We start from the raw sequence: 72,089 nt of genomic DNA, 5'->3' as shown, positions 1-72,089 counted from the left end.
AGAAACAAGCCTTGTTTGAAAACCTAAAGTTTTCCTTAAAAACATCACCCTTGAAAACTCGAAGTCTTTTCATGCAAATTTAAACCAATAATGTCTATTAGGACGTGAATGTTCTACTCCTATGTGAATGGATTCATTTTTCCTCCATTATAATAACCACATCATGTCAAATTTAAACAAACTCGACTTTACCACTTTGGAGGTCTCCGGAAGAAACTACCTTAAGTGGGTCCAAGATGTGAAGCTCCACCTCACTGCAAAGAATTTGTGTCTCGCCATTGAGATGAAACGGACAACCCGGTTGGTGAAGCTGAGAAAGCCATTGCCATGATCTTTATCTGAAGCTATATTCATGACACTCTGCAAACCGAGAACCTTGCTGAGGAGGATCCATGAGCACTCTGGGTCTCTTTGCCTAATCGCTTTGATCACCAAAATGACATCATCTTGCTTGAAGCAAGGCATGACTGGCAGCATTTGCGCTTCTAAGACTTTAAGTCTGTGAATGAATATAATTATGAAGTTTGTCGAATCCAATCACTTCTCAAGTCATGTAACGAGACCTTGACCGAAGAGGATCTCTTGGAGAAGACCTATTCGACATTCTCTGCTACTAATATTGTATTGCGGCAGCAATATAGGGCTTAGAAGTTCACTAAGTTTTGGTATTTGATCTCTGTTCTACTTTTCGCTGAAAAGCAAAATCAGTTGTTGATGAAAAATCATCAAGCTCGATGTATTGGGGTGACCGTTGTGCTTGAAGCACATTATAGCACAAAGAACGCCAAAATAGGCATGGTAGAGGTGACCAGAAGCCACCCCGTCAAGGTTAACAGAGCCAAGGCCCATCTAAGGGAGGAAGCTGAGCCCATAAGCGCCTTAACCTCACTACTAAGGGCCCAAACGTCAAGAATAAGGGCAAAGCACTTGAAACCATGGATGCGGACATGTGCTATTGTTGTGGTTCAAAGGACCATTGGTCCCGTGTTTGCCGAGCTCCCTAGAAGGTTGTAGCTGAATATCATTCTTGTCGTAAGAAGTTTGAATCAAACTTTGTACGAATGGATAAACCAGAAAGTACCAAGATGGAGGTTTCTGACTTTCAGAAGAATACCACCCCTATGGAAGGTTAGAGTCTTAGACATAAACTATTTTCTAGTTGAAATTTAGACAATGGGGCCAAATTCCACCTAGTGGCCGAACCCCCCCTCTTTTGTTCTTTGGTTTAATTTTGAACAATTTTCCTTTATGTTTGGATTGTTTGTTGGTGATTTGTCTTTGGATATTAAGTTTTTAATTAATTACTATCCTTGAATACTTAAATTATTTTGAATGGATATTTGTTTTTAGAACTTTTATGCATGTGACCGATTCAAATTAATTTTTATTTCTATGTATGACTAGTTGGAAAGTTAGTTGTCTGGCAGATAGTGCAAACACGCACACCGTTTTACGTGAATGCATTTATTTCACCAACTTCATATCTTGGAAGAACGTTGTTGAGTTTCAAGGACATTAAATATAATAATTACCTCGCTGAAACCTATGTTGAAAACATAATTGAATTTCTGTGCATAACTTCCTACAAATATGGCCAAAAACGTATTCTAAAGAATAAGGAGCATATCCCAAGTGGTCTGTATACTATGACCATACGCCCTATAGAAAGCCACTATGTGGCCGGTCTTACCTCTGGGATTGTGCACGAAATTACACTTTGGCATGATCGTTTAGGGCACCCTGGACGAATAACGATGCACCGTATCCTTAAATCTTCACAGTGCATCCACTAACCCGAAGTTTAGGTTCGATTCAAGGAATCGCATATCAAACCTACTCCATGGGAAAGTTTATTATTAAGCCTTCTTATGACAAGATTCGTTCGAATCCTTATATTTTTCTACAAAGGATTCAGGAGGACATTTATGGACCGATTCACCCACCCTACGAACCATTTAGATATTTTATGGTTTTGGTTGACATTTTCACACGTTGGTCAGACATGTGTTTGTTGTCCACAAGGAACACTGCATTCTCTAAACTATTGGCTTAGGTTATTAAGCTCAGGGCTCACCACCCTGATTATTCGATTAAATCTATTCGATTGGATAATGCTGAAGTATTCATATCTAAAACTTTTGATGACTATTGCATGTCAGTTGGGGTTGATGTTGAACATCCAGTATCCCATGTTCACACCCAGAACGGCCTGGCAAAGGCATTCATTAAACATTTACAAATGATTGTTTGATCGTTGGACATACGTACCAAGCTCCCGATCGCTGCTTGGGGCCATGCATATTGCATGCAACCATGTTGGTCAGCTTGAGGCCTATTGCGACCCAACCATATATTGCAATTCAGTTGGTTACCAAATACAAACCCGACATATCGCATCTACGAGCTTTTGGTTGTGCGATCTATGTGCCGATTTCACCGCCCTTACGTACAAAAATAGGGCCTCAACGAAGGATGGGATCTATGTCAGATATGATTCTTCTTCGATTATTACTTATAACCTTTGACAGATGATTTATTTACTGCTCGTTTCGTGAATTGTCACTTTTATGAGACAATTTTCCCGCCATTAGGGGGAGATAAGAACGTCAACGTTCCTAAAGAACGACGCAAATTATCGTGAACGACTCCGACTTTGTCTCATTTAGATCCCTACACCGCTCAATCTAAAACTGAAGTACAACGCATATTAGATCTTCAGAGCATAACTCAGAACATGCCAGATGCTTTCACCGATTTAGCGCGAGTAAGAAGATCACATATTCCAGCTGCGAATGTGCCTGCAATGATGGATGTATCAAATGTACGATAGATTTCCCTCCTGGAGGCCCGGGACGCCACTTTGGCCAATCCATATACATTAACGGCTAGCCAATCATCTGTCCCTACACAAAAGCATGGCAGACAACTTGGTTTAAATGATTCACACCCCTAGAAAAGGAAACCCATGACACAAGCACCTGAAGAGCCTACCATGAATTCGACTGTCGCTTACTCATTCTATCCAACTCATGAGGAAATTCTAGATTACGGAAGCATGCTTGAGGAGACGAATCCACCTCTCGAGAATCATGAGATTTCGGTCCATTATGCTAGCTTGGATGATGTTTGATGTAGAAATGAGATAATCATCGACGATGCATTAGCATATGCAGTAGTTACTGAGATCATGTTAAGCGATGACATTGAACCCCATTTCGTTGATGAATGTCGACGTAGAATTGATTGGTCAAACTAGAAACAAGCAATCCAAGTTGAACTCGATTCGTTTGTGAAACGTAAGGTGTTTGGACCTATAGCTCCTACTCTTCCACATGTGAAGCCCGTTGGCTACAAGTGGGTTTTCGTTTGAAAGCATAATGAGAAGATTGACATTGTGTGCTACAAAGCTCGTCTTGTTGTGCAAGGATTCTCACAACGCCTCGAGATTGACTATGACGAAACTTACGTTATGGATGTAATTACTTTTTGCTACCTTATCAGTTTGGTAGTTTCCAAAAAACTGAGTATGCAGCTGATGAATGCGTATCTCTATGAGGATCTTGATACGAAAATTTATATGAAAATTCCCGAAAGACTTACATTAAATGGATCAAATATTTCCAAATCTCGAAGCACATTTTCAATTTAGCTGAGGTGTTCACTTTACGATTTGAAGCAATCTGGAAGAATGTGGTATAACTGTTTGAGTGAGTATTTGACTAGTCAAGGATTTGTGAACAACGAACTATGCCCTTGTGTGTTCATTAAGAAGTCATATTCTGGTTTTGCGATTGTTGTAGTATATGTCGATGATATGAATCGCATCGGAACTCTTCAAGTGCTCACGAGAACTACCGCACACCTGAAGTCGGAATTTGAGATGAAAAATCTAGGAAAGACTCTATACTGTCCTGGTCTTGAACTACACCCATAAGGTGTTGCACTGCTTTAACGAGGATAAAGTGAAGCCTTCGAGTACTCATATGGTTGTTCGATCGCTAGATGCAAAACGAGATCCATTCCGTTTGAAGGAGGATGATGAAGAGATATTAGAGCCTGAAGTTCCTTATATAAGTTCGATATATGCTTTATTGTACTTAGCTCAATGCACTAGACTTGACATCTCTTTCGCTGTTAATCTTTTGGCAAGATACATTAATACACCAACACGCAGACACTGGATTGGTGTTAAAAAAATCTTTCGTTACCTTAAGGGTACTACTGATCTGGGCTTGTTCTATCACTATGGATCCTCGAGTGATGCCGCACCTCCTTATCTCAAGTAGATTCTCGCTTTATTGGTTATGCCAGCGCATAATACGTATTTGATCTGCACAAGGCCTATTCTCAAACAGGTTATGTCTTTATCGTAGGAGGCACCGCAATCTCTTAAAGGCCAACTAAACAAACCTTGGTTGCCACTTCGTCTAACCATGCTGAAATTCTCGCCTTACACGAAGCAACTCGAGAATGTTTTTGGTTGAGAGCAGTTATGGGCCATATTCGAAGCTCTTGCGATTTTTATCCCATCATTGATGTCCCAACAATGATCTATGAAGACAACGCAGCATGCACCGAACAACTCAAGAAGGGTTACATCAAATCAGACAACACCAAGCACATTACGCCGAAGTTCTTCTTCTCACATCAACCACAAGAGCATCAGAAGATTGAAGTCACGCAAATTCATTCAGAGGACAACCTGGCTGACCTATTTTATTTTTGCATTTTATCATTATTTTATTATCCATAAAAGTATAGTTTTTAGGTGTAAATAGACACTTATTTACAAGATATATAATAAATTTACATAAATCTGCCTAGGCCGCCTAGGCCTTTGTCAGCCGCCTGACTAGCGCCTAACGTTTTATAGAACCCTGAGTCAAATATGGCTGGATCTGGAGGAGGAGAACTCAGAGCGCCAATATTTAATGACGAGAATTTTGATTGATGGAAAATCAAAATGAAGACTATTTTCCGTTCACACGAACTGTGGAATCTGGTTGAAAAGGGTTACGATACTTCGATGAAGAAGGAGGAGGAGCTCACAGAGGCGGAGAAAAAGCTAAGGCGAGAAAATGTAGTCAATGATGCTAGAGCACTTGTAATCATTCAAAGCGTTGTTTTAGATCAAATTTTCCCGAGGATCATAACTTAGGGAAGTGTAAAGGCTGCGTAGGACATTCTGAAACAAGAATTTGTTGGCATAAGTAAGATCTATGAAACTTCAAGGACTTAGGCAAGATTTTGGGTATACTTGCGTGAATGAAGATGAATCACTCTCTGTGTTCATTGCTAAATTGTTTGACTTGATTAACCAAATGAGAAGCTATGGTGAAGATCTAAGTAATCAAAGAATAGTGCAGAAAATTGTTAATTAGTTTGCCTAAATTTTATGATAGTATTGCATCATTGATAAAAAATACTAATGATCTGGAGACCATAGATGCTTAGGATGTGGTTGCTATTCTAAAAGGTTATGAACAAAGGCTTGATAGGCATGGTAAGAATAGCACAGAGAAGGCATTTGCTAGCTTGAACATTCATCTAAACCAAACAGGTTTAATGGTCAATCTAACAATGGCAAATATCAAAGGAATTTTAAGTCAAAAGGAAAATAGTGGAGAGTAATAAGGCTGTTGTTCCTATGAAAAATGATGCAAACAACACTGGGGATAAGTGTAAATTCTATGATAAACTTCAATATGGGGAATGCTAGGTTAAGAACAAAGTCAAGTGTCACAAGTGCAGCAAAATTGGTCAAATTGCAAGGTACTTCAATACGAACAAGGCTATACAACAAGTAAATTTTGCTTATCAGGTAGAAGAAACTGGTAATCTGTTTTATGCTAGTCACTCTAGTGAGGTGAAGAAAGTAAACGATGTGTGGTACACAGACAGTGTATGCAGTAATCATATAACATCTAGCAAAGATTTACTTGTTGATATTGATAGAAATGTGAAAGCCAAAGTGCGAGTAGGCACTAGAGTTTTGGTTGATGTTGCAGGAAAATGGAACATTGGTTATTGAGACAATGAAGGGTATGTGATATATAAAGGAAATGATGCTTGTACCTGATCTTGCATAGAACTTGCTTAGTGTAGGTCAGATGACTGAGCATGGTTTTTCTTATGTTTAGAGACTATTGAGTAAATGTGTTTGATGATAGGCCTCTAAATAATATGGTGGTTAGTGTGAAACAGAAAGGAAATATATGCTTTCCTTTGATTTTCAGTACAACCAAGGAGCTTGCATTGACTACAAGTGTGCAAGAATGTGCAAAGATGTGGCATAAGGATTTGGTCACATAAATTTCAGGAGTTTCAACGTATTGCAGAATCAAGGAATGGTGTTAGGGCTGCCTGAAATCCAAGATAGTGATGATGTGTGCCAAGGTGTGTACTTGAGAAGCATCACAAGGAGTCATGTCCTTAGAAGATTACTTGGAGAGCATAAGAACCACTAGATTTAGTGCATTCTGATATTTGTGGACCTATACAAGTTCCAACTATGAGTGGAAACATGTATTTCCTCACATTCATTGATGATTACTCAAGAATGTGTTGGATCTACTTTAAAAGAAATAAATAAGAAGTGTGTGATATTCAAGAAGTTTAGAGCTATGGTTAAACTGCAATATGGTTGCTTACTGAAAAAATTGAGAACTGATAGAGGTGGAGAATTTACTTCCACTGAGTTTAATGCATTTTATGAATCAATTGGCATGGAAAGGCAGCTCATTGTGTCCAATACTCCACATCAAAATGGAGTGGTAGAAAGGAAGAATATGATAATAGTGGAAATGTCTAAGAGTATGTTGCATGAGAAAGAGCTACCTTACAAGCTATGGGAGAGGCAGTTAACATTGCAGTTTATCTATTGAACATATGTCCTACAAGTGAATTAGACAATGTTACACCATTTGAAGCTTATAATGGAAGAAAACCTGGGATTAAACATCTCAAGGTATTTGGAGTGCTCAGAGTTCAAGTGTGCAAATACATTCTGTTGATAAACAAGCTTTTTATTCAACTCTTTTGAGATGGAGAAATTTGAGTGAAATGTATGAGCATTGCAATCTATGCATTGTTGAACCTGAGTGTTTTAATGATGTTGCACAAGATGATGCTTAGAAAGCTGCAATGTAGGAGAAGATCAACATGGTTGAAAAGAACACGACCTGGAAATTGGTAAATAGACCATTTAACAAGCTAGTAATTGGGGTGAAGTGGGTATACAAGACTAAGTTGAACTTAGATGGATCCATGTAGAAAAGCAAAGCAAGGTTGGTGGCAAAAGGTTATGTACAGAAGCCTAGGGTGGATTACAATGAGACATTTGCACCTATAGCAAGGCTAGATACTATAAGAACATTGATTGCTCTTGCTGCAACGAACAATTATCAGCTATTTCAATTAGATGTTAAATCTGCATTCTTGAATATATTACTTCAAGAAGAAGTGTATGTGGATTAGCCATAAGGTTTTATTGCCAAAGGAAAAGAAGACAAGGTGTACAGGTTACACAAAGCACTTTATAAGCTGAAACAAGCACCAAGGGCTTGGTATGGGGAAATTGATTCATATTTTGATGAATGTAGGTTTAAGAAAAGTAGCAGTGAAGCAACCTTGTATACAAAAGGGAAAGAAGGTGCATGAATGCTCATTGTGTGAATTTATATGGATGATATCATTTATACTGAAAGTAGTGTTGAATTGATGGAGGAATTCAAAGCTAATATGATGAATAAGTATGAGATGACAGATTTGGGCTTGCTGCATCACTTTCTAGGAATGAGAGTTATGCAAACTAAATCTAGCATCTTTATTCACCAGAAAAAGTATGCCACTTCTCTTCTCAAGAAGTTTGGGCTGCAGGATTGTAAACATGTTAGCATTCCACTCATTCCAAGTGACAAGATGAGAAAAAATGATGATAATGAAGCTGCAGATGAAGTTCAGTTCAGGAAAATAGTTGGCAGCCTGTTGTATCTCATTGTAACCAGGCCAGATATTATGTATGCTTCTTGTTTACTAGCAAAAATTGTGCACTGTCCAACTAATAAGCACTATAGGACTGCTAAGAGGGTACTAAGATACATACAAGGCATCTTGGATTATGGTTTAGAGTACAAGAAAGGTTAAGGAGCAATGCTGTTTGGATTTTATGACAATGATTAGAGTGGATCTAAAGATGATATGAGAAGTGCATCAGGGTATACCTTCATTTTTGGAAATGAAGTATTCTCTTGGCCCTCAGTCAAACAACACTGTGTTGCATTATCCACAGCTAAGGCAGAGTACATTAGTGCAGCAGAAGCCACTGTACAAGCAACCTGGTTAAGATTTATGTTGGAGGATTTTGGTGAAACACAAACTGTTGCAATACCACTAAACTGTGATAGCACTTCTACTATTGCAATCACTAAGAACCCTATCTTTCACCAAAAGACTAAACATATCAACATAAGATATCATTTTATCAAGGAAGCTTTACAGAATAAGATCATTGATTTAGTGTGTTGTCCAACCAAAGAACAGGTAGTAGAAATATTCACAAAGGCTCTTGCTAAAGATTAATTCTGTCATCTCGGAGAACTATTGGGAGTCAAATCAGTTCACAATTTAGGGGGAGTGTTGATGTGTAAATTGGTGAACTGATGTGAAAAAGATTACAAGTTTTAAATAGTGTAATGCTTCAGCTTATAGGTTGAGCTTATGTGATTAAAATGTAATTTGTTAGTTAAGTCTCATAGGACTTGATATGTGATAAGTGTTCTAATCTCAGTGTAGTATAGAATGGATGGCTGAGATTGAAACTTGAGTAGTAGCTCTCTCTCTCTCCCCCTCCCAGCAATTATATTTCTATTTTGTATGAGCTCATATGCTCAGTATGCCGAGTTTTAAGGAAGATACTACAGAGTCACATTCTCTATGATTTTTTATCTGAATTCATCTCCTTCTTTCTTCAAGCTTTCTGAGTATTCCTTCATAATTATCATCATCATTCTTGTTTGAATCTAATTCACTAATAGCTCAGCTAACCCCCCTAAACTTAGAAATTCTCCATGGAAGAACTGGGAGTTGCCTTTTCAAAATCTGAGATGCCCTTGAAAGTTGCCCTACAACTAGTAGACGAATTATTGCCTCTATAGGCACTGAGTTGGGTAGTTGCTAGCCTCATGCCTTTGTATGCTTTGCTATTGGCATCTTTCGATAAACTCACTTGGCATATGTCAGCATCTATCGGCATGCTCACTCAAAAGCTACTTACATCAGTCGACATGCTTGTTCGGAAGCTATTGGCAGCTATCTATAGGTGTGCAATACAACTTGCCAAATGACTTCAGGCCTACCAAAGCTTGATGAAATACCAATTTTCATGCTATACAGTCCAAAAAATTGTGTGATGCTCGCATTATTCCTATTGATTACCTACTAATATTTCTTGAATTCGCCACTGCATTTGAATTCTGCTCACAACCCTGTTAGTGTTGTTGTTTTTTTTTTTTTTTTAATTTTTTTATTTATTTCTTATATAGGTAGTTCCGTGTTCTTGTTCCAAGTTCAAGGCTTGGTGCCCATTTGACTACTTGATAGATCCCTCCGTTTTGAATTTGGTATCATAGCCTTGGTTTAGTTTTATGATAATATAATTATGATCATAGTAAAATATCTTAAGGATGAAAGTCATCTGCACAACTAATATTACACACATTTGTTTAAATGAATTCCTTGTAGCACTGCACTTGTATACCATTTGTTAGAGAAGGAGTCTTGTCAAAGTCAACTGTATCTCGTAAGAATTAGGAATTAATATTGTAAAATGATTATGATTGTATTTTGTATAGGATGAGATATTCTTACTTGTACACTAAGCATAGACATTGTATAAATGTAGGCCTTTGTGCTATGAATATATTCATTCAAATTACAGTATTAATTCCTAATCCTTAAGAGATACAGTTGACTTTGACAAGACTCCTTCTCTAACACCAACAAGTTTGATAAAAAGAACCAGAAAAATCTTCTGATCTAGAAGCACTCGAAGGATCTATGAAAAAAAACCACGCTTCTAATTTCGTTGGTTGAAAGTAAAGAAGAAAGAATAGAATTTTCTACCTCGCTAACCATAGGAGAATGACCACTACAAAACATCATTAATACCAGATAGAATGAAAGAAAATCATGCAAAGGCGGATAAAATTTCACCACATTATCAGCAATACAATTAACATGTGTACAATGAATATTCGTTAATCACATATAAGGGAAGAATGAGCTGCGAGAGGATGCAAGTATTGTAAAAGAAAAAAAAAAAGCAATGCATCTTTTGCTGGAAAATGGAGTAACCGGCAGCGTTGGAGGATTCTTTAGAGGTGGCTAAAAAGATGATGGTTACATCCAACCTTCCTCTTAATATTGTAAGAGAAACGGTTGGAACATGAAAATTGGGAACCAAAACTAATTGCGTTAGGTGTGTGAAATAGTTGCATTAATTAATAAAATGTGTGGTATGGACAAAAGAAAACGTATGGACAAAAAAATTATGTAACAAACTTTATATTAAAAAAATAACAACAATACATGAGAAGTAATCATTATGGTACGTCTGACTAATCATTATGGAGACATTATCAATTATCTACATATCATCTGCATTATTTATCATCTACACAATATTGGTTATGGCTTACCAAAACAAAACCCTAAAACTTAATGTACGCACTAAATATAGCTCTTGCATTTTTTTAATTTGTTTCGTTATTGGTTAGTGTTGCATCTGTATATTGTATATTTTGTTTGATATATTTTATTAGGTATTTCATACAAACTATTCATTACATTTACAGCTTTATTTTGTATCTTCAATCTGAATATGATTGTTGTGGGTTTTTTTCCTCCACTCAGTATCACTTAAATATACGAAGACAAAGCTTCTTTGATGTCGGTTCGCGGATTAAAACATTGGGAATGAGTATGAAAATTTTCACTCCCAAAAAACTTAATTTGCGAACCACACCTGTCCATTAGGGTTAAAATTCTGAGAGTGGGGAGTTGAGATATCTTGACTTTTCTCAACCGGCCACTTGAATTGCTTTCAATGGCAAAACTGCCACTTTAATTGTTCTCTCACCGATTTATCGGAAATCTGGCTTGTCACAGACTCGTGATAACTGATTAGATTTTCCTGCCAATTCTTATATTATTTAATTAAAGCTTAAAATAGTCTCTGAAATTTGCATCACTCCTCACTTTGGTTCCTGATATTTGAAATCAATAGAAGTAGTCATGAGATTATCCATCATCAATCATTCTGGTCATTCCATGAAAAATCTCCATAAAATAAGAATAAAATGACCAAAATACTCTCAATTTTTTGTCAAATCATTTTAGCCTATTATTTTAAATTGAGGGTATTTTTATCATTTTGATTTTTATTTAACATAATTTTTCACGAAATAACCAAAATGATTGATGGTGGACAATCTCAACTACCATTTCTATTGATTTCAAATATCCAGAATCAAAGTAAAGAGTTATGCAACTCTCAATGATCATTTTGGCTAAAAAGTCTTTAATTAAAATTACCGTTGCAAAGGATCAATGTGCTTACAGAAAAAAAAATCATTGATGATTTAGCTCAATTTTTTGTGGAGAAGCGATACTATTATCTAATCTAACCTACATAAAGTAATACGGATTTGGGTGCAGAGTGGGGGCTCAATGCACTAGTTAACTTGGTTACGTTCAGATATGCAAGTCCGTTTTGTTTATGATTAACCATATAAACACATGTATTGTTTATATCATTGAATCTTATTCCAGCAACTTAATTATACATGATTTTTTATTTATCAAATTAAAGAGAGATACTGGGAATTATAGAAGCACAAATTTCCCAGAAACTAAGAGTTTGAAGACCACTAAACTTCCTTCTCAAAAGGAATTGTGACAATCACTACTTTCACTTCATTGAGAGCGCCCTTTTCATCAGGCGATGGCATTGCCATGACAAGTCCACCAGAAACGAATCCAACCCAATATGAAACGTATTCCGGCTTATTTCCTTCGCGAAATTCGATCTCATTTGCTCCAAAATCATCCCACACTGCTCTAGAAATCTGACTCCGACTACCTAGCCGTTGCAGCTTAATAAGTCCATCTTTTGGAAACTTCTCTACCTTGATTGCATTGCGGTAGTTGGTCTTCAAAAACATGGGAAAGTTGGGAGCCATATTGTTACCATACTTGTTCTCTGCTTCTTCAACACAAAGCTGCAATGCATCATCCTTCAATGGATTTACAGTCTCCGCAGAGATAGTGAAAATAATAGTTTGGCCACATTTTTTGCTAGGATTAGAGCTAAATATGCTGGTGGGGGAGCAACCAGTGGATTTCATAATATCAGGGATATAATACATTGGTGCAGCAGGTAGATCATCTTTTGAAAGCAGATTGTTGTGAATTTTAGCCCATTTCTTTAAGAAGTTTTCCTTCAACAAAATATCTGCCAGAAGAATGCTGCAACTAATTCCAACCGAGCATCCTCCACATTGGAATTTGGTCACCTAAGAGAAAAAACAATGAAAAATATATAATAAAAACCAAGCAATAATCATCCATGTTTCAAATTTGAAAATACCTTACACACCAAAACACTAGAACAAAAATTGTCCTAGGCAACAGGGGATATCCCTTGTCTAATCATTTTTTATCTAGTGAAAGCTCGCTTAAATTCTTTTGGGGATTTGGTTTTATGTCCCCAATTTAAGCGCTATTTTTTTCCTCCTCCTATTTCCTTCTATTAATTAAGGGATGTGATATCCACACACCTCATTTTACTTCTCACACACCCTCTTAATTTTCGACCGTCAGATCGGATGAATTGAAGAAAATCAACGGACAGAAATTATCAAAGGTGTGTGAGAAGTAAAATAAGGTGTGTGGATAACACATTCCTTAATTAACTTCACCAGTACCGTCGAGGTTAACTTCAAAATAATAATAATAATAAAAACACAAAGCTCTTTACATAAAATATGCATGTAGTTGATTACCTGAACATAAACAAGTGGAGAGTACTCAGGATTTTGTTCATCAATATCTTTCCAAAACACAAGCTTAGCTTCCGCATCCTCTCCATCTCTGCTGCCCTTCAAATCAAGAAACTCAGACAATGTTATCGGGATGCTTGTCTGAAAAAGTCTAACGCCACTATCATTTGACACAATCTCCAGTTGATTTCCTTCCTCATTCTGACGATCAAAAGCTGGTCGAAATCGCCCTGCTATTAACGGTTGCTCCAGCAAGGCCCTTGCTAGAGACTCCCTAAACCATCCAACGTGAAACCAACGAGCACCGTCCTCGGTTGCCTTTGCGTGGTAAAGAAGGATGTGAAGACACTTCCGGAATATTCCAAAACCTACAGGGTCTACCGCTGACACTTGGCGTACTTGCCGTGGATCGGTTACCTTCGTTGGTGACACGGTCTGCACAGATTGAATGTGAATTTCTGGGAGGAGATTAATGGCGCCTTTAGACATTTCCATCTTTTAATGCTTTGAACTATAGCGAAGGGGACATGGATTCACTCTTCTATATATGCCCAAGGAGCTGCTGCATTGAAATTACAATATGGCCCGCACTTTATATTTCACGCAAATCTTCTTTTTGCTGAGAGATCTCTCAATGTCCGAAACATAAGTGGTATACTATGTGTTACTATACAAATGGTAAGATAGTTGTGATAAAAAATTAACTTAACAAATAAAACTACCCTTCACTCATATAATGACACATAGTTACCATCTGTACTCCGTGCACAATAAAAAATTGAGAAAATTAGAATTAGATGCTTTATTTTAGACTTTTGTAGATTAAACATGTTTTTTTAATTAAATTTTTGAAACATTTGATTAAGATCCTCAGACTTGAACTACTTCAAATTAATTGAAATTAATTTACATTTAAATATCTGCTATATATTTTAAATAATTACAACTATATTTATGTCTAAAAATTTAAACTTTTCAAATCTAAATGTACACCCACACCAAATGGAAATGTACCAACGTCAAACGAAAACGTACCACCCGAATAAAAACATACCCAATTATAAACTATATTAAAATGAATATTCATCTTTTTGGAATGTTTAAAAATATGTTTGATTCATACACAATGCTCTAGATAGTCTTGTTTTTCGGTAGATAAGTCTCTGGAACAACTTTTAGTTGATCAGAGATAAATCCTTATTATTGTAGATAATGCTAAATAATAGCGATAAATCATATAATTTTGAATTAACAAAAATGTTATTATCCATTGATTAATGACTCTTTCTAGAAGAAAAAATAATTAATTAAAGTAATTTAAACCTTTACATTGTTATTTCTATATAAAAAAAAATAATAAAGTAATTCCTCATTATTAAAACAAAAAGTAATAAAACTTATCTTTTGAAAACAAACGTAAAAAAAATTCAAATGTACCAAAAATTCAAATGTACCAAGAAGCCAAATGGACCAAAAATTCAAATTCAAATTTATCAAGTAACTAAATGTACCATTATAATCAAACGTACCTAACAACAAGTTTTGTTAATTGTTACATTCTATTTAATTTACTAAAATAAATATTTTAATAAAAAATAAAAAAAATCTTAAATCATCATAATAAGAAATGCATAAAAATAGGAGGAAAAAAGGGAATGATTACGTGAATAGACTTCTAATGAAATAAAATTAAAGTACCAAAATTGTAGAGAAAATGTTTAATCAAATTTGTAAAAGGAATAAATGTTTAGACAATAATATTTAAAAATGAGGCATCTAATTCAAAACGTCCCAACTTTGGTTTTTATGAATCGGCAAGTCATGCATTCACAATACATTTTTGTTTTACAAATAGTAGAATAATTACACTGAATTCATCTAACTACGAGAAAGAAATTCAAACCTGAGGATAAAGAATAGAAAACACTGCTCAAGCCAACTTCCCTAAACCGAATTTGCACATTCACAATACATTCAATTGTGAATGACTCTTTTGAGTAGGTGGGTTAAGCGCACAGATGGTGGACATAAATACATAATTAGTTGATACGTCGCCAATTAAATGGACCGTTCAGGTATAAATCAAATCAATTAAACAGAGTATTGGTGGAGTTTGGACTTTGGGTCGGCATTACATCCTTATAGACCCTCACCAAGTTGGTAAGTATTTATATTTTAGCTTCTCTTATCAAACGTCTCAATCTTTATCCCATTTAGGGCAAAAAGGCGTATGGTAGGAAGGTCCCTACGTTGTAATGACGAACAAATTGATGTGGGGCTGCGATGACTCCACCCACATTATAACACTTTTTTTTTTTTTTTTGAACAAACGATATTATTTACACTAAAAGAGATGAATGATCTTAGTTTCACAATGAGCTAGTAATAATGTGGTTCAAATTTTCTTTTGACGAAAATCAAACCTAAAATCTCTCACTTGCAAGCGAATAAGAATACCACTAAAGTGTAATATTAAATGGCACATTATAACTCGTTTTATGAGTAGGGTTTATATTTTTAGTAAAATATCAACGATTGTACCCTTTAATTTTTGTATAATACTAGCGTTCCCCCGTGAGGGAGTGAACATTCTCTCTCTCTTTTTTTTTTTCCTCAAATAACGTATTTTTATTGTATAAACTTTATAATTAGAACCGTTTATATTCTTAACCTTCATTTGAAGATTATCTATACAGATAAATTATTTGAGTCAGAGATGGTTCAGTGATCAAAATGTATAGAACAAATCAATGGTGTAAGTACCAAATAATATTTATGATGAACCGTTAATTTATTTGATGACCGAGTGATTTAGATTCAAATATTGTTTTTGTATAAATCTTTCGAACCAAGCTATTAGAAATCTTTTGAAAGAGGAACACTAGACTTGCACCTATTTTAGTTTAATAAAACGACATACAAGCCAAACACTTGCACACCAAAACCCCCCCAAAATAGTACTAGAATTTTGCAATGTGCAAGGAATATATCAAACAAAACTTAAACCATAGTCAAGCCCCATATATGTAAAACAAAATAAGAGCCCAAACCACAACCAAAATCTCTAAAATCGATATACCCAACCCCAAAATCTAACAATTTCAGATACTATAGCATCAATTGAGAGAGGAATTGAGAGAATACTCAGAGATTACAGAGAGGGAGAAAAGGAAGAGCATTTCCCTTGCTGGGGTTCCCCTGAAAGCATCTATTGACCAGAAAATAAAAAAAGAAGAAATAAACTCCAAATTACAGATTAAGCGAATAGATGGATCGAACCTTGAAAGTTGAAATTTCAAACAAGAGAAAGGTTATAGACTTACAACGATCTGGATGTCGGTAACTGGGTTTGGATCTAGGTTTCTGATAGGAGAGAGAATCGTATAAATAACTGATAGCGAAACTACACTAGCAACGGAGAGTAGCTGACATGGTGGTAGACGAGAATCGCTGCTAGGATGGTCAATCCAAGAAGAGCAACTGATAAGGGAGATAGCAATGGGATCCAAATCTAGGGTGCGGCAACATTTTTATTTTTCCTTGCTTAGGTTATTATTATTTTTTTTTTTTTTCATTAGGGTGCGATAGTTGATAAGCTCTAAAAACCAATAGTTTTATATTTTTTCGTTTTCCCGGTAGAAAAAAAAAAAGCTTTTAAGAGAGGGAAGCATCCTGCCTTTTTTAATAAAATGTACCGACGATATTCTCGACTACTAGATGTTTCTTCAGGTAAACCTACTTTTTATGACAAATTATTTGTCGGCTCAAATCTATTAGTTTCTAGCCCATAATTTGAATATTTTGTCAGGACAGGACTCTTGTGCTGACAAATTTTTGTTTTGTTGGCTTAAAATTTGTCGGTAAAATGATATTTTATAGTAGTAAGAGCTGCCGGTGATGTATGGGGAGATGGATGATGATTTTGTTGTGCTAAGAATAGCACCAAAACCAATTGAAAACCAACTCAAACACAGCCACAGGAAATATACCAAATGAAATGCAAAACAAATTAAAAAAGATACCACAATTTGAACAAGGTTCCTCTATAGTCAATATAACTCAAAGCTAGTACAATAACTACAACTTTAATGGAGTGATAGCTAACAGATGGAGTAGCAACTCCTTCTTGTTGTTTGGGGCTTTGAGCAGCTCTCTCTGCTTCTCTTAACAACAAAAGGCCACACCTTTTTCACACCAAAGGATGGTGCTATCACCGAAGCTCACCCTTATGCTCTCTGCCTTTGAAAATACCAAGAAAGGCTCCTAGCCTTTCAATTTTTCTTCGCCTTTTACTGTTGGTCGAAAATAGCCTACAATTTGGCCACAAAATTATTGGGATTAAGGACTCGCATTGCACCCACCTTGGCTCTGCTAGTGTTGACACCTCATTGCAAAGGATTTCAGCGTGCACACATATATTCCACGTGTATTGACTTTGGTAAACGCGAGAAAGAAATACATTTTGTTTTTATTTTTAATTTTTATAGTGTGAGAAATGTAGAAGGTGTACAAAATGAAAGCTATTTAAAACCTAAAAAATATTTCAAGTGAACTTTATTTCTTTTCTCCCTTCCTTGTATCTTCGGAAACTCAAAGTTTAGAAACGAGATAAATATCAATGTACTGAGTTTTGATATATTGCCCTTTGTTTTCCATTTTTTCTCATTGATTCTCACACTACTACAAAAGAGCCTTATAGTGTTAGTGGGTGATGTCGATTTAATATAATATAGTGGCGAATAAGATATTTGCGACACTTACTGAACATGACGTCGGATTTACTGTCGCTTGTAAGCGTCATAAACTGTTTATGTCACTTTTAATTGACGTAAACATTTAATGTTGTTTATAACCGACATAAATTTTAATAATTTTTAAATATTGGTGTCGCTCTAAATAAAACAATGTTGCTTTTAAGCGACATAAAATATGAGTGTCGCTTCTAGCCGACACTAATTATTGTTTTTAAATATTTTAAAGCCTACGTCGATTCTAAGCGACAGATTGATGATCTTTATATACTCTCCCCCGTGTATTCTTCTTCCTCTCTTGCATCTTTCTTATTTGTTCTTCCAACTTCATTTGTTCCTTCTTCACGATAGTAAGTTTTTCTTGCTTCTAATATTTTTATTTTCTCCTCTTATGTTTATTTTTTATTTGCAATTTATTTTTGAAGGGAATTTATTTGAGCTGGTTGAGTACATAAACAATTGATCGACAACGAAATTCTTCCATAATTCAAGTTTCTATCACTAAATTCTTTAATTTTCAAATTGTATAATACACACGTTTATTTATTTAAAAATTCTAATTTAAGTACTTAGATAAATATCTACTAGTTTTGTTAAATTAATAAAAATTTAGTCGAATTAATTAATTTTGTCACTTGAATTGTTATGAGAAAATGGAAATGAATAATATTTATAAGCATTTATGTTAAATTAAAAATATTAAATATAACATAAACTTATAATATTTAGTAATATAAGAATATATTATGTTAATTTAATTTGTTTTGTACTCCAATTGTTATTTTAATTTGTTTTTGTTGTGATTTTGATAACTTAGATAACTTTTGGTTGTTATTTACTAGAATAGATTAGATGAGCATAATTTTGATAACTTTTTGTTGTTATTTTAATTTTTTTTCGCTATAATAGGTGTTGAAAATTAAAAGATTGCAATCGTGATAGAGTTCGAGGGTTGAAACATAGAAATTGAAAATTCTAATAGTTATGCCTACATGATAGGGATTGAAAGATTGTGGGATCTTAGTGTCAACGTAATATTTTGCCCTCGTAAAGTGGTAAAACATGGACAAGAGTTGGTTGACAATACCCGAAATTTTGAAGCATATACAGCTGGAATTAATTTGTTTTTGTATCAAGCAGTTGCAAATGGTGTTGATCGTGATAAGTTTAGATGTCCTTGCAAAAGATATTGTAATCGATATACTTTTGTTAGGAACACTATTGTTGAACATCTCATATTGTATGATATGGATAAAGATTATAAAAATGCTTGGTGGCGACATCATGATGAGCAAAACATTGGAGAGCAAAATGTGGCAATTGGAGAAGAAGAAACAGGAGATGAGGTGACTGGTATGCATGATTTTCTTAATGTTGTATTTGTCTAACCATTAACAGAAGAAGGTGTTGGGCCGTCTATTGAACCCCCTATTGGGGAAGGGCGTCCATAAGACGTGGAGACTTTTTTTAGGTTGCTTGAAGAGTCAGATCAAGATTTGTGATCAGGTTGTAAGGAGTTTAAGAAATTGGAAGTAGTTGTAAGACTGTATCAGATCAAGTGTTTAGCGGGAATGCCAGACGAGATCTTCACCACGTTACTGGAGTTAATTAAAAGAATGTTTCCTAAAGGGATTGTTTGCCTGAATCCTGTTATAAGGTAAAAAAACTTATAAATGACTTAGGTCTGATGTATGCAAAAATTGATGCATGTCCCAATGATTGCATGATCTATTGGTAGAAATTTATTTTTAATTTAATGCCTGCAGAAAATTTTTTGTTTTTTCATTGACTTATAATTATAGCGAAAAAAGCATGGGAAGGAGGCGGATCCTGTTTCGTTCTTTCATCATTGTCATACTCGGAAAGATAGCACTTGGATTGATGAAACATCTGAGCGCATTGGGGTAATTGATTTTTTTGTGTTAGTATATCATTGTTATTAATTTATATTATCTATAGTTGAATTTTTATTTTAAAATTTTTTATTGCAAGGCAACTATGAAGGGCAATATTCAATCTATGATTGAGTCTGGGCAAGAAGATGGTGATGAGCTTAGGACCTGAGTTTATGTCGAGATGATGGATCCTGAGTGTCATAACAGAGTACGAGGATATGAACATGAGGTGACTCCGGATATGGTGTTGTATGCATCTTATTCAGCTTCAACTTCTAATTCCTCTAAAAGATCATCCAGAAGTTTAGTGGCAGTGTTGATGACTGAGAACAATGAATTGAGAAGGAATGATGAAGCTAATGCTAAATGGATGGCGGACCTAGAGGTTAAGCTTGAACAAACATGCAGCCAGCAGCAGCAACAGAATCAGTTGTTGACGTTGTTATTGCAAAAATTACAGCCGCCACCGCCATATAGCCCAAGAACTCAACAGTTAGGCCAGAGTCGACCTTCTCCTCTATATCCATGCCCACAAGGAATCCAACAGTCAGCAGCCACCCATGGCATACATGCAGCAGCCACCCATGTCATACATGCAGCAACCGCCATATCAAATGCCTATATATCGACCCAAGATGCCTTCTCCTAATGGGATTTCCCAGGATGTTCCAATTGGAGGGTTTTCTGGAATGCTCGCAGGTGCTCCATTAGATGTTGACATGGCGAGGGTTTTTGGATCATAAGGAGGATTTGAAGAAGGATCTGGGGCACATTTGGGCTCCGGTTCTGTTGAGTAGTGTATGTGGTTCGCTTTCTTGTAGGCTATGTATGACGCATTAACCAAAAGTCAACCGTCAGTCAAAGATCGACAGTAGGGTCCACAACCCTATGTAACTCAATCTGAAAGAATCGTAACTTAGATTTTTGATTAGTAACTTCCAAAGATTCACATTATGTTTCTAAAGCATCATCCTAAAATTTCACTATGATCCAACGGTTGGATCTCCGCCAATTTCAAATTCAAGTGGCGGTTAACATTTTATTTTATGAACTTACAAATCCAATTTGGGAAGATCCGCACATCGGATTCCTGATCCATAAGTTCCTCTGATCCTCAAATATTACGTACTATTCACAATAATCAAACTAGATTCACAATAATCAAATCACATCATATGGATATCAAATCTAAGATCGTATCGATTTAACATAAAATAGCATCTGCGATCCACTGGCCACACGCCTCCGTCAGTGGCGGTCGGCCTCCCCGACTCGCCGGAAAAATCAACTATTTCTAAAAATTCTCAAATTTTATAGGAATGAAGATCTCAATGAGTGGAGCAATTTTCATACCTGTGACTAAGGCCAATTTGACCTGAAAAAGCCCCAATTTAGCTCAAACCGTACGGAACCCTAAACTTGGGTGTATTCGATTCAACCTCCAAATTCACTCCAACGCCTCAAACATTGCTTGGGCTTTGTTCCTGGGGTTAAGGGGAGCCTAGTGGTGGTGGTAATATGCTGGGTTAACTTCACGATTGTCGGATTTCCCCATGGCACCCACAGAACCCACGGGTTTCGTTCTACTCGAATTCAAGCTCAAACCCAATAAAATTTAGTTGGAAATGGAAGAGGGGAAGATAAGGATTAGTTTTTGCGTGGTGGTGAAGGTTAGATCGCCAGAAAACCGAAGGAAAAATGTCGAGAAGGCGGCAGTGTAAGTGGTGCCCGACGGGTTACACGGGCCAGCCTGTGCCTTCCCCCCCCCCCCCCACTTTTTTTTCTTCTCTCATTTCCCCTTCTTGCTCCTGTTTCTGATTGGTTACCTTCCTCCCTCATTTCCTCCTTTCTCTTCTCTCCTTCTCAACCCAGCCGTCGATTTCTTTCTTTCCTTCCATCCTAGCTACACACGTGGCCTCACAAATCTTTGCTCTAGAAATCTGGAGCCTTCCAAGTTAAATAAAATTACCAAAATATCTCTAACTTTAAACGTTAATAACTCTTCCGTTATAACTCCAAATCACGCCCTGTTTGCGCTCGTCCATAGTGATGAGTACTACAAGAAAATGCTAAGAAAACAAACCTTACGTAACATGACATGGCAGTCAACACTTTTCCTCGAAGGGCATTTTCGTAACTTCACTTATTAAAATTATAAGAATCATAATTTTTAGGAACGGGCTGTTACAATCTACTCCCTTTAAGAAAATTTCATCCTCGAAATTTAAAATAACTTGCTAAATGTAAAATACTTGGAAATGGGGAGAAAAAATATATATAAATACATACACAAAGGAGAAATCGAGTTAGAGCGGCTGCATAAAAGAGAATGCCCTTTCGTCGCGGAATCGGATTGCAATTATTCCTCTTTTATGCTCCAAGCTCATCCCTTCTTCCTTCCTCGATAATATAGTAGTACAATTCCCGTATAAACTGTAAAGTTGAAAACACCAATTATTATGTAATAACATAAGAAAAATATATACATATAAAAAATATCAAGAATCGATACATATATATAAAAACGTACGATTTAAATACTTGTATTGAATTTAAAACCAAGAGTGAAAATAACTCACCCAAAACTTGTAATGGCAGAAATACCATCCAAATAAAATAATGTAGTAAGAAAATATTTGTACGAAAAATCAAAACTCAAAATGAAAATGGGTCTCAACAAACATTCATTGTGTCACGAACTTCGAGAATAAGTCTGAACCATAGCTAACTAGTAAGTGTTGCCGTAGATGAGCCGTCTTACCCACTTGCTTTGTGAACCTAACAATTAAGCCATTGATATTTCAGTTTGCAGCTTATAATGTCAATAACTCATCATTGTCTTAATAATCTAGTGAGAAGTTCCCAAGGATGCCAAAATATCGTATTGCTTCTCGTTTACGAATATGCCTAGATCGTCCTATTCATGCCTCGATTGCGATACCATACTACCCTAGAGCACACCAAACCAACTGTTAGAAGTGTTTCAACATCCACATTCCCACAACAAGAAGACCCTGGAGTGAAGCAGTGGAAATATACATGGAGACGAACACATATTGCAAGAAGCTTCCTTCATGACCAATCACAAGAGTTGCTTTCCAAATCGTAGGGTATAAGATCTAAAAGCTTAGATTAGGGAAACCATATCTCTGATGACATTCTTCGAATAATAGTTGTAATTTTCGAGCCACACTTGAAAATTAACGCCACAATTGCCAAACTCAAAACCTACATTTATACCTTCACCAAAACCATACTGAACGGCTGCTTAATCCCCAAGCTGCTTGGAATTTTTTTTTCCTTGGTAAATCTGATAAACTCGTAAGAAGATTATATTCTAATGGTTCCTACTAGGATCGGAAAAAAAAACTAGCGCACACATTCGTTAAGTCGATCCATTGTGAATTCCCCACTGATTGAGCGAGAAACCATGTTGAGCTTGAAAATTTGCTAACAAGGTTTCTTGATGATCGAAAAGTAACATCATAAAAGTATCTGAGAGTTCCGCATAAGGTGGAAATAGAGCTAACTGAAGAGCATTTGGTATCTATGAGCTTTTTTACTGCGGTCGTTAGTAACTATAGTTGCACAATCAGGACGATACACTATGGGCAATTGTAGACATTGATTTAATTCTTGCACATTATCATAACTTTAATCTATTTCAAATAAGGACGTATTCGAAAAGTCTAAGATTGGTAAAGATTTTGAATACACTTCTCCTCTGAGAAATGTCATCCGGTTTTCAAACAAAAAATGATAATTGTTGACCCTAAGTTATGAATAAGACGATTTATTTCGAACGGTTTTATCCAATGGAAAGTATAAATGATTCTCCAGCATGCTGCCTTAGCACAGTCAAAACATCCAAAGAGAAGTTCATCGAGCATTTCGAAATGATCAATGTCATCAAAAGACGTAAAGCAAAGGTAAGGTGAGACAACAGTTCAATTGTCAAAAATTTTATTCATAAGCAACCCCAAATTTAACTAAGTTTCCTTGGCCGATAAGTGAGGAAAAATGTTATAGCCGAAAATCGTGAACCACTTGTCGATAAACCCGACAATACTAAGGTTACCTCAAATCTCACCACACTTTGTGAGAATTTCAACCTCCTTTCACTAAACTCTTTTTGGAAAAGGAAAGAATATCATCCACACAGATCACGTCTTTTGAGATAAGTATTAATCCAAACAAAACTAACGTTGGAGAAATTTGGTCTTACCATTGAAGCAGATGGGAAAGTCGTTGAAAAGACTACTACGAAGTAGGCAGGTTAAGAGAGAAAACTCGGGTTACAAAGGATGGGCCAACTAGACCATCAACTCGAAGTTGGGAATAACGGTTTTTAATCTTCATCAGAGGGAGTTGCCAAAATCTGGGTATGACCTTAAGGTTCAAAGTTCCCTAGATAAAGGCTTGGTTGAATAAATTCCTAATCAATAAGCTTTAGTAACCAAGATCTTCCAAATGCTAGGAGTAGCTTGAAAAGATGCAAGGAAACTAGTGTAGTATAAGAAAGTAGATTGGTGATAATGTCTCAAGTGAGACTTTGGAATATGAAACCTGAATGTACGTTCTCAAAACGTACCATAATACTTCCTTTCACTATGTCACATGCTAATAGGTCTTCACCGCTTTCTTGATACTTAATTCACCCTAACAGTAAGAAATTAACTCTTACTTCAATTCTACTGTCTACATGTGAAGGTGATTGGAAATGTGGCTAATCGGAGATGTTATGTTTACCTGGATAGGTGATAAGGTAAAACCAACTATGAGTTTACTGTCCTAATGCAAAGCTTGCTCCTAACTTTCCGAGATTCAATTTCTTCGGCTCAGCAGTCATAGTTGATCAGTCTAATAATCATGCGCTAATTAACAATTTCATGACATTTTCATATTGTTTGTTACCCTGAAACTGTGAACCGACATTCTGGTATAAAGGTATCACTCCCAGATACCAGCCCCTGTGTCTAGTATCAGGAATCATATCGCTTAAATACTGGTTGACAGTTGCTGAATATCAGACAATATTGTCAATTAGTAGCGCCACCATAGGCTGATTACAGACTAGAGCCCGCTCAGGGGGGTGGTTTTGAATGACTAATAAGGAACTGGTCTTGTGAGGGGGTGTTCTATAACTCTAAGAGAAATACTCACAACTTCGAGGATTTTGTACCAATCGTAGGTATAACAACTCGGACTTTGGTGCCTATACTCATCAAAATGACAAGTACATCACCAAAAGAAATTTGGAAACTAGTATTGGTTAAGATGTCCCAAAGCCAAAAAGAGGAATTTACTAATAATCTACTTTAGAACGGCTTAAACGGAAGTCTATCTTTCCCCTGAAGATCCGAAATGATAATTAGTGCGATTAAGACGACTAGTACTATCGGGAACCATAAGTGACCGTCCCCCATATGTTTCTTTCATTGAGTGCTACCACTTTAGCACCAGGTTGTCGCTCCAGACAGTTTTGGAATCTTGATGAAGTAAACTTCGTAGGAATCCCAATAAATGGTATGCTAACGGGTATAGCCAAGGAATCAAAGTCAATTCTGGTTTCTTATCTTGAAAAGGCTGATAATGTTAGCGTGAAAATAATGATGGGATTGATTTATAGTTCCCTGGTGACACATCGTTATTGATACATTAGCCCTGCTTCATGGCCATCCACTTAAGTCTACATTTTTCCTTGGCAGGGAAGTTCTTCGCATTAAGTCTATAAACGTTTACCAAAGTGACCTTCTAAAATGTCAGACAAGTAGACAAAACAGCCTAAAACTTAGGAAAAACTAACATATTTTTCATATCCGACGAGGTGGCAAATTCGAACATTAGGCTCAAGAACCGAGAATGCTTTCTTCATGCGTGTGATGAACGCAATATTGCCCAACTTATGCTATGATACCAAACTGACACACCTCGACTAGAATGTCCATTAGGACTCCGAGTCGAGTTGTGCTGGCCGACACCTGGAAGGTGACGAAGCCATAAAGTATAGTGATGTGGAAAATGTGAATAAATTTGAACCTAAAAGTGCCTAAAGACCAGAATGCGCTGTGAGAGGGAATGAACCCATTTCACACGCGACGTCAGAGCATAAGTAAAGTACAGTAATGTGGGTAAGGATCATACCCTCAGAGGTAGCCACCCATACTGAGATTCACCAAGAATCCTCGTCGATATGAACTTTCAATAGTTAAAACCTGGAGGGGCGAAAAATAAAAAATGTGAGTGGGCAAAAACAAAGCTTTTTAGAACCATTTCTTTTCCAAAAATAATAACCCTTCACCGTAAAACCCGTATAATTTTCCAAAAACTAATAATACATACCTATATAAAAATCAGGCTTGAGAGCAATGAAAACCAAAGTGAGTGTCATGTCTAGTATCTCAGTAATAAATATGCAAGCCAGGTGATGCAAATTAATATAAAAAGATATATCAGCCGGAGTCACCTAACGTGACATGTACGGCTAAATCTATAGCTCATAAACAATTCCTGCACACCAGTCGGAACCACATAATGTGGTATGTACGACAGGCTATGTGTAAATAAATACACTCAAGTGCTACAATCACGTGAAGGCTGTGCGAAGTATCGCAAGTCACCCTCGAGTCAAAACCACCTAATGTGGTCTGTACAACAGGCTGTCACCTACCTTGGATCCAAGGTGAACGTGTGGTGCAGGAGGTGAACGATCACGTGAAGGCTAGGACTTGACCTCGAGCGGAGCACTAACACCGGGGTACAGGATAATGAGTACCAAATGCATCCAGGCATAACCATATACATCACAATCACTAACATCATAACGTACTCATTTGTAGCTTACCTGGGCTCCGCAGCATCATGCAACATTATGAATGACCACATTAATGCATATACTAAAAAACAACGCAAGTATGACATGGCATTTCAATCACATTTCATTTAAAATAATTTCTGGGAAAAACGTAAAGTATACATACGTATATATAGAAAACCAAAAGCCCACTCACCTGGACTTCGCGCTACAACTCCCTAGCAAGAATATCAAGATGTCTTGAACGACGGTCACATAAAGCAAATATCAAATCATATATCAGAATCCTTACTGATAGAACATGTAATTTACATAAAACACATCCCCCAAGGATGATCTAGAATGATTTGAGACCAAAAGTCAATCGTCAGTCAAAGATCAACGGTAGAGTCCACAACCCTACGTAACTCAATCCAGAAGATCTGCACCTCGGATTTTCGATCAGTAACTTCCAAAGATCCACATTATGTTTCTAAAACATCATCCTAAAATTTCATTATGATCCAACAGTTGGATCTCCGCCAATTGCAAATTCAAGTGGCGGTTAACGTTTTATTTTACAAACTTACAAATCCAATTCGGGAAGATCCATGCATCGGATTCTCAATCCGTAAGTTCATGTGATCCTCAAATATTATGTACTATAACATATTAAATTTTGGTGACAATTCAATGGTTGGATCATCGATTCATGTTTTTACCAAGTAACGTACCTTAATCAAACTAGATTCACAATAATCAAATCACATCATATGGATATCAAATCTGAGATCAATGTATTGATTTAACATAAAATAGCATCAGTGATCCACTAGCCACGTCGGCCGCCCGGACTTGTTGGGAAATTCAACTATTTCTAAAAATTCTTAAATTTTACAAGAATGAAGATCTCAATGAGTAGAACAACTTTCATACCTATGACTAAGACCAATTTGACCGGGAAATGCCCCAATTTAGCTCGAACCATACGGAACCCTAAACTTGGGTGTGTTCGATTTAACCTCCAAATTCACTCCAACGCCTCAGACATTGCTTGGGCTTTGTTCCTGGGGTTGAGGGGAGCCTAGTGGTGGTGGTAATGTGCTGGGTTAACTTCGCAATCGTCAGATTTCGCCATGGCACCCACGGAACCCATGAGTTTCATTCTACTCGAATTCAAGCTTAAACCCAATAAAATTTAGTTGGAAATGGAAGAGGGGAAGATAAGGATTAGTTTTTACGTGGTTGTGAGGATTAGATCGCTAGAAAACTGATGGAAAAATGTCGGGAAGGCGGCGGTGTGGGTGGTGCCCGACGGGTTACACGGGCCAATCCGTGTCTCCCCCCCCCCCCTCTTTTTCTTCTCTCATTTCCCCTCCTTGCTTCTATTTCTGATTGGTCACCTTCCTCCTTCTTTTCCTCCTTTCTCTTCTCTCCTTCTCATCCCAGCCGTCGATTTCTTTCTTTCCTTCCATCCCAGCCACACATGTGGCCTCACAGATCTTTGCTCCAGAAATCTGGAGCCTTCCAAGTTAAATAAAATTACCAAAATATCTCTAACTTTAAACGTTAATAACTCTTCCGTTATAACTCCAAATCACGCCTTGTTTGTGCCCACGTGTCTGTAGCGATGAGTACTACAAGAATACGCCAAGAAAACAAACCTTACATAACATGACATGGCAGTCAACAAAAGTCAACACTTTGCGTCGAAGGGCATTTTCGTGACTTCACTTATTAAAATTATAAAAATCATAATTTTTAGGAACAGGCTGCTACAATTATTAATTAAAAACTAAGGAAGATTTATTAATATTTTTATTTTTAATATATCCAGTGTCGCTTATGGACGACAGCAGCATAATTATTTTATTTATCGAGATGTTAGGTAATGTCGATTACGACCGACAGTAGCTTGACTATTTTATTTATTTAACTGACGTGATGTTGGTTTGGACCGACAGTAAGTGTGATATTTTAATTGTTTATTTGTTACTTAATGTCGGTTAGGATCATCATATCAGATTTCCATGTTGCTTATAACCGACGTAAGAAACGCTGTTGAGTTGCTTTTAAGCGACGTTGTTGTTCTTTTTTATTTTATATTACTTTGCTTCTTGGTGGCTGATTAAGGGGTCTAAGCGACGTCAATACCCTTTTTGTGACGGTAGCATTGGTGTCAGTTCCTCTATTCGACATTGCACGATTTAATGTTGGATTTTTACCAAAAATCCGACACTAATTGGTGTAAAAATCCGATAGTAATTGGTGTTTCTTGTCAGTTTTTCCACCACTAGTGATATCCCCTTTTGTAGTAGTGTCATTTCCAGAGGAAGCAGTTCTAAAAAGTGTACGCGGTTGAGTTGCCTTAACCGCTCTAGATTAAGGTTAAGCACATATCCATCACCATGATTAGAAACATGTAGAAATTTAGTTTAAGTTTCAAGTATATTTCATATCTTGTGTGAATGTACAAATAACACATATAAAGGGAAAAAAAAAAAAAAAAAAGGACCAAGGACTCCTTAATTTAAGGGATTACATTAAAGCTAAAAACAAAGGATAAATGAGTTGTTGGCAAAATGTACCATGACTTGTTGACAAAATGTGCCATGCTTTGTTGACAAAATGTGCCATCCTTTGTTGACAAAATGTGCCATGCTTTGTTGACAAAAGGTGCCTGATTTCATATCTCATATCTGTACTCCAATGAAACATAATCCTAGTAGGTAGTAATGTATACGGTATTGTTCTTGTGGAACTTTCGTGCAGCTCAGCCCCTCTTTTCCTAGGAGTTTCGAACCTGAAATTTCTGGGAAAATTCATGTTCCACTGTATTCCTTAGCTCAATCTCTGTATAACTTAAGCTTTATTCCACACATCTTATCTTCCATCTTTCCATATAGTTAAAGCAGTTTCGACAACATTTTTCAGTCACCATGTATAAAACCATGCACGCTATGAAGCTAGTGATGCTTATTCTCTTGATCATTTTCACAGCCAAATTTCCGTCTGATCATGTAGCAGCGGCTGCTCGACCTCTGGGCGGCATGATGAAGCCGAAGAATTTTGGTCCAAAGATGGCGTTTTTACGACAGCTTAGAGGTCCAACACCACCCAACGGCCCCGATCGATGCCAGGGTGTGATCCGTTGCTAGATCATTTCAAGCACCTGCTCCAAGAAAATCACGAGAAAGCAATGAAACTGTTGGAAGTCCAAAGCAAAATGAATGCCAACAGGAATGAAGGCCAATGGTTGAAATTGTTGGCTGCACAACTATCTTTTACGGCTAGCATGTTTTTAATCTTTCTGCCAGCTACCTTGTTTTTCTACAGCAGCAGCTATGCTTGACTTTTACGTAGATTAGCACTTAATGCTATGTTTTAGGATATCTTGTAAAATCTCTATAAGAGAGAAATGTATCGTTAGTATTTTCAAGTGTGTATTTTCCCAGAAGCTTGCTGCTTCATTCTGCACAGCTTCGTAAAGAGAGAAACAAGTGAGAGATGCGACCTATCACCCACGTAATTGATATTGACTTAGCAAACTGTCAATCCCAACAGAAACGCCCATAATTTGGTGATATATAATCTTAAGAGCATCTTCAAATGATATGTCAAATATAATATGTCAAAATTTTATTTGATAGCTGATGTGACAAATTGAATATAAATGCTAAATCTTCTTCTTTTCCAATGAATGTGTCAAATATTTATTTTATTATTTTATTGGGCCTAAAGTTATATTAACTATTAAAAAATAATCAAAGTTAATTTTAGTTTGTATTCTATTAGTTGTTAATGGGATTCCTGCATTAAAAAATTAAATTAAATATATTTGACTCTGTTGCAATCCTATTAGATTACGAATGTGACTGTGTAAATCCTAGTATATCTTGGAATATCTCTTCTATTCCTATTAGGAGTTGATTACCTATTAAGAGTTGTAATCCTAAAAGCGTAAGGAATTAACCTTCTCTACTACTATAAATAAAGGCACAATGGGGTAGAATAGAACACACATCACAATTACACATCTTTCTTCTCTCTACTATTGCCACACCTTTCTCTCTCTATGGCCTCCATAACCGTTCAGTAAATTATGTCTATAATACATTATCAGCACACTCTTAACACACCTTTCTTCAATCAGGGGAGTATTACGTTTTAATCATTCTTTTTATGATTGATTTATTATTTTGAATTGATCTACATGCTATTGATTCAATTTAATTTTTCTTTGTTGAACGTGATATAGCGCATTAGAGATGCAATTTAGGCTTTCTGCGAATGATCTTCTACAAATTCAAAGGCTTTTGTCGTTTTCTGCCAATCAGGTACACTTGAAATAAAGTAAGATATTTGAAACGACATTGAAGCATGAAAACATTCCCCATGATGCATGAACTCTCCTATGTTTTTATTTTCCTTCTGATATATATATATATATATATTGTATATGTTTCATATATTTTGTCAATATATATATTTGTTTATGCAATACGTAATTATGCTATGTGGAATTTGTGAGTCAATGTATATAAAATAAATTAGAAGCATATTTAGGGTTTCCTAAACCTTAAGGGATTTTGAAAAAAAAAAAAAAAAAAAAAAAAAAATTGGACATGGTGCAGCACACCCACCGCACTATCACTATGCACATCACAACCAAGCCTCTGCCTGGGGTAAATTTTGATGGGCTTGAAGCCCTAAGCTTGACTACACCTTGGCCCGCAACCATTAACCCATAACCAGTAAGCCTTGTTTACTGGGCTTCTGACCCGTGCGCACCTAGGCCTAAAGCCTGCTCACTTCGATGCCAGCCCACACGATTAGGCTTGGTCCCTGGGCATATGCTAGCAAGCTGTCATGCTTGCTGAGCTTTGTGTCAGTGCCAACTCACATTGCAAGTCGCCAGCCCATGCATCTGGGCTCCCTATACGAACCCAAAGGCCACCTTTCAATGGGCCCTAACTCGCCCCCCCCCCCCCCAATTGGCCCCATTTACACCAGCACTTGCAGCTGGGTTTCAAAAATTGGCTCGTGGCCTGAAGACCAATCCGTAAGTTGTTTTTGCAGCCATACCCAACCCAAGCCCCTTTTTTTTCTCACAACACCCAACCCTTTTTTGGGCTATGATATTTTTGACCCATGATATTATTTTAATATTATTTTTGCTTCTATGATCGACCTTGTTTGGTCTGAATCTATTGAATTAATTAAAAGTGACATGCAATCCATTAATCTGATAATGAATCCAAAATTATTGACCTGAAGATCACTTTTGGACATTACAATTCAATAATTTATTTTTATACTTTGAACCGTTAACATAGTTTCGTGGTCCCAAAGCTCTCACACTTGAGTTCATGAAGAACCTTAAATCCACTACACTTAAATCAACATATTGCATTCTGTGTTCTTACAGGAACCTCTCTTTTATGAACTAAATGTTCATAAACTAAATTGAACTTGTAGTTTCATATTTAGTGCCTTTGAAACCCTGAATTTTTCATAAAACAATACACCCATGAAAACCCGACGTTTTCCATGAAAACCATGTCTTACAACTTGAATGTTCTAACTTTGATGCTTATGGATGATTCATTCCTATAGCACTAATCACAATCTTGTTCCCTCAATTCAGTGGATCGTCGTACCGTAACAAGTTCGATTTTCTTGATTTGGACGTTTCTAAGAGAAACCACTTTATGTGGGGTACAAGACGTGAATCTCCACTTGACTATCAAAAAGCTAAGAAACCATTGACGTCAACAATGGCATAGAGCTGAATAAATCTCCGCCATGATCTTCATTCGAAGACTTATGCCCGAAGCATTACAAACGGAAGTACCTCCCGAACGAGGATTCCATGACTCTTTGACTCGCTCCTAAAGACTGTTTAATCATGAAAGACATTGCCTGAAGGAAACCATGATTACGTTGATGATTGAGTACAATTCTGAAGTTTATAAATTCGATCGAATTTTGACTGAAGAATGCTTTTCTCGTCTTCCATGCTTCTAACTCGCCCCGAAGCAGTAGTGTAGAAAGCGGAAGTTTACCAAATTCTCGGATCTTATTACTTCCACAAACATATGGTAGAATTAGGGCCTGCCAAGGTGTGGCATCATGCCCAAAGCGTGATCATTGGCACCTAAGACCTAAAACTTCAAGAATAAAGGATAATATTCCTGAACCTTAACCCTGCAGAATCTACTTTCGTCTTAATGGAATAGATCGTTGGTTATGCACCTGCTCATACCCCTACCGATGTTGTTAAGGAGTACCATTCTAGTAGTCAATATGTGAGATTGATTTTGCTCCACCAAACATCGTTGGAAGAGCAGAATTTTGACATGGATGGCCTTGTTGGCCGAATCCCTTTAGTAAACCATTTACTTTGCGAACATTTTTCTATGTTCTTGGATTCAAGTTTGGTGTATGTTTTGCTTATGGATAATCTTATTGATATTGTCCTCGAATATGAGTTAATTGAATCATGTTTCGTAATACATGTGACTGATTCAATTAAACATGTGATTAGGTAGGAAGGTGGGAAAGTTAGTTGTTTGGATGAAAGTAATACTACGCACACTAACTTTACACCTAAATCACATCTCTAACAACGACTTCAGGTCTATCCAACTTGATTATGAGCATTGGCACACTCCTCGTTGTATGAATGGTACTGCATCACCATTTAAGGGACCTTAAATTCTCCCTATTGTTGAGTTTTTAAGGATATTCAAGAGAATAATGATCATAAATGAACCATTGAAGAAAATAGAGTGAAATATCTTTGTAACACCTCCAAAATGAGCCTGAATGGGCCAATGGGTTGTCCCTCAACTAAGAACACACCACATGTGGCCGGCCTGGAGTCTGGTGATTAAGCAGTTTACTTGCTTTGGCACGACTATTTAGGATACTTAGGTCGAACAATGATGCTACAACGCATCTCCTTACCCGAAGTAAAGATCTTGTGCCTATAAGCACACTTTGCCAAGCCTACTCATTAGGGAAATTGATTTTCTATACCATTTCTTGCAAAGATACGAAATCAACCTTTTTCATAGTGGATTCAAGGGAATATATGTGGACTAATCCAACCAAAATGCGGACCATATAAATACTTATGGTTTTGATTGATGAATCGACAAACTAGTCACATGTTTGTCCACACACATTGCTGCTAAACCTCCTGGCCGATTAAGGGCTCACCACCCTACTTATCCCTTAAGGTCCAGGAGACTGGATAATGCCAAAGAGTTTATATTGAAGGTTTTTGATAAATTATTACATGTATTTTGGGTTTATAATTAAACATCGAATTCCCATGTTCACCCTAAATAGCCTCGCCTAGCGATTATAAAGCGCAATTTAAACGATCGCTTGAATTTTGGTGAACATACCAAGTTTTTGGTTTCTGCCTAGGGCTATGAAATCTTGTACGTAGTTATGTTGGTTTGCCCTGAGGCCCATTGTCACCCAACCTATATGACGTTACAGTTGGTTACTGGGTACAAACCTTATGATTTTCGTATTTACGCATTTGGGTGAGCATTCCATGTGCCAAGTTGCGCCACCGCAACGTACTAACATGGGTCCTCAAAGAAGGATGTGAATCTTTGTCGATTATGATTCTCCTTCACACTAGCTCTCTTCGAGCCCTTGCATACGATCTCTTTACCGCTCATTTGCAGGTTATCACTTTAATAAGACAACCTTCTCGTTGTTAAGGGAGATAAGAACGTCAACGTTCCTGGAGAATGGCTCGAAGTTGCGTGGATGTTACCCATTATGTCTCATCTTGATCTCTATACCGCACAAGTGTGATAAGAAAATGCGATGAATTATAGCTTTCAGAATGTTGCTCCAGACTCATTCCTCTGATCTAGCTAAAGTGACGAAATCATATACCAGCTGCAAACATGCCTGCAAGGATAGACTGTACTTAACAGACATCGAGTCAACATCCCTGAAGGGTGTGTCGTCCCTGTTGAACGGTTTAGACGCCCTTGTTGGATGGTCTGATACATCGGCGAATAGCTAATCAATCTGTCTTGGCTTGGAGCATGACAGATCATTTGGTTCGTAGGATTCACTTCCCTAGAAGAGGAAGACACGGCACAACAATGAATCTAAACTTGATCATTGCCTCAAATCATTTCCATCTCATTAGATTAATCCGGATTACTCCCGAGACTTGAAGTTCTTAGTCCAGTATACTAGTTTGGATGAGCTAAAATGGAATTGAAATGAGATTACCATCGATGATGTTTTCACTTATATGGTAGCTACCGACATAAATGAAGAGCGACAATATCGAACTGTGTTCCGTTGATTAAGTGACAACGTAAAACTGATTGGACAGTCGAAATTACAATCCAGATCAAATTCCTTACCAAAGTGTGCATTGGACCTGTCGTTCCTACATTGTCCAGGTAACCCTATTATGTTACAAGTGGGAAAGGAAGCGTTACGAGATGAATGAAATAGTGCAATATGATGCACGCCTTACAGCTCAAGGTTTCTCTTAAGCGTCATGTAATTGATAGTAGCATTATGAAATGTGGTTAGTGTTTTCTCCATTGGGATATAGATATAGAGATTTAATTGTAAGTTCCCGAAGATTTACATGGACTGGTTCAAATAGTTCCTAAACCACGGAACACCCTCTTAACTTGTTTAAGGTGTTCACTTATAATCTAACGAATGTGGTATACCTGTTTAAGTGATTATTTGATCAGTTAGGGATGTGAATTATGCCCTTGCATGTTAAACTATGAAGTCTTATTTCGAATTGCTAGAGTTACAGTTTATGTCATTGACACGAATCTCACTAAGACTCCACACAAGCTTGAGAAAACTGCCTCGAACCTAAAGATGGAATTTGAGATGAAGGATCTTAGGAAAACTCATTTATGCCTTGTCCTAAAGTTGAAGCATTGTTCTAACGGTATTTTCGTCTACTAGTTGAACTACACCCCGAATGTGTTACTTTTGAGTATACCTTTGATCGTCCATACGTTATATGCAAATGAGAACCTTGAAAAGGTTATGGAATCCGAAATTCCATATCTAAGTTCAACTTTGCGCTTCGTTGTACTTAGCTCATTGTATTTAGACAGGACATCTCCTTCGCTGTTGATCTTGGTAAAGATGCAGCACCGCGCCTATACGCATCCATTGAATTGGTATTAAAGACGTACCCTGAAGGTACTACGAAGGCAAATCCCAATGTATCTCGAGCAGATCCAACCGCCCTGATCCTTAAAATGATGTTTGCCTTGTTTATTATGCTGACGTTGGTTACTTATCAAACCAGCACAAGGCAAAATCTCTAAATGGTTATGTCTTTACCGTTAGGGTTATCGCAATATCTTGGAGGTTCACGATATGACCTTAGTTGCGAAATCTTTGAATCGTTCCAAGATTCACCTTACTTCACTACGCCACAAGTGAGACATGGTTAAGAGTTCTTGTTGAGCATATTTGAAGTACTTGCTATTTTTCATCCATCGTTGAGTCCCAACGACGATCCATGAAGACTATGCCATATGTATCAACCTGACCAAGCCATGTTACATCAACGAAGTCAACGTCAAGACATATTGCGTCTACATCTACATCAGCAAAGCATCAGAAGATTGAAGTTATGCAAGCCGATCTCATACAACCTTGCTGACTTCTACACGACGTCACTGCCGAAGTCAACCTTCCAAAAGCTTGTCCGAGGAATTGGTATGCCTAAGTATTCATATGCAATGCTGTAGTTCTCATTTTGAAGTTATGTCAAACTCAGGGGGAGTATCTAGAAGTATACTCACTTGATCTTAATGTACTCTTTTTCCCTACGATTAGGAGCATTTTTCGCACTGGGTTTTTACTATCTAACTAGGTTTTAACGAGGCACCCATCCTAATCTGATCATACCCATATGAACTCTTTTACTTGCGTCCAAAAGATGTGTAGTTTTGACTTAATGCAACTTCTCACTTTTCTCCTTAAACCATGGGTTTTTCTCCCACCTTGGGTTTTACCATAGCGAGGTTTTGTGAGTTTTACTTTTTATGCATTCTTCCTTTAATTTGAGACTCGAATTCGCTCATTATGCCAACGACTTCATCAACTGTACTTACTTCATCGCTGAAGACCTGATGCGCCATTTACTTGAGTATTTTCATATGCCACATCATATATGGCATATCCATTGGAGAACACTTGAATGTCTTTTAATCCTATTTAACATATTTGACATCTCCTTTGGAGATGGTCTAAGTAGACAAATCTGGAAAAAGTTTATGTAGATGTTTATCATTTGTATTTTTATTCTTGGTTGTGTATGTATATTTTGGTCGTATATTGTATTTTATTAGATCTCCTCATTTCTATATTTAGGTTTTCTGCATTTACTCGCATTTCGCTACATCTTGACAATAATAAAAATCCAACGATGCAAGACATGACACATCAGCTACAATCAAGTTTTATGTTTAAAAATTTGAATTTCCAAACTGATAATTAACTGTTGCCATTAATTTGTGCATGCCTTCTCTTAGCGTTTTTCTTCTTTCACTGTTATCTAATCTCCCTTCTTTGTGGCTGGATAAAAATTTCCCATGGTGAGGAGATTAATACAGCTAATTCTACTTAGTGAAATAAGACTTTCTTGTTGTTTGGTTGGAAGATTAATCTTCAAATTAATCAAATCAAGTTACTTTTTCTCATATATGAGCTGGTCACTTAGTTGTGTTTTTTTTTTTTTTTTTTTTTGTTCATACCATCACCATAGGCCCGTATATTTTTAATTTTATTAGAAAAAAATCCCAAAAAAAAAAATCTAGATCTTGTAAGTTTGCTCATGTTTGGAATGCAAGTATGATGTATATCTCTCTATAACCCTAGTTTCTGCTACAAACCCATATCAATTTCAGGTAATTGGATCTCTGCTATTATCTTTTTGGGTTCCCAGTTCTTTGGGTTAGCCTATTGGGTTAGAAAGCCCATTGTCCTTATCTCCGTTTCGTTTCCGTTTGCTGAACTGGCTAGGTTTCCGTTTCTGTAATAAACAATATTTGCTACTTAAAGATGAGTAGAAATTTGTACTCAAAACTCTTAGTGTTTTAATCATAGAGCTTTGTGTTTATAATCAGAACCGTTCATATTATGAATCACACTAGTGATGATCTTCTCTGTAAAAAATAAATTAAAACAAAGGTCGTTTAGTTAATATATTGAAGTAGATATATAGACCGTTCATAATGCTTTTACCAATACCGTTCATTTGTTTTTAAGCAGTTTGATAACTAAACGACCTTAGTTTTAAAGGAAAACTAACGAAAAGTTAGTTTAAGAAATTTTGAGTAGGAATCCCTACATATCTTTGAGTAGGAAAACATTTTTCTTGTGTAATTGGCATGAGTAGTATTAAACCTTTTTATTTTCCCATTGGAGGCTTATGAAGGAATATTCAAGTTTTGTTTATTCTTCTTTCAGCGGAAGGATAATCTTCCAATAAAAATTAAGAATATGAACGGTTTCAATTATAAAAAAAATTATACAACATAGATACGTTATTCGGAAAGAGTGTGATGTGTTCATTCTCCTGGGAAACACAAGTATTATCTTTTTCATTTTTTTATGAAAAACAAATGCATCTATATATAAAGCCATAGGCTCAATTTAGTGTCACCGGCTTCAATAAAAAAATTGGACCAAACTGCCCCTCAGCCAAAAAAATTCAAAACCTGCCCAAAATAATATATCAAATCATGCAAGGGTAAGTTGGTAATTTGATCATCATAAAATATAATATAAATATAAATGGGGAGAGAGAAGAGAATAAAAAAATGAAAAGGAAGAGAGAAAAGAATAAACAAATGACAAAGTTGATGGTACCCACGTGATGGGGAAGAAAAAAAAAAAGAAAAATCATGAATGTTGTGTTCAAAACATCTTAAAAAGCGCATAGCACCGGTGATGAAAAAAAGAAAATAACGAAATAAAAAAATATTGAAGCAATTGACGCATATAAATACATTTAAAATGTCTAAGTCGTGTGACACACCCCGACCGAAATCAAGGCGTGCTGGCCGTCACGTGAGGGTGACGTAGCCATGTGCACAGTGCGGAAGCAATAATAATAATAATAAAAGTACGAATAAATAAAAATCAAACTACTAAATAAGCTAGTTAAAGTAACACACTAGTGTGAGACTAAGTGTGATAAACAAAATCAGAGCACAAAAAACCTAAGTGCAGTTCAGAAGAACGAATACTAATTACACAACACCCAAAGGTGATCCTACATTTGTGATGTTCTGTCAGAACCACCGTCAAGTCCTCGTGAACCACCAAAGCATTTCTAACTAGAACCTAAAGGGCGCAAAACAGAAAGTGTGAGTGGGCAAAAACAAAGCTTTTCAAAATCATTTCAATCTCAAAAGTTCTAACCCTCTCCGTAAAACCGTATAATTTCCCAGAAAATAGAATATATAAATATATCACAACCATGCTCCGAGTAGCAACATTCACAAATATATATGTCTGTAAGCCATGTCAACTAACTCAGCATATGGTGTAAGTAACCCAGGTAATATCAATCAATGCAGAATATATGTCAGTCAGAGTCACCTAACGTAACCTATACGACTGAATCTAGAGCTCAAATCCACAACTTAATCACTACACCTGCACACAAGTCGGAACCACCTAAAGTGGTATGTACGATAGGACCGGGTGTAAATAAGTACACTCAAGTACTACAATCACGTGGAAGACTGTGCAAATAATCACGGGTCACCTACGAGTCAGAACCACCTAAAGTGGTATGTACGATAGGATTGTGCACCTAACTTGGATCCAAGATGAGCGTGTGGTGCGGGAGGTGAACATCACGTGAAGGACTGTGCCCTACTCTGGGCAGGAGCACTAACACCGGGGTGCAGGTTTATGAGCTCTCTATGCATCTCACATAACCACTAATTCACAACCATAAACTATAACTTACCTGGCACTTACTTGTACGTCCGCAGCACCAAACACAAATATATGCAACTAATAATGCATAATTAAAATAGACAAAGACTCATGCTAGGTAGAGATGGGAATATACATATAAGGCTTACAGGATCCACTCCCTTGGGCGATGTGGGATGTTACAATCCACCCCCTTAGGGGTCAAACGTCCTCGTCGGCACACTTCTGACCAGGGATTGGCTCTAATACCAAATTGTCACATCCTGGCCCGGGCCCCCACCATATCCTGGGCTCGACTCCACCGTAGCACTATATTGTCCGCTTTGGGCCCCATCTGAGAACTCACACGAGAACTTCCCAGGGGATTACCAATCTTGAGATTGCTCTAGCATGAACTCGCTTAACTTCGGAGTTCATACAGAACCCGAAGCCAGTGAGCTCTGAAAAGGCTTCATGCTAGGTAAAGATGGAATATATATATAAGGCTTACAGGATTCACTCCGCTGGACGATGTAGGATGCTACAGCAGAAGGTGTATATTTATGTCAGCCTTTATTCATGCTTGCATGCTGAGAATTGTGGTAGCAGAGTTACTGGGGAGATGAGCAATTCAATTAGTCTACTTACTTCTCGTATGTTGCTCTTAACGTATGTCGGTTTTAATTATTCATGAGCAATTGAAAATTTATTTTCACTGATGGTACACTTATATTCATAGATTAATATATGTTTGTTTTTAACGTATCTTATTAAACACATTTGGAGAAAGTATTCAATTTTTTTTAGCAATTAAGAACATTGCTCCCTCCTCAATAACTACATTTCCCTTCGTTCATCTTTACTAAATGTCAAGATTTACATTAACAATCTTTTTTTTTCTTTCTTTTTTGTCAATTTTGTTGAGGGGGCTTAATGTTACCATTGATGAAGTCTGTGAAGCGCTTTTGGAAGGTAAGTATTGATATTCAATTATTGCTTATTGCATTGTCCAATTTTATTGGAAATTTTCTGAATTAGGTGTGTGCTTTACCCGAAGAAGTCTCAGAATATTGCAATTCTTGCTTATTGCATTTTGTCCAATTTGGAAGGTAAGTTGTGATTATGTAACAATGTATTGAAGAGCCATTTGTTTAGTTCGTTAGTGGAATTTTGTTGTTTATGTATTTCCGAAGTACTTTATATAATTGATAATTAAGGTTTAAATATCATAAGGTTCCTTTTGTTTAGGATAAACAAATAAGAAGGAATTGAAGAAGTGGGTTTGGGTTTGGGTTAGTGTAGATAACTGACACAGAATTGTACTTGCTGTTGTTGTAGGGAAATAAAACAGAATTGTATCTTCTGCAAAATTATCGAGTGGTAGCAATTTGCGGATTGTCTAATCTTTTGAAGTAATTTCATTTCCAATTTTATTCGTCTTCCTATAATTTCAAGTCTAATTACTGGGGAATGCCGACACTTTTTTGGCCGTTAATTTTGTTTGGGTAAAGTACAAAAAATTACCTCAACTATGGGTCGAACGACACTTTCATACCTTATCTTTTAAAATTGACAATGTCATACCTCATCTTACGAATTTGTGACAATATCATACATTCCGTCAGTTTGTCTGTCATCTATTCCGTTAAGTAGTGACGTGGCTTAAAAAAATTAATAAAATATTAAAAAATTAATTAAATATTAAAAACTAAAATTATTAAATCATTTAACAATTTTTTTGGGTAAAGTACAAAAAACTACCTCAACTATGGGTTGAACGACACTTTCATACCTCATCTTTTAAAATTAACAATGTCATACCTTATCTTACGAATTTGTGACAATATCATACCTTCCGTCAGTTTGTCTGTCATCTATTTCGTTAAGTAGTGACGAGGCTTAAAAAAATTAATTAAATATTAAAAAATTAATTAAATATTAAAAACTAAAATTATAAAATCATTTAACAATTTTTTTTACATGGGGACCCACCCCTTATCCCCCTTACCTTTCTTCCCTCCTCCCGTTTTCCCCCACCCTAAACCCAGATCCCTTCCCTACTTCGCTCTCCCTCGCCAGTGCCTAGAACCACCATCCCTCCCCTCTATCTCTCCCCTTTCTCCCTTTCACGTTGCAACAGCAACCTCGTTGGCTCTACCATTGTCTGCAAGCTCCAAGCCCTAAACTTCACAAACCTCGTCCTCTGCACCCATACCAAGAGCTTTTCGTCTCTGAGAACCTGACCGATTTGGTCGTCGACATGCGCCTCGGTGAGCTTGCCTTCCGCACCCATAGCTCTGCTAGTAAGTCTGTGACTTCCGACGAGGATTACCTCTAGCTATCCCAAGCCTTCAATGATTTCTCCGCCTGCAGCAACAACATATCAGGATAATTAAAACGGCTCGCAAGTTTGCCGTAGCCGAAAAACGCACTGACCACTAAATTATCTGAGGCTGTGCCAGAACTGGAACCATGCTAGGGGCTTTTGCAGAGGGAGAACTTCTCAACCGAGATCATTGAGAGCATTTCGTCGGAAGATCTTCAGCCGACGATCAAGATCTGAGTCGACGGCCTTCAATCGTCGTCGTTTGTCGTGAAGCAATCTGCAGCGGCCAAGCTCAGGCTTTTAGCGAAGAATTGGGTTGATAATCGCGCCTTGATCAGCGAGTCCGGCACCTTTCTCGCTCTAATTCTTCCACTGCGATGCAACAATCCATGGACGCATGAGCACGCCGTCACGACGCACACCCAGCTTGCGAAATTCCAATTGGGATTTGAACAGGGGAGAAAGAAAATGATGGATGCACAAGGCAGAGGTGTCAAATGGGTAGCAACAGAGCACACCCAATTTGCGAAATTCCAACTGGGATTTGATTTGTTTGAGTAAATTAAAAATTGGGGACTGAAATGGGGAAGAAGGGTGAGGGTGATGAGTTCGGGGGAGACAGGTGGGGAAGAAGGTTGAGGGTGATGAGTTTGAGGGGTGGGTTAGGGGAAGACGGGAGCAGGGTGGGGATGGGATCTGGGTTTGGGGTGGGGAAAAATGGGAGAAGGGAAGAAAGGTGAAGGGGATAAGGGGTGGGTCCCCATGTAAAAAAAATTGTTAAATGATTTTATAATTTTAGTTTTTAATATTTAATTAATTTTTTAATATTTTATTAATTTTTTTAAGCCATGTCACTACTTAACGGAATAGATGACAGATAAACTGACGGAATGTATGACATTGTCAATTTTAAAAGATGAGGTATGAAAGTTTCGTTTGACCCATAGTTGAGGTAGTTTTTTGTACTTTACCCTAGTTTTTAATATTTTATTAATTTTTTAAGCCACGTCACTACTTAACAGAATAGATAACAGACAAACTGACGGAAGGTATGACATTGTCACAAACTCGTAAGATGAGGTGTGACATTGTCAATTTTAAAAGATGAGGTATGAAAGTGTCGTTCAACCCATAGTTAAGGTAGTTTTTTGTACTTTACCCTTTTTGTTTTCAGTCCATTTTTTTTGCTACTGCTGTGTTAGGATTTTAAACTCAACCGTGAAATTGAGTATAGGCATTTTTGGTTGTACATAGGTTCTTACTGTGGAGTAGATACAAATATGCCATGTACATATTCTACTATTTAAGTAATGAACAAAACTATTCTCAATGTTTCCAGCTAATCATTTATCAACTTTAACGTTTGTAAAACCCGCAGCGAAGTGCGGGTATTCTTACTTGTAAAATACTATATACAACACCAAGGGGCCAAGGGCACATCCCAATGTATATAGAATTCAAATAATCATACCCATCTACTTGGATTACGATTAATTAATTTACTTTTTCTTACCTCTATGTCCGACGGTCGTTCCCAGCACCTACATTTCATAGCGTCTAAGTCCAACGGTCATTCTTGCGCCTACATTAGAAGGAAAGATCATACTTTCACGGTTTCACCTGAATGGACGGGGAGTCGTGTATTTGATGAGATGATGGGGATCACTAGGACTCACCTCGTTTGGTATAATTCCCTGTTTATTACCAAAAGCAAATGAAAGATCATAATTTCAAGTCAACTTATGATGAATCGTTCCATATGCAACAACAAGGCGTTTTATGATAAAACATTACACATGTTATATTGTATAAGTGTTAAGAAGTAAGTTAAGGATAATATAGGTGTTTGTTGGTCATAAGCATAGCCGTGTTCACCATTAATTGCGGAAGCAAGGTACGGCATGTGAGTATTATTAAATGTGAGATGGATTTGCAAATTCTGAGAAAAATCTTTTGCCAATCTCAACGTTCATGAAGAGCATTTTTATCAATCCCTTGATACTTAATAACTTGACCTCACTTCCTTCGTACTTGAAAATTGGCCGATTCATACTACCTTAGTGGTGGGTTCTCTCCACAGATCATTTTTTTTTTTTTTTTTTTTCCAATTCTGAAAACATTATGATTTGTTGTCCTCTTCAGTCATCTAATATTTGGAGATTTCGTTGCAAGTCGACATTAATATCTTCCTCAAACTTCATGTATTAATCTCTTTGATTTTGTGTGAGATACACGCAAATCCAACGAGCGCATTACTCCAGAACACAAAAATTCAATGATAACTTTCAGAATCAAATACTTCACCAGAGATCACGATGCTTTTTTTTTCTTTCTTAAAAATCGAAGGAAATGCGAAGAATTTGAACTTCCAGAACTTGTTCGTCGTCGTCAGCATCGGTGGAAGTGTCCATATTTAGTGGATGTTGCTATATGTCATCGATATCTGGTAGATTATTTTGATTCATATTAGGTACCAATACGTCAACATATGTTAATATAACGTTGATACATTCGAGTGGCTCCGTGCATTGTAGGATGTCACATTCAACCCACTTACAGTGTCAGTAGTCTAATTTAATCAGAATCAGACGACATCAAAAATCTCAAAAGGTTTCCTTAATCCATTCCCTCAATTTCCTAGTAAACTTGCACATCCGATAATGCTTTAGAACGACTAAAAGTGTTTTCAGATATGATAGCCACTTTTTACAATGTTTTAAACGTCTTTTCCAGGTTATATATCGCTTTTTGCATAGCAGATTGATGAAGGGTGAAACTGAAATCACAAATATTTTTCAATATCTTCCGCCGATCTCCTACGGCTAAGTGGATGGGATTCCCTGAGGCTAAGTTTGAAGGCATTGTGCTTTTCGTGGTCTTGCATCTTATCCCGATGGGCAGCCATTTGGACCAAAGATGTAAACCGTGGCTGTGGCACAGCATCAGCCCCCTGGCTTCAGCAGGAAGAATTGTGCTGGTGGGAGATGCATGGCATCCAATAACTCCGAATCTGGGCCAAGGTGCTTGTGCTTTGGAAGATGCAGTAGTTCTGGCAAGAAAGCTTGCGGGTGCAATCAAGTCAGGACCAGCATACATAGAAGCCGCTCTCAGCTCGAATGAAGCGATAGATGGCTTCGCATCTTTCCGCTGGCTGCACTGCGCAAATCCTGTAGGGTCACTCTTGCAGTGGGATGACCCTGTTGTGTGTTTCGAAACAATGTCATCTTCCCCAACTTCTTAGGTTAGGACCATTGTTGGAGCATACGAATTTCGACTGTGAGCCTCTACAAACTCCGGAATAAGTTCAAAATCAGTCAAGCATGAGTGAGAAATTTTTTTTTTTTTGACAGGATCTCACAATACTAATTGTACATGACATTATACTGCTTATGAACACCTTTCTGATATACTTATGTATGTTTCAATCAAGGCATCTAACCAAAGCGAACGATGCCCGTGTTATCTCACATACACATTAAATTGCTGAGAAGAGCTTTTTCTTGAATAAGAGAGGCCCCGAAAGTGATTCATAAACCGTTTCTTTAGCTTCAACTCCTCCATGTTTAACGGAAAGCTGCTCCTCCAAACGATCTTCTCATCAATCTTGGTATATTTCGTTCTGGACAACAAAAATAAAAATCACTAGGATATCTACGCAAATGTTCGGTTCACTTCACTCGCAATAGAAGCGGCGATGCAACCAAAGCGAAAAGATAACAAAAAGTGTTACCCAAAGACAAGCCTTGAACTAATATTTCAAAGATATGACCAACACAAGAAGCCTTCACAAGTTGTTCCGCTTTTTGGGAAAGTTCAAAATTATGCATCAAGAAACATCATATGATCCAAGGAATCGAATTAGCTTCAATCAATCCAAAACTGCAGTTTCTAACTCTCTCAAATTGCAAAGGCAGAGATTAATTTTTGGACCCAAACAATCAGTTCAAGCAAAGGCATTTGGCCATTCTAAAGTTGTAAACTTCGACTAGAACTAAGAAAGAGTTAATCCATGTCCTTTCTAATCAGCTAATTTTTCCCTTTGATGTCACGGCATTCGAAAGCAAAACTCGATACTCGGCTTAGCTAAGTTGACTAGAGCAGTGTGCTCCCGTTCTACGAGTTTAACTCTCTCGTAGTTTAGATTAATTTAGAGTACACTGGCACTAGAATAAATGAAGGAAAAAACGCAGACAGGATGTCACCAATATATGGGGCCAAATGGCAAAGTGGGCAGATTGTATATTGTACCTGGATTGGAAAAGAACCAGAGGATGATGGCGCAGAGGACTAGCAGGACAGGTATCAAGTGGATGGCGTTCTCTGCGGACCTGACACGACGCCGTTCTCTCTTTGCCACATGAGAGCGGGGATCGTAGGTGGGGAGATGCAGATGCTCGTGCTGGTGGTGATCTGAGTCGTCGTTTGTGGTTGGTTTGAAGGTTGAATCTTTCCTTGTGATTGGGACGTAAAGATGGAGTCAGGTTCGGTCAACAATGAAGACGGCTTTCTTGAATCTTAAAAACAAAACTACCCAATAAAATTAGAGTAAATTATAGTCATGTCCCTCAATTTTAATCAAATTAGAGCAATGGTCACTCAACCAAAAATCCATAATCATTGGTCCCGTAACATCAAAATGTGTAGCTATGATCATTTTCATCAACTTCATCAAAATTTTGTCAAAATGAGTTATATTGGAAGGATCATTGCTACAATTGGAATACCTTAACTCATTAAAACGTGTAGCTATGGCCCTTTTCATCAACTTCGTCAAAATTTTGTCAAAACGAGTTATGTTGGAGGGACCATTGCTACAATTGAGTTAAAATTGAGGGACCATTGCTCAAATTGGGTTAAAATTAAGGGACCATTTCTCTAGTTGGATTAAAGTTGAGAGACCAATGGTAATGGATTTTTAGTTGAGGAACTATAGCTGCATGTTTTGATAAGTTGAGGGACCAAAGATAATAAATTTTTAGTTGAGGGACCATTGCTTTAATTGAGTTAAAGTTAAGGAACCATTACTACAATTTACTCATTAAATTACTTAACGACTCAAATTTCATTTGTTGTGGTGAAAAATAGTTGTTAAATTTTCATAAATAAGACGTTGAATTAGGATGAAATTTATCGTCATATTATAACATTTTTCAGGTAAAATTTATCGTCATATTATAGCATTTTTAATAAATATGACGTTGAATTAGAACAATCACATTATAACAACTAAGGATGTAATTCGGACGAGTTAGAGGGTCAATATAATCATAACCCAACATATACAATAGATCGTTGATCACGATATATTTATGTATACCCATGATCACATATAATTACACGATGATATCTACTCATTACCATGTAATCATTAATGGGGTCCGTTTCAAAATTTGTAAGGAAAATGCAGCGCTTTTTAAACTCGAAAACAATGTTAACTTTTTCTGCCAACCGTTATCAGAAGGGTTAAGTTGCCTAGAATTCTAGTTAGGTTGGCTTGGCCAAGGTCTCAACCCATCAAATGCTTGAGTTGATGGCGAGTTGAGTTTTGGTGGATTTTCTCTTGAACTTGCTGTGTTCTAGTTTCAAACCGTCTCCCATCCCCTTAATGTAGCTTAGAATAAGAATATTGCTTGTAATAAAAATATAAAAAGAATATGCTCAATTAGGTTAAAAGTTAAACTAGACTTGGATAGATTTGTGTTCACCCCATCCAAGTTTGACCCATAATATTAAATCAATATTTACTTTTTGTTCTATACGACAATATATTTGTGTCGTAAACACTTTTCATCTCATGTACAAATAAAAGGAAATATTATCAAATTATAATACTAAGTCACATTTAATATTACATGTTAGTGTAACAACTTCATCACGTTATGTCTTTCCTTTTGGTTGAGGGTAATGTATACATGAACACACAACATACACGCATTCACTTGTATGGAAGCTTCTCCAAATGCTTTTACGCGTATTTAGTCCTTGGGAATTAAGATTTGTGGTTTGTCTTCCCTGCACTCTATATTTTTGTCCCCCTTTTTTTTTATCAATTTTGTGAAGCAACCAAGAAACCAACTGTTTCAGGCTCTCAGCACTCAATAATATTATATAAACTAAACAACTGGCTTTTTTCATATGAAACCTCAAGAGCACGTTCACACAGTGTGAACCTCAATTTTGTTTCCAACGCAAAATGACTCGAACACCCCTTATTGCTCCTAATTTCTTTTTTTCCTGTATTTAATTATAAACAATACTTGGTTGTTGAATTTTCAACCGTCATTCTTGCTTTTACTTAATTAGATTTGAACACATATCTAGCTTGTGTTTACAATTTCAATTATTTAGACACGTATACAAATCTAATTGGATAAAAACAAGAGTAGCTGTCGAATTTTCCGCAGCCAAATATTGTTCTTTGATTATTTCATGTGCACATTTCATAGCTTTCTAGACAAGACTATATATGTACAATTAAAATGGACATAAACTCAACCCGTTATTTGATGCGATGTAGTTGTATTATGGATTAGACATAGATTGTGGATCCAAGTCCAAGATAGAATTGACTTCATAAACGATCGTTACACATAAATTGTTAATCCGAAAATCGTCATCTATCTCGCTTCAAGGCCACGTATATTGCTTGTACCCCATCTCTAGCCTCGACACCTTCTTCTAAGTCATATCGAAAGGCAAATTTTCTCTTGGTCTCCTCTTCTCTTCGAGGCAACAACTTTCTTTTTATTTGAAGTTAGGACAATAAATAAAATGATTAAGACTTTCAACCCACTACTGTGTTATAGCCTTCATTAAAATAGTAGAGACAAATGGAGCATTCGTGTTTTTTTATTTTAAAAATCTGTGAATGCTAGTTAATGAACATGTCATAATGTGAAAGTAATTATTTTTTCTGTTCGAAAGAAATAGTTTAAGGAGGAAAAAATGGGATATAAATTTTAATAACAGTATCCAAAATAACTATTGCTTCACATTTTGACAAGTTTACGAATTAATACTCACAAATTTTTATCTTATGAATCAAAATTCCTATTCGACTAAAATTTAAGGAGGAATGCTCAGATTTCATCGAAAAAAAAAAAAGTAAGATGACTAGGAAGTGGTGCAAATGCAAAGAAAGAGAAAAAATTATCCAATGAAAAAGGACAACAATGCAGCTTGACGCGATCGCCACAAAAAAACTTTTTAGGTTGAGCCTGAACTAATAGGAACGGCACTTATATTTATACTATTCAAACATTTAACTTGTGTACCCACGGGTTGATCCAGCCTAATATTGTCTAAGTTCAATTTTTAGCGTTGATTCTAGTGAATCACATGATAGTAGTTAAGATAGCTGATACACTTTTGTAAATCTTTTTAATCTCCAAAAAAATATAAGTGCCTTAACGAAGCCACCAAACTTGGGCTCATATGTGAAATTGCACTTCAACACAATGCAAGTGTTGAATTTCAATACGTGTAAGTTGACGTGAATCGGTCCTTATGAATTTTTATATTTAAAAAATAATTCGTTTATAATCAACAACGAAAGTTTGAATACTCTTTTTTTCTTTTGTCAATTGCGTTGATAATTCGCCTTTAGCACAAGGAAAATACAAATACGTGAAGGTGCACCAGCAGCATGTAGAGACAATAAGGTATCCCTCTAATCACCTCATAAAAACGACATATTTGTAAAACAAAATTAACACTATACTAATTTCCCCTAGACACACACGTCCTAATATATATAGGCCCTTAAACAAGAATGATCCTTATTTTTCTAAAAAAATAAGCCCACCCTCTTGACCGTTGAATTGACTTTAATGAAATTGTGTAATTGAGATACAATCTCAACCATACAATTTAATTAAAGTCAAATCCAACGGTCATGAGGGTGTTCCCATTTTTTTAGAAAATGGGGATTCCTCTTGTTAAATGATTCATATATATATATATATATATTTCACATTTTAAAAGAGAGACAACAATTTCGCATAGAAAACTCATAAAGAATTGTTGCCACAAGGAGATTTGACGATGGGTATATTATATCGCCATCGGGATAAATAATACTACCATATTTAGAATTTGAATTTTAAGGGGTCCCGATGTTAATTTTTTAGATATAAAAACATAGCATGAAGCGTGAAAAAAAACTTTTGGCGGGCTTGTAGTCTACAGTCAAATCACGTTGACCACATGTCAACAGATAATGGCATATGCCGAAACAAGCTAATTAGTGATATAGCGAGAATTATCGAGTGTTGTCGGATCAACCTATCGAGACATGCTTAATATAAATTACATCAAACATTTAGTGGACACAAAAATAACTCATACCAAACATTCGGAGAATCTTCAGAAGATCTTTACATGTTTATTTTCCAAACTCTAAATGATCTTGGGACCACCTTAGTCCCTACTTCCATCCTTCCCTAATCATAATAAAACTGTCATAGCAACCTAGATAAAGTTGGAGTTAGAAAACCAATTGGGGAAGGATAATTGTCACGAGACTCGTAAACAGAAGGGAAGGAAGGTCGGAGTTGCTACCTAGACAAAAATTGCGCTTTGATGATGGTATCTACCCGTGGTAAAGGAGTGCATTTAGTTTTATAAAAAAATAAAAAAAATAAAAAAAATAAAAAGGCTTGCATTTTTTCTCATCACTTTTAAGTGGTGGTAATACTAGCATCATTCTTATTATTAATAAAGTTTAAATTTTGAGATTTGTGTCTGATCCCTACATAGATTTTGAAATTCAAACTCATCAAACGAAGATAAATAAAGTGATGCACATCATATTTGAGGGTGGTGAGCAAAAATATTCTCATAGCAGAGAAAGAGAAACACAAGATCAACGCTAAGACCATCTCCAACCCTTGGGTTAAAACTTAAAATTTTTTGCTCGGAAAATTTAGGTTTTAACTCAAAAACATTTTTTCTCCTCCAACATTTATGGGTTAAATATTTAGCCCGAAATTATTAAATAATGAATTTAGGATAATTTCTTTCTTAAAGTAACTTTAAAAAATATATATATTATGTAGACTATCATAATTTAATTTTATAAACATTTTAACCTAAAAATATTTAAAATTCTGATAAATATTGAAAAATCACTAAATCGACATCATGAAATTCGTGGAACACTATGAAAGAATACGAAGCACATAAAATAATTGTTTTTTAATTACTTTAGCCGTTGGATTTGATCAAATTAGATCTTAACAGTTGGATTCGATTAAGTTATAAATATAAAACCAAAAAATATATACATCTATGGTGGGTCAGCCCCACTAACACAGGGGGAATCCTGGGCTAAAATTGTCTCATAAACGAGTTTTGAATTTTAACTTATATTTAGCTTAAGGGTTGAAATAAGTTAGAATAAGTTTAGAACCTAAAATTTAAATTTTACTTTAATAATTGGAGTAGGTCTAAAAAGTCTTTTCTCGTTTATCTGATTCTCAACTCTCAGCCACTAACTAAATCGCTCAACCACTTACTAAATCGTGATGTTATTAAAACATACAATTTTATCAATTAACTATAAATTTAATGTTATTTCTTTGACCAATATTAAATTCAAATCTTGCGTGAAAGAGTTTCATTCATTATTCACATGCACCATTTCGGTAAATTCACTCATAACCAGAGTACACGTGGCGGAATCAGGTCCCTGTTTCTACGTCACAGGCACGATACAGAAAAATTCCGACATTAAAGGGTGCCTTTTGTAATACAATACAAACACGATACGCACCCAAACAGCACCATCACCATCTCCTCTCTTCTCTGCTTTCATTCCGTCCCTCCTCGGTTTCTCCTTCTTCCCCAATCTTCGTCTTCCTCTTCCACTTTCCTTCTCCCTCCGTCTCTCCGGCGAAGATACACATAGCAGCAACTGCTAGCCTGGATTAGAATTTCTCCCCAATTTCTCCCGACTCGTTCGAATTCCGAGCCATGAATCCCGAATAGTGAGTTCAATCCGACGATTCTTCTAATTTTGTTTAATTTTTTGTTTGATTTATTTGCTGCCGATCGAATTTGATCCTATATGCGATGGTTTTAGAACCGCAGTTTTATTGGAAAATTTAGTTTAATTTAATTTTCTGAAATTTAGTCTGCATAGTTGATATTTTTCGTTCGAATTAAGGGTTTCGGAGTGTAGATCCAGACAACTGGCGGTCAGATCCGTTGAACTCTCCTGTTAAATTCGTAAATTATGTGAAATTTTAGGGATCGTAATTTGAAAGAATAACCTAAGTGGTTGGATCGAGTTGCTGTTCTTCATAATTTTGATTGTTTTATACAGTTTAGGGATTGTGAGGAGTAAATTGAGTTTTGAATTGTGCGCAGTGATTATTTGTTTAAGCTTTTGCTGATTGGAGATTCCGGTGTCGGCAAGTCATGTCTACTTCTGCGGTTTGCTGTAAGTTGTAGTCTATTAGTCATCGAATTTCCTAATTTTCTTTCCGTCGTTGCGATTGGTTTTACGGTGATTGAGATTTGTGATTTCTGATTCATGTATTTCGTTTTCGCAAACCAGGATGATTCGTACTTGGATAGCTACATCAGCACAATTGGAGTTGACTTTGTAAGCATTTCTTCAGTTTTACACTACTGATTCCTTTGATTCAACTCTCGCTAATCTCTGTGTTATTTGTTGTGTCGTTTAGAAAATTCGCACTGTCGAGCAGGATGGGAAGACTATCAAACTTCAAATTGTAAGTCTTTGTTGTGTTATTGTATTGTGTGGCACAGATTGAGATTTGTTCCGTTTAAGTTATTTATCTTGACGAAGTCGGTAATTGTTCTGGATAAGTTAAAATGAGAATCTAGTTTTTTCAACAAGTTACGTAAACATCGTCTCATCTTACTTTTGCCATCTCGAATGGCTAATTGCTTGTTCTTTTGCGGCATGCAGTGGGATACTGCTGGTCAAGAACGTTTTAGGACAATCACTAGCAGCTACTACCGTGGGGCTCATGGTATCATTGTAAGTGTGTTGTTCCCTCTTCTTTGGTTATTTTCCCTGTGTGCCTAGTGTTAGATGGACAATGGGCTTAAGGTGTTGGGTTTTTCGCAGGTGGTTTATGATGTCACAGACCAAGAGAGCTTCAATAATGTTAAGCAGTGGCTGAATGAAATCGACCGATATGCAAGTGAAAATGTCAACAAGCTTCTAGTTGGAAACAAGTGCGATCTCACAGCAAATAAAGTTGTGTCCTATGAGACAGCCAAGGTAAATATTGTCCTAAAGGTTTTAAGTTTTACTTATGGTATATTGTTCTTTTACCCATGTCTGAGAGATGCGAAGTACAATAATGTTATATTCTGTGTCCTTTCTCTAGGCATTTGCAGATGAAATTGGAATCCCGTTCATGGAAACAAGTGCGAAGAATTCCACCAATGTTGAGCAGGCCTTCATGGCTATGGCTGCTGAGATCAAGAACAGGTACTTCTATGCTTGTTTTATTTGTCGTCTTTGTATAGCTCGGCAGGAACACCTCTTCTTATAATTTTGAGTCTGCTATAGTTATGATTGCGTTGTTCTAAAACATTTTACCTGCAGGATGGCAAGCCAACCGATGAACAACGCCAGGCCTCCAACAGTGCAGATTAGGGGACAGCCTGTGAACCAAAAGTCTGGTTGCTGCTCATCTTAGAGGGGGGAAAATATTTGGTGGGGTGGGGTGGGGGGAATGATGATTATCCTGTGTTCTTGGTGGCATGTAAAACATCTTAACGATTTGATATGAAGAATGATTGTCGGTCGTGATTTTCTTTTGTTGTCAGTTATCAGCACTATGTTAAAGCTTCCATTCTTTTCAATGTATTTGTTTTCGAAAACTCTCTACAAAATTAGGAATATTGGTGAATAGCAGTATTTGCCTTGTTCTGTTCCCCTAGTACTTGTCAGATGCATGATTTTCTTTTCCAATATGAGTAACGTATATCGTTCACCAGTGCCAACCAAAACGATCCAAACATCTTTCCTTTCCATTTACGACCAAGCACTAACTAGTTCTTGGTTTAGTGGGATCGAATGCCAACTAATTTGTGGTCTAGTGGCATCTCTCTTCTGTAGTCCGGACGTTCAAACGCTTTCCTCATTAAACAAAAGATGAACGAAGGGAGAATAATCTTGTTAATTTACTTCGGCTCTTCCACTCTAGGAGTACAAAGGTTAGCATGGAGTCTGCAAGTTCTCAGAATATCCCTGCCAAAACTTGTGGGAGTCTCACAGGCTTCTCTTCAAACGGCGGTGTAAGCTCAGAAGGTGTCATCTATGGCATCGGGGTCGGAAAGGACTCCGGGCAGAGGTTGCATGTCCGTACATTACGTTAGACTTTAGACGTGTGGCGTTATGCGAGAAGTATGTGTAGTATTTGATTGAGCAAAAGTCTTGTAATGAATTGCGACTTCCATGGGAGTACCGCTTTGCTTGCACTCCAAGAATCGCCGGTCAAATGGACCGCTGCTGGAAAAAAACTTCTACTGGAGCTACTGTGCTTTTGCATATGTACCAGTAATCTCGGCAAGAACAAACCCCTTTTTTGAAATGATGAAACCTTGTGGTATCTCTAGCTATGATTTCCCTTTTTTCAATTGCTAGTTTTTCGCTGTGCCATAACAGAAGCTGCTGTTTGTGCTCTTCCCCAATATCATGTAATGCAAATTCAAGATCCGGAACATACCCTTCTACCTTCATTTTCCGATCCAGCTCACAGTCTTTCGCGTATAGATACCAATTCTGGGCGTGCCCTATCACCTGATCTGAACTCATGCTCTACACTCTGCACCTCAATCCAACTATACCCAGGTGTCTTCACTACCCGATTTTCTTTCATCGATTGCCTGACCTTCGCAACATGTTCCCATCTGTTTGTTGCCGCATAAACATTAGCAAGTTGAACATAACCAGCTGCGCTTGTTGGATCAAGATCGAGCAGAATGTGGTTCAAATGGCATTTTCTTAACAAGATCCACAGCTTCAACTAGCCTACCTGCTCGACCAAGAAGGTCTACCATACACGTATAGTGGTCTGGCTTTGCTTGAACATAATCCTTTCCCATTGAATCAAAATACTGAACCCCAAGATCTACTAATCCTGCATGGTTGCAAACCATTAACACAGCAACAAACATTAGCCAATTCCAATCTGGCGTTGTTCCCTCATTCGTCATCTGATCAAACAAATCGAGAGCTTGTGACCTGCTCCGTGCTGAGCATAACCAGCAATCATTGCATTCCAAGTAACAATATCCTTCCCCTCCATCTCAACAAACAACTTCCAAGCATCCTCCAAATTCCCACACTTACAATACATGCAAACCAAAGAGGTCCCTGCAGTTCAATGCAAACAGGTTACTACAACCTAGTAGAACACTACTCGAACTTGACGGGTTGGCCTAACCCATATCCGATCGTTGACCTAAAAACGTTCCAACCCTCTTCAGCTCGATTTTCAACATAACCCGATGTCATAGCATTCCAATTAAGATACTGAGTTTTTCACTGGCATCTCCCTAAACAATTTCTCGGCAAATCCCCACATTTCACATACCCCGAAATCATTGCACTCCACGAGACACTATTCTTCTCCGGCATCACCAAAAACAAATCCCGAGCTTCCCTCATCTTACCGTTTTGAGCAAACCCCGATATCATAGTATTCCAAGATGCCGTGTCCTTAACAGGCATCTTATGAAAGAACTCCAAAGCAGAATCAACGTCAAAATTGTGCAAATAACAAGCCAACATAATATTATACGAACAAGAGTCTGCATTTTCGCATGGCAGGATGTTGAATTTCTTGTTCTCTGTCGTAAGAGTGAAATCCCGAGAGTTGATGCAGATGCAGTGATGCTTCACACTTCGGGAGAAGAAGATTCAAAAATAAAAATGGTAAAAAGACTTTCCGTTGCCGGGACTTGAACCCGGGTCTTTCGGGTGAGAGCCGAATATCCTAACCAACTAGACTACAACGGATTTGTGGTTGACAATGAAACACTCCATCCCTTATTTATAGCTTAATTTACCCCCCAAAAATTGGTTTTTATCACTATCCCTGCAACAGCCATTGTCGTGTCATTTAGTTCATCCCACTTTTGTCCATTCCGTCAAATAGAATTGAATCAAAGGATAGTATGGACATTATATTTTTGACATAATTTTTGGTCTCCAACTTGCCTGCTAAAACAATCTCAATTTTCTTTTTTACAGCTCTAATTCAAACCATCATCCGTCTCTCTAGTGAATTGTTTCTTTTTGTGTCGATTGGTTTGAGTTGTATCTGTAGCAGGATTCAATGAGTGACTTGAATTAGATTTTGAAACACAACCTATTATTTGCTTCTCTCCTAACCCATGACTTGCCTAGTCCAAAACCAAAAACAAAAGTATTATTATATTCCCGCAAATCGTTCGTCTATGTTTCAATATTGGATGTCCATACTAACCTTTAATTTAACGCCTATTTGACGGAATGGACGATATTGGGGGTGAACTAAAACTAAATGAGACGACAATGGAAGTTTTAGGGAGTAGAATGATACTAAATGGCAGTTTCAGGACAAATCAACTAATAAGCCTTTATTTAATGCAGAATGAAAGTAAAACAAAAAGCTAAAACAAAATAATTATCAAACTGTCTCTTAGTTAAACATTCCTCAATCAGTTGATAGGAAACTTACCAGATTAAAGGTAGATTTTCTAAAAATAAGTGCTCATTTCCAGCTAAAACCAGCCCTGCCATTTAAGATAGAAGACTCAAATCAGTGTACAACAACAACAAAGCCTTTTTCCTACTAAGTAGGGTCAGCTGTATGAATCCTAAAACACCATTGCGCTCGGTTCTGTTCCACGTCTTCCGTTAAATCCAAGTACTCTGAGTCTTTACTTAGAGTCTTTTCCAAAATCTTCATAGGTCTTCCTCTATCCCTTTCAGCCCTGAACCTCTGTCTCATAAACACATGTTCTAACTGGAGCGTCAGTAAGCCTTCGTTTCACATGTCCAAACTATCGTAACCGATTTTCTCTCATCTTTTCTTCAATTTCGACTACTCCTACTTTGTCTTGGATATCTTCATTCCTAATCTTATCATTTCTCGTTTGCCCGCACATCCAACAAAGCATTCTCATCTCCACAACACCTATTTTATGTATGTGTTGATGCTTCACCGCCCAACATTCCCTGCCATAAAGCATTGATGGTTGTATTGCCGTCTTATAAAATTTTCCCTTGAGCTTCAGTGGCATACGACAGTCATACAACCACGTCGGATGCACTCTTCCACTTCATCCATCCAACTTGTATTCTATGGTTAAGGTCTCCATCCAACTCTTCGTTCTTTTGCAAGATAAATCCAAGGTAGCGAAAATGGTAGCTTTTTGGTATTTCCTGATCTCCAATCATCACCCCTAACTCATTTGAGCCTCCGTTTGCAATGAACTTGCACTTTATATACTTTGTCTTTAACCGACTTAGGCCAAGACTTTTAGATTCCAACACTTCTCTTCAAAGGTTAAGCTTCGCATTTACTCATTCCTGAGTTTCATCTATCAACACTATATCGTTTGCAAAAAGTATATACCAAGGAATATCATCTTGAATATGTCCCGTTAACTCATCCAACTAATGCAAAAAGGTAAGAACTTAAACATGAACCTTGATGTAACCCTATATTTATGGGGAAGCTTTCATTTGTCCTTCATGAGTTCTTACAGCAGTCCTTACTCCATCATACATATCTTTTATAGTTTGGATATATGTTACTCGTACTCATTTCTTCTCTAAAATCCTCCAAAGAATGTCTCTTGGGACCTTATCATACGCTTTTTCCAAATTTGTAAAGACCATGTGCAAATCTTTTTTCATCTCTATATCTTTCCATCGATCTTCGTAAAAGATAGATAGTCTCCATAATTGAGCGCCCTGGCATGAACCCGAATTGGTTGTCTGAGACCTATGACTCTTGCCTCAGCCTATGCTCAATCACTCTTTACCAGAGCTTCATTGTATGACTCATTAACTTAATACCCATATAGTTCATGTAATTTTGTACATCGCCCTTATTTTTGTAAATAGGCACCAAAGTGCTTTTTCGCCACTCATTTGGCATCTTATTCGTTTCAAAATCCTATTAAAAAGGTCTGTGAGCCATGTTATACCCGTCTCTTCCACACTTCGATCGGTATATCATTTGGGCCCACTGCTTTTCTATGCTTCATCTTTCTCAAAGCTACAACCACTTCTTCCTTCCAAATTCGACGGTAAAATGAGTAGTTTCTACATTTTTCTAAGTTACTCAACTCCCTGAAAGAAGTGCTTATTTCATGTCCTTCATTGAAAATATTATGAAAATAACCTCTCCATCTATCTTTGACTGCGTTCTTTGTAGCAAGAACCTTTCCATTCTCATCCTTGATGCACCTCACTTGGTTTAGGTCCATTGTCTTATTTTCCCTTGCTCTATCTAGTTTATAGATATCCAACTCTTTTTCTTTGGTATCTAGTTGTCTATACATATCATCAAAAGCCGCTAGCTTAGCTTCTCTCACAGCTTTCTTCATCTCCTTCTTCACTATTCTATACATTTTCATCGTTTCTATCCTTGTATAAGGCTTTACAACATTCATTCTTAACCTTAACCTTTGTTTGTGCATCATCCTTCCACCAGCAAGATTCCTTTAGGTGTGGACAAAACCTTGGACTCTCTTAATACCCATTTTGCTACTTTTCGGATACAACTAGCCATAGAATCCCATATTTGGCTAGTTTCACCCTCTCTATCCCAAACCAATTGGGTGATTACTTTCTCTTTGAAGAGGGATTGTTTTTCTCCTTTTAGATTCCACTATCTAGTTCTTGGGCACTTCAGGTCATGTTCTTTTTTTCTCTCTTTTGATATGTACATACATCACCAACAAGCGATGTTGATTAGCCAAGCTCTTTCCCAGTATAACTTTGCAATCCTTACAAGTTATACGATCCCCCTTCCTCATTAGAAGAAAATCTATTTGTGCTTTTGGATACCCATTCTTGTAGTGATCACATGTTCTTCTCTCTTCTTAAAGAAGGTGTTGGCTAAGAAGAGATTGTATGCCATTGCAAAATCCAAGATGGCTTCCCCATCCTCGTTGCTCTCCCGAAAACCATGGCCACCATGAAAAGCTCCATAGTTGTCTGTCTCCTTACCCACATGTCCATTTAAATCTCCTCCTATAAATACCTTCTCCGTCTAAGTGATTCCTTGCACCAAGTCTCCAAGGTCTTCCCAAAATTTCTCCTTAAGACTCATATCCAACCCTACTTGAGGTATGTATGCACTAATCACATTGATGAGTTCTTGTCCTATTACAATCTTGATTGCCATAATTCTACAACATCTTGTGTCAGGGTCTTGTCCACAATGATGTCAACACCATTTCTCGTTCTATTTATGCCTGAATACCAAAGTTTAAAACCTGAGTTTTCGAGATCCTTTGCCTTAAGACCAACCCACTTAGTTTCTTGTATCCACATAATACTTATCCTTCTCGCCATAACTTCCACTACTTCCATAAACTTTCCATTAAGGTTCCGATATTCCACATTCCTAAACGCTTTCTACTCTCTTGAACTCTACCCTCATGTCCTAGCTTCTTCACCCTCACCCATCTAATAAGGTCAAAGTACTTCTTTTGCATGTCCTATGTAAAGTTGATGGGAGCAAAAGCTTCCAAACAACTTTGAGTGGGGTCGTTCAAAAAGAAGTTTCTATGAAAATTAAGGTTCCTATATTCCACGTTCCTAAACGCTTTCTACTCTCTTGAACTCTACCCTCATGTCCTAGCTTCTTCACCCTCACCCGTCTAATAAGGTCAAAGTACTTCTTTTGCATGTCCTATGTAAAGTTGATGGGAGCAAAAGCTTCCAAACAACTTTGAGTGGGGTTGTTCAAAAAGCAGTTTCTATGGCCCCCTTACTCATTTAACACTGCATACAAGCACCAATGGAGATACAGGGACCTTTACTCACTTATCACTCTGCATATAGGCACCAATGGAGATACAGGAACCCTTACTCACTTATCACTGTACTCGAGCCACACAGCACACCACTTACAGGGTGATGACCTAGCCTTAGTTCAATTTCGTTCAGGATTCATTATCATAAAGATTCGATGTAAGATAAGAGTGCCAGTTGTCGACTACCTGACGCTCTTCCCCTCCTCTTTATCCAGACTTGGGATTGACAAAGTAAAATAAACTTTAACACACGGAGTTTAAAGATTTCTACCGGTTGCGGATCGGTTATACGCATCTCCTCTCACAACTGAGCACGCGATATGGGAGATCGAGAGAGCGTACACAACCCGGTTCATGTAAGGTTTCACCTCACCAGACTAAACAGCCTTTAGATTAAACAAGCCGCTAACATCAGTGAGGCTTTGGAAAACAGACACTAATTAGCACAACCCTTCGAAGCAAGAAAGATTAATAACTAATTAAGTAAAGCAAAAGAGTAGATTCGGAAAAACACTCGGTTCTTAACCTATTCCAACTCAAAACTGATGCATGACGACTGGTCTGTCCCAAGACATAAAAATTTACACTCAAAAAAGCGCATAGATAATCGAAATAGTTCTTAATATTCTCCTGTGGGGTGGTTTGCCATTCTGATGATGGCATCACATAAACCCCCCAATGCATTCAAAGCATAGAGCTGGAAGAAGCGGGAGCCTCATTTCCCGCCGAGGGAAGGGAACTGGCCGGGATCGCCAATGGAGGGTGCTGCCGCATTGCTTGAGTAACCTCCAGGTCCTCCACTGTATCCACCTCTTGGCCCACGGCCACGGCCTCGACCACGACCACCATAGTACCTCTCGCCTTCAGCAGGCTTCAGAAACTCATTAATGCTAACAGACTGCAAACAAATATGGACCACAGTCAATAAACTGATGTACCCAAGTTGATAACCAATGGTGATTACGAACATATAGTTTCGGGTATAGGAGAACTAATATGTCCCAGTCCTATACCCGAAACTTTTAATTCAGTCACCATTAGCAATGAATGCAATAATCATTAAGAAAAATAACAAACCACAGAAAAAGATAGAAAGTCCAATCAGATATAGAAAGAAAAGGTAACCTTCTTGGCTCTCTCTTCTTTCTCAGCAGCTTCTTTGCGCTTATCCTTCTCCGAACCCTGGCAAACAATAGCAAAGTAAATATAATAGCCATATTGAATGAAAGAGTAATATCTAAAGTATCCGGAACTTACCAGCTTGATAAATATTTCATCATTTTCCTTCTTGTTTGAAAGCAGCTGCATGGCCTTCAAGTCTTTGTCCACATCAACCTTTCTTTCCTCGGTCTTCAATGCAAGCAGAGCCTTCCTCTTCTCTTCAAGCACCTTCTGATACTCTTCCAGAGTCATTTCCTATTACAATGCAGAATAATGTAATAGTTCAATACAAGGATATGACCAGAAAATCCAATTGCAGCCGTTATGTATATGGTATCCAGAAAAGTAAGATCAACAATGTTAAAAAGTATACCTTCTCCTCAGGCTCCTTCTCTTCTGTCTCATTAACAGCATCCTCCTTATTGGCATCAGCAGCCTCATTCTCTCCCGACTGCTTCTCAGCGCTAACATTCTTCTCAGTTTCAGTTCCAGGCTCCTCAGTCTCCCTAAATACAGCAAAATAGTGATGTAAGTAAGGCATATAACTGAAAAAAGATGAAACAATTTGTTTCCTCAAGTTATAATTTGAAACTCATCTAGGAATCAGAACATAAATACTTACGGTGCAATGTCATCAGAGGGAGTTCCCCAATTCCCCCGACCAGACCCTTCACGTTTGAAATCATTCCTGATATTACAAATATAATCAATAACAAAACAATGCGTAAAGATACACATGTAGTAAGTTAAATATAAAAAGAACAGATCGAAGAATACTAACCCACGTCCTGTACCACTGCGACGATCAAATACCCTCCGAGGGCGTTCTCCCTCACCATCCTCACCATTGTTGTAACCACCACGACGCCCACCACGGAAGGAACCACGAGGCGCACCATAGCCCCCGCGTCTTTCAGAAGCTTTCCCATCTCCCTCTTCAGATGGCCTGTAGCCACCAGAAAAACCATTGGTGTTCTCATTGCTGATTGGATCTCTATTAAATCCACCACCAACTCCACCACGGCCACGACTGAACCCACGTCCACCACCACCACCACGGCCACCTCCACGGCCACCTTCATACTTTCCCTCCCTCACTGCACAAGTTTTAACAGTCATGTGATATGCAAAATACGTAAAATATAAAACATATAATGTACTTCCATATGTGATGCAAAAGAAGACCGTAAAAAAATTTTGAGCACCTTGACCAAAACCACATGTTATTGAGCAGAAAATCTTCATTACTAATGTGTAATGAAAAGATTAATGATAACTCTGCTAAAACAACATAAATTCAACAAAAAAAATTTAAATTTTGTGCCACATACAGTATAAGAATTAGGGTTTTCCTTCTCAGTGTACATACAAATAAAATACTTTCCATTAACTAGCATCCCCTGACTGTACCTCTTAATAAGATAATAATCAATTTGGACATGAATCTACCATAATAAAAACCCAATAATCTTTTGTTAATTACCCTAAAAAACCAAACTCTATGAACATCCACTGTCACACACAGAGAAAACTTACTCCACATCTCATCAGATATGTACAACATCAATGAAGAATCCCCCATTTACCATTAACTTATCAAAACAACCACTTTCAACTTCAGCAAAAAAATACATAACAAATAAAGAAAGCATTTTGTCAATGGAATCTAACAAGTAAGGATAAGATAACAAATAGAATAAAAACCAAAGCTTTAATTACCATTTCCAAGCAAACCCAACATTGTTTTCTGCAAACAAAACCCAGGAAAGAACTTGGGAAGCACAGAAATGAATAGAAAACAGACCAGATTGTGCAGGGGGGAGTGGCTTGGAGGGAAGCTTAGCAGGCTGAGCAGGCTGGGCCTGCTGGGGCTTCTTGGGCTGCGCCACCGGCAGCTTCTGCTGCTGAGCAGCGAGAAGTTGACTTGGGTCCTCGTTGTCGTCATCGCCCAAGAGATCGAAAGGGTTCGCGGTTGCCATTTCTGCAGGTCCGAAAAGGCCGATTCAATACCCTACAAAATTCCACCGACTTTGAAAAGCAACCACGAAACCCTTCACTGATTATTCGAATCCATGAATCCGAGATTGCTTACGGGAGTTTTAGGGTTTAGAGCTTGCTGTTTAGGAGCAAGGACAGTTGGGGAGAAAATTTGGTGGTGAATGTTGTGGCGACTGTAAACCCTATACAATGCGGCACAGAGAAATATAAGCAGTGACAAAACCTAATCTTAAAAACCCTAATGGGGGCTATTCGTCTGCGGCCGGGTTTATGTTAAGCTTTTGGTGCACTGTGCGTATCTTGTTGGGCTAAGTTCAGTTGTCTTGATGCAGCGTTCGGAATTTGGATGGACCACTTGGACAGAAGTTCATCTTTAATCGAATGAGTTAAATATAATTTCATTTAAAATTATAATCTTATAAAAAATTATTTTTAAAAAACAGTATCAGATCATACTGATATATCATCTTCAACTAAACCCTAGGCCCTCCATAATGTATTAGTTTTAAGTATATACTTTAAATTTATTAGTTAATTTAATTAAACTACTTTTGAATGTTTTCAAATTTAGCCGTTGAATTTGAATCAATTATTACAACTGAGAAGTTGTGTCCCAAAAAAAGAGCTAAGAGGGCTACATAGAATTATAGTCCAGTCCATCGGTTGAAGATAAGTTTTTGGACAAATCAGGTCATTATTGGGCTTTTGGACCTTTAACCATGTCCATTGGAGATGGTCTAAGGTTCTAAGATTTGAGTAACACTTACCACTTATTTGTACCATCATTTGTACCATCGCTCTAATAGAGATATGGCTCACCAACTCATGTGGGTCCTATTTCTATTTGAGAGATGATACAAATGATGGTACAAATATGAGAAAAGCGTAGCATTTTTCTTAAGATTTAACCTTGTGCCAATTTATTTTAAGACTTAACTACTAAAATGTCCTATGAATATACAAAAGTATCACTTTAATCTATGTTTTAGAACTAGATCACTTTTAATACTAAGGGATTGGTCTAGTGAAAATGAGCAAAGGTTTGAACTTCACAAACACATTTCTCGGAGCCACTAGATCTCATTGGGCCTTGGGGGCTTGATTGTTGTGGACTGTTGTCATTTTTCATGGGTAAGATTCCCATTAGTGTTGAGTGTGGTATTCTATGGCCGTCAAAGGTACCTTCATTCTGAGATTATGATTTACATGACATGGTTTCCTCTCAAGATGTTTCCATAAGGGAGATTCTTGGTTTAGAGGTTGCCAATACTTGAGGTATCCTAATTAGAGAATACTATCTTGCCAATATGATAGAAGACTAAGGGGACTAGTTGATATACATTCTTATACTCGATACAATTATTTATTGACAGTCATATATAATTGTTGGATGTCAGTACAACATATAACTGTTAATAGATGATTTTACTAAGTACTAAGTATATAGGTGATGTATCAAATTGACTTGTGCACATTAGGGTGATTCAAATTTAGTGTTTTATATGCTGATGACGCCTTACTGCATTGGCAAAAAGCAATCACGCATATGCACACATTTGTGGGTTCAATCTCCATCGATTCCTTCTCTTAATTACAAACAATTTAACCCACTAACGTTGTCAAACGTTTGTAAATAAAAAGAACGCTCAATGTTTTATAGTAATATAAACTTGCTTTATGTGGAAATATTGAAAAGTGGAGGCAAAAAGAAAAGACAAATGAAAAACGAAAGGGTTTTTATCATAAATGATCCCTGAAATTGACCCTCACCATCAAGATGGTCTCTAAAATTGAAAATCAATCAATGTAGTCCCTAAAAATAGGTGTCACAAATCAATGTGGTCATTTCGTCACAATTTTATTAAAAAATTTGTTAAGTGCTGATGCGGCACATAAATGAGTCTCATAAGTCTTTTTTTTTCCAACAAATGATCATTGAAATTGACCAGCAACATCAAAATGGTCCCTGAAATTGACCTACGACATCAAAATGGTCAATTATATTGAAAATCGATCAATGTAGTCCAGCAAGTAAATGTCCCAAATCAATGTAGTCATTCAATCACAATTCTATAAAAAATTATGTTATGTGCTGATGTGACACATAAATGAATCACACAAGTCTAATTAAATTTAAAAAAAAATTACAAATAGGTTTAATAATTTAAAAGTTAATAAAAAGTTGTGAACCCAAAAATCTAGTCCTGCAATCACCTCCGATCTCAGTTCACATTCTTTTACCTCCTTTAGTGTCTATTCTTAAAAATAATCTCAAGACACACTTCAACACCCTTCATCGAATTGAACCTAGATCGAGATCACCTTTGATGGCGGCTTGACTGATTGACAACGACTTCTAGGACATCATCGTTAACATTTAGGTGATCAACATCCTTACGACCTTAATCTTAGAGATCTTGTTCAGCGCTTCGCTAGTGGTCTGGTGACTAAAAGAACAGCGAGGTCTGCCTTGAGATAATGAGGTTATAACCAAGGTGCGTCTATTGTTGGCTGAAAACTATTTCCAAACCCTATCTTAGGCCTTAGTTAAGTCTTGTGCTTTTGAGAATTTATGGGAGCGATCTTTTTTATGAGGAGATCCTACTATAAGAAAAAAAAAAATCTATTGTGCAAAAAGATATCTAGACAACTTTTTTAATTAATTTTTAAACCCACATCAGCACATAACAAAATTTTTTACAGAATTGTAGCTGAATGATCATATTGATTTGCGACACTTATTTTCAAAAACTACATTCATTGATTTTCAATTTTAGGGACCATCTTGATAGTGTGAATCAATTTCAGGGACCATCTTGATGGTGTGAGTCAATTTCAAAGACCATTTGTGATAAAAATCCATAAATCTTGTGAGACCTATTTATGTGTCACATCAGTACTTAACGAAATTTTTAACAGAATTATGACGGAATGACCATATTGATTTGCGACACCTATTTTCATGGACTACATTGATTGATTTTCAATTTCAAGAGGGTGAAGGTAAATTTCATGAGTCATTTGTGAGAATTATACGCACACAAATTAAACCCTCTTTTTATCAATTGTAGTGAAGAATGTAAGTAGGGATCGTTCTGGACCGAGGATTAGGAGGGATTGTTAATCACTTGGATTTGACTCACAAACGTAAAATAAAGTTTAAAACACTAAACTAGACTCAAAGAATGCGAAACTAAACGCTTAAAATACTAAAACAAACCAAAAGACTCAAACATCACCCAAAACACTCAAAACTGCCTTAAAATCACTTTCTGGGCAGTTTTGAGCACCTTGGTGAATTTGGACGAATTTGTGCAACAAATTGAATCAAAACACTTATAAACACAAACTAAGACACTTTCTAACTAATTTGGACAATAAAGTAAAGGGGGATTGGTTTTGGATGAATTTGAAATTAAACCAGAAACTTGAAAACAAAACAGATTGTAAAACGAATTTGATGGAATATAATGGATGGGATGGCTAGCTAAGGGGTTCATCTCCACACATGTTACACTTGCATATAAAACGATTTCCAATTGCTTTTCAATAAACCATGATGCTCAACACCCCAAGTTAACCGTGATGCACTAATTAACTCTCAAATTTTCCTTATGTTATTGAATTGGATGATGCATGCGACAATTCAAATCATTCTCCAATGGTTCTCAACATGAATGCATAGAAGAGATACAATGAGAGATCATTATGCTCTATGAAAATTATAAGTGTTGACGAGGCAATTGTAACTATGAATGCATGATACTCTTGCCAAGAATTCATTTAACGCGATTATTTATAAGCAACCTCCACTACTTGTGAATATAAGTTCATAACTATTAGGTGAAACTTACTTATATTCTAGCGTCATATTCATGCATGAAAATTAAGCGTGCACTCTCAATAAACATACATAAATAAGTTATCAATCAAACAGTTAAACAAATTGAATTCACAACTTATGAAACGTAATTAGAAGTAATCAAATCATATTGCAAGCATAAACATATATTTCGAATCCCCCCTAGCCAAGGGGGGGTTTAGTTCCTCATACGCACAAAACAAAGAGAATTGAAATTAAACATTGAAATCAAGGAAAAGAAACACCTAAAAATTCCAACAACTCAAACTTGAATTGTATGAACGTTTAGGCCATTCTCCTCCTCTTTGTTGCGGCACAAGGTCTAAGGATAGGTTTTGGGGGTTATGGATGGTGTAGAATGATGTGTTTAGGATAGGGATGGATGTAGGGGACTGCAAGGCTTATTTTTGGGCAGAAAATATGAAGAATGGTGAAGTATGGAAGTGTTATAGAGAGGGGATGAATTTCTAGCGTGAATGGTGAATGAATGAATGGTTTGTGGCTGCAATGGAGGTTTATTTATAGGTGGATGAATGATTAAAGAGGGAATATGACAGCTAGGGAGAGAATGTGGCTACCATCATGAAGAGTGCATGGATGTGGCTGACTAATCACATGGGAAAGCATGTGGCTGAATGGATTAAAGAAGGAATGATGATGGGAGAGCATGTGGGTGACAGCTAGGTTGGTTGGTGGCTGCAATGGAGGTGTGGAATGATGATGGGAGAGCATGTGGGTGAATTATAGAATGGGAAAGCATGTGAGTGACAGCTAGGGTGATTGGTGGCTGCAATAATTTCGTCCATCCTCTTGGCTCCAAGCATATGATATCCATTCCAAGCTCTAATTTGCTCCAAAATGCATCCTTTTGCATACTTTGCCCTTAAATCCTGAAAATACATAAAACTAGCTTAAAAGACTACTTTACTAAGGAAAAACACTTTAAATGCACAAGACAAGCTAAACTAAGGTGCATAAATATGCTCCTATCAAATTCCCCCACACTTAGCTTTTGCTAGTCCTCGAGCAAAACAAAACGATAACAAACAAACAAAACGACACTAAACAAGTAAAACACAACCTAAACCTTCCAACAATCGTCTTAGGGATTTCCAATGCACATAACATGTTAAAAATCATTATTCCCACAGATTTTAGCCATCTTTACACTCGAGCACAGGCTTAATCATAGTCACTACTTACTAGTTCACAAATAACCACTTAAAACGATGTTTTGAATGTAGTAACATGCCTTAGAGAATTTGCTCAATTCCTTACAAGATATGTACTCAATTTTCACTCAGATTTTCTAACTACCCACCTTAATCTAGTTATATGTGAGAAGATTAATGAAAACGAGCACTCACATATATATATATCACAAAGAAAGCAATTTCTGGAGTTAATAAGCATGTTTAGATATGATCTCATGAATGGAATGCTACGACTTAGATGCAAGAACCAGTGACACCATATGCTCATACCAACTTCAAACTCCACAAATTGAAATGCACAACACTCAAAATAGAAGTCAAGGGTTGTAATGGGGTTTGGGGTATTGGTTAACAATGGAAGGATAAAGGAAAACAAAGGTTCTTAAAGCAATAGCAAGCGAAGTAATGAAATTGAGACTTAGAACTCACTTTAAAACACAGAAATCAACTTTTAACACAAAGGGAAGATCTAAGCAACACTCAGGGTCATATTCAACATTTTGGACCCTTTCTTCAACTACCACAAACATGTGAACTTATTTTCATTTATTTCATACTCTTTTTTCTTTCTTTTCACAACTTTTTATTTTCTTTTTTTTTTTCCACGAAATTCTTTTTTTTTTTTTTTTTTTCTTTTCCACCCGTGCCTATGGCACACTAACTCACATGAAAACTACTTCCCCCACACTTGTTTTCTGCCATACATTAAATAAAAGGAGTTCAATTCAAATCATGCTTTGCTATGCTTCAAGAATAAGGGTGTGGATTGTCCTAAACTAGGCTAGGTGAGGATAATGTGGGTTAACAAAGAATAAAGGCTAAACAAAGCTCAACGGGGGTAAAACTTACAACATATACGAAATATGGGAAGTGAGGCTATTTGGCTATGGTGGCAACTACACAACTTCATCTTGATATATGTTATGCAATTCAATGTCATGCTTTGAATGAAACGGATATAAGTTCTAGCATTTAGTTCTATCATGATACAATTGCATTCTAAGTAGCAACCAAGCAAGGAATAATGAGATCATGCAACAACTCTAGAAAACAAAGAATCACAGATTATAACTCTCCAAAGAAGGTAATGGCTCGAGTCTCACAGGGTTGTAGCGTTTGTTTGAGTTCCTTCCTTCAAGCATGTTACAAAAACAAATTTTTCTTATATGATTTCATGTGAAGTCATACATTATAACCATAACCAAGCATATACCAAGAGTAAATTAAACTTTTTTCTATGTTTATAACTCTTTTTAACAGTCATGCAATTACAAACCAAATCCTTATCATTTTGTTGGAAGGTACCCTAAGACATAAACACAAAAAACGACTCAAAACACTCTTTTTAGGCTTTTCAAAACATGTTTTCAAATTTTTATGTGATTTTCGGAGTTATAAAAATAAAACATACTAAAACACTCTAAAACAACTTAAAAACACCTTAAAACAGCAAGGAACAACATTTGAAGTTATGGGTGATAAAATCCCACGAATTTGCATCAAATATACTTAGTTACCCCCCCCACACTTAAATCAAACATTGTCCTCAATGTTGTAAGCATAGATTCACACAAAACATAAGTAAACACACAAAAAAAAACTTAAACATACTAAATATGGCAGAATGTAACTAACAAAGAGAAGAGTTTAGGGACGCAAATCTGGTTATGGAGTGTAAATTCCATCTTCTCCTTGGTAATTGCATTGAGGCTTGATCTTGAGTTTTTCCACAGGCTAATCTTGAACAGGGCTGGAGGATTTTGACACATGGCAGGCAAGCACGAGGTGGAGGTGATGACCGGTTTCTTTGTTCAATCTTTCCAATTCGTATTGAAGAGGGTTAGAGGATAACTCAGCATATGCAGTTGTTGCGTTTGCTGACTATCCACAAGATTGATGTTTCCTCGTCACTCGTCTTAGCTGTTCTCCAAGCAGATGTGGTCCCTTCTCTGGAAGTGTATCAACCTTTGAAGATGACTACTCGAGAGCAACACTAGGTAAGCAACCAGGGAATAGATTCCAGGTAGTCGGTTCCAGATCGAAAGACTGACTCCAAGTGCCGGCTGATTGCTCACTTTACTTTGCCATGCGAGTAATAACAAGGACAAAGGAAAGGACAGGGAAAGATCATGATATGAGATACCTTTGCTTTCGCCCTTGATGATATGAGATACTTTTGCTTTTGCAGAAGCAGCGAATGAATCAGCACATATATTTGTTGCGCTTGTCTCCACATGCTTCGATCCACCGTTTCCTCTTGCCTCATCTGTACTCCAGGCATCTGGTATCTTCTTTGGGGGATACATCAATGGTTGAATATGTGTTCTCAAGAGAAGAAGAAAACTGAGCACGTTTGAGAGGTTTGGTTGCATCTACATTTTCGGCCGAGAAGAAGAGTCATGCGTTTTTAGGTGTATGCCTTGCCATGGATGTTGATGTATATAGGAATTGTAATGGCAAGTGGCAGTGCGGATGCGGCAATGACCTCCACGCGTTTTCAGCTTTGTCAGAGAGCTTTTGACAAAGTGGCACGCGTTTTCTGAAAAGCCGGGATTTCGGCTTTGTCACCCACGCTTGGCGGCAAAAGTGTGTAGCTGCTTTCTCGGCCTCCACACGTCTTCAACTTTGTCAGAAAGCTTTTGACAAAGTTACACGCTTTATCTGAAAAGCCGGGATTGCGTCTGAAGAGCTGGCGAACTTTACGCCGGAAAATCCGGCTTTGAAGAGTGGTGTCTCTTCATTTCTGAGTCAGTGATTGTGTCGCCTCTCCTTTAATAGAGGTGATCGATCACCTCTAACATGCAAACTTTGAAAATTGCCCAAAAATCGTCTCCGGCCCGTTGAGATTTTACTCCATCCAACCCTTCTCTTTTAACTTCTTGAAAAATGGCTAACTCTTCTAACCCATCTAACCTTTGCTTAGATTTGAGTCTCAGCAGTGATCCGGTTGCGCCTCGTCAGGGTAAGGTATGGTGCCCGTCTTTCTTATCTTCTCATGGCCCTCTTACAGGTGAAGACTCTGTGATGACGGATGCAACAACAGCTATGATAGTAGCTCGGAACCTCCTCACTCCCAAAGATAGTCAGCTGCTTTCAGGACGGTCTGATGAGTTGGCCGTTCAAGAGTCCCTGGCTCTCAGTGTTCAGTGCGCGGGCTCTGTGTCCAACATGGGTCAACGCCTACTTGCTCGATCCCGTCAGGTTGAATCATTGATGGCAGAGGTGGAAAATCTCAAGCAAGAGATCAAACAGCTTAAGCACGAGAATAGAAGTTTGCACGTGCTTGCAAATAATTATTCGACAGGCATGAAGAGGAAGCTTGATGAGATGCAAGAATCTCAAGGTCGAATGCAAAGTGACCGTCAAAGGCTTGCGTCTTTCTTCCAAAGGCACCTTTTTCCTGGGTCATCCAGCGTTCCGCCAAGTATTGAGGCCTCGAATGCTCTATCTCCGATGCCTCCTGCTCTGATGCCTCCTGCTCCGATGCCTTCCGCTCCGATGCCTCCTGCTCCGATGCCTCGTAGTGGGGCTTCACGTAAACATCCTTTGTGAAGGCTCCATCCATTCATACACATTTTTTTTTTTATTGCACGGCATGAAATTGATCTTTGAATGGGAGGTGATACTTGAGATGATCCGTTAATGGTTTAAATTCTAGAGTGGATGCCTAAATCATTAACAACATATTAGTATAAAAGAAAATTGAAATTCGAGGAGGCGGCTTACCTGTGTGCTTCGAAATGAACTCAAGAATAAACACATCTTCTTTGAATATTTCAGGAACCTTGCCCTTGGACAGACTATGTGTGAGGATTGTTCCTTGTCCTTTGTCATAAAATTCAACTTCTTTGGGGTTGTTTATCTCAAGAACGTCCTCTTTGATGAATTCTTGATATTCCATGCTTTGCACCTTTAGAAGGCCTTCCAATATGTCTTTTTCACTTTCTTCTTCCTTGGAAGTCATGAATATGCAAGAAATAGGGACATTAGGTGGAATGGGGTTACCACTAATTAAATTTGGAACAACCTTACTTGAATTAGATG

General features: G+C 37.2%; 3 protein-coding genes, 1 long non-coding RNA gene, 1 other non-coding gene and 1 pseudogene across 5 annotated transcripts; 1 reads left to right on the top strand and 5 right to left on the bottom strand.

The window, feature by feature from the left end:
- Window positions 1–11,801: 11,801 nt before the first annotated feature.
- Window positions 11,802–13,618, bottom strand: LOC103942706. Its single transcript, XM_009352892.3, has 2 exons — window positions 13,062–13,618; window positions 11,802–12,572 (listed from the first exon to the last, which is right to left on the bottom strand). The coding sequence occupies exons 1-2, from the start codon at window positions 13,551–13,553 to the stop codon at window positions 11,928–11,930; spliced, it is 1,137 nt and encodes a 378-aa protein (XP_009351167.2). The 5' UTR covers window positions 13,554–13,618; the 3' UTR covers window positions 11,802–11,927.
- A 30,765-nt stretch (window positions 13,619–44,383) lies between these two features.
- LOC103957688 lies at window positions 44,384–46,225 on the bottom strand. The gene is made up of 2 exons (XR_007256670.1): window positions 46,035–46,225; window positions 44,384–45,405 (listed from the first exon to the last, which is right to left on the bottom strand). It is a non-coding gene; the product is annotated as an uncharacterized LOC103957688 (long non-coding RNA).
- Window positions 46,226–51,535: 5,310 nt separating this feature from the next.
- LOC103957689 (ras-related protein RABD2c) lies at window positions 51,536–53,703 on the top strand. Its single transcript, XM_009369878.3, has 8 exons — window positions 51,536–51,772; window positions 52,155–52,227; window positions 52,345–52,392; window positions 52,475–52,522; window positions 52,723–52,794; window positions 52,885–53,040; window positions 53,150–53,253; window positions 53,371–53,703. The coding sequence occupies exons 1-8, from the start codon at window positions 51,759–51,761 to the stop codon at window positions 53,462–53,464; spliced, it is 609 nt and encodes a 202-aa protein (XP_009368153.1). The 5' UTR covers window positions 51,536–51,758; the 3' UTR covers window positions 53,465–53,703.
- LOC125475311 lies at window positions 53,488–56,556 on the bottom strand (annotated as a pseudogene).
- On the bottom strand, window positions 55,719–55,791 carry TRNAE-CUC. Its single transcript has one exon. It is a non-coding gene; the product is annotated as a tRNA-Glu (tRNA).
- A 3,706-nt stretch (window positions 56,557–60,262) lies between the features above and the next one.
- On the bottom strand, window positions 60,263–63,142 carry LOC103957690 (RGG repeats nuclear RNA binding protein A). The gene is made up of 7 exons (XM_018649970.2): window positions 62,776–63,142; window positions 61,753–62,068; window positions 61,594–61,659; window positions 61,345–61,477; window positions 61,068–61,226; window positions 60,936–60,992; window positions 60,263–60,708 (listed from the first exon to the last, which is right to left on the bottom strand). Exons 1-7 carry the CDS (start codon window positions 62,948–62,950, stop codon window positions 60,526–60,528), a joined length of 1,089 nt encoding a protein of 362 aa, XP_018505486.2. The 5' UTR covers window positions 62,951–63,142; the 3' UTR covers window positions 60,263–60,525.
- Between the last annotated feature and the right edge of the window lie 8,947 nt (window positions 63,143–72,089).

This window comes from the organism of the source record quoted next, unplaced genomic scaffold (assembly GCF_019419815.1).
Source record: "Pyrus x bretschneideri cultivar Hongxiangsu unplaced genomic scaffold, Pyrus_bretschneideri_v1 Contig14, whole genome shotgun sequence".
Classification (NCBI taxonomy): domain Eukaryota; kingdom Viridiplantae; phylum Streptophyta; class Magnoliopsida; order Rosales; family Rosaceae; genus Pyrus; species Pyrus x bretschneideri.
Note: the sequence above shows the minus strand (reverse complement) of the source record. Positions and strands in the feature narration are given on the sequence as shown.

Coding starts and splice junctions, on each gene's coding strand:
- LOC103957689 (XM_009369878.3), top strand. Junction 53,041..53,149: donor TGTCCTATGAGACAGCCAAG/GTAAATATTGTC, acceptor TCCTTTCTCTAG/GCATTTGCAGATGAAATTGG. Junction 53,254..53,370: donor GCTGCTGAGATCAAGAACAG/GTACTTCTATGC, acceptor TTTTACCTGCAG/GATGGCAAGCCAACCGATGA.
- LOC103942706 (XM_009352892.3), bottom strand. CDS start 13,553: ATGGAAATGTCTAAAGGCGCCATTAATCTCCTCCCAGAAATTCACATT. Junction 12,573..13,061: donor CTCCACTTGTTTATGTTCAG/GTAATCAACTAC, acceptor TTTTTCTCTTAG/GTGACCAAATTCCAATGTGG.
- LOC103957690 (XM_018649970.2), bottom strand. CDS start 62,950: ATGGCAACCGCGAACCCTTTCGATCTCTTGGGCGATGACGACAACGAG. Junction 62,069..62,775: donor ACTCCCCCCTGCACAATCTG/GTCTGTTTTCTA, acceptor AAACTTGTGCAG/TGAGGGAGGGAAAGTATGAA. Junction 61,478..61,593: donor CCCTCTGATGACATTGCACC/GTAAGTATTTAT, acceptor TGCTGTATTTAG/GGAGACTGAGGAGCCTGGAA.